The sequence below is a fragment of the Ambystoma mexicanum genome, chromosome 9 (genome assembly GCF_040938575.1).
Source record: "Ambystoma mexicanum isolate Mex_15411 chromosome 9, UKY_AmexF1_1, whole genome shotgun sequence".
Lineage (NCBI taxonomy): Eukaryota > Metazoa > Chordata > Amphibia > Caudata > Ambystomatidae > Ambystoma > Ambystoma mexicanum.
The window spans coordinates 368,173,984-368,246,072 of record NC_090931.1 but is presented as its reverse complement, the minus strand read 5'-3'; positions in this window follow the sequence as shown (position 1 = coordinate 368,246,072).

The window sequence follows — 72,089 nt, the reverse complement described above, 5'->3', positions numbered from 1 at the left end:
CCTAGATGAGTGGCAATGGTGGTGATGTATCTAGAGCTTTTACTGAGTGCCAGCTGATGATATCCCTTGTTGAGGTCGAGTTTGGAGAATATTGTGGCACCGTTTAACATTGCATCATATTTGTGCGCATGTCCACACATATCCGTATGTCAGGGTGAGTCCCTCGGCGGGTTCAATTATGTCCACATCGAGGAGTTTTAGGAGTTCCTCTTCTACTTGTTTCTGTATGTTTATCGGGATTGCTCGATAATGTTGAGCTACAGGAGGGACTCTTAGGTCGATGTGCAGGTCTATTTGACGTCTGTTTAGTTTACCAAGGCCCTTGAACAACGCTGAGAATAGTTGTTCGATATCCGCTGTTTGGTCCAGATATTTGTGGAACATCAGTCTGTATAGTACATGGATGAGGCCCATGTCAATGGCTGCCTTGTAGCTTAGGATGCACCCACTCTCGGTAGCTGCTTCAAGTACGTGCATAAGGGTCCTCTTGGACTGTCCTTTATATGTGTATGACACCCTAAAGTACCCTTTGCATGGCAATGGTGCCTTTGATCCGTATGGGTAAATGTGAAATGTTGCTGGTTGCAGCCGTGGGGCTTGCGGTATGCTGTCGTATACTTCCTCGCTGATGACGTTGACGGTTGCTCCCATGTCAACTAGAAAATCAGTGGCTGTCTGGTTTACATGAATGGTGAGGGTTGGGCTGTGTTCCTTTGCTGTCGGGTTGACTACTGCGTACAAATATCTCTTTCTCCTCGGTTCTTCTCAAAGTTTCTCACTCCTCCGTGTCTCTTCTCCGGATGATGCACTTGACCTGCTGTCTGATTTTGAATGTTCGACTAGGTAGCGTGTGTACCTCCGGGGTCATCTTCTCGATCTTGTCGATGATGATTTGCTGTCACCCCAGTCATTTGACATCCTGTCATGCGGCCTTCTATCTGTCCTCTCTTCCTTGGGTCTGCGCGAAGGAGGTTCAAACGGTTGGGTGGATGCCCTGGGAGGGCTTTGCACCAGTTTGTCTCTTCCAAGTGATTGTTTTCCTTTGTCCCACCACATCTGGCTTCATTACATGCGGCACCCTGCTTTAAAGTGATTATCTCCCCCACAGACTGAACACTGCTGGCCTATGGTGGGGCATGGGCCCTCATGTGGGAACTTGTAGCGGCACCTGTAACAGAATGGTTCTCTGTTTCATCTGGGAGGGGTGTCTAGCTTGTTGATGCTTTCGCTCTTGCCATGGGTTATCTTGATTTCGCCCAGGCCTTCTATCTGGGAGGCAGGGGCCACGTCAGAGCGTGTGAGGCATAAGATTTCATCTAATGTGCATTGTTCTGTAGTAGCCTTTTTCTAAATTCAGCGCATTCGCAACCCGTTATGATTTCTCAGCGCTTCATTGTTCGAGTAGTTATTGAAGTTGCAATGTTTCATTTTCACTCACAGCCTCATGACAAATGCATCCATGGATTCTCCTTTTGATTGCTTGGTCGTTATATGTGCCTTTCATAGTCCACATTCATGTGTGGCGTGAAGTAGTCAGTCAGGGTCGATTTTAGGTTTGCATACATGTCCGTTGTATCATCAGGGAGCTCATCCACAATGTCTCTGACTTTGGGACCAATGGACAATGTGAGAAGGCTGTGTTTCTTTTCCTCGTCAACAGGTCCAATCGCTTTGATGCACACCTCTAAGTCTCAGATCCATCTTTTCCAGCGAGACCCTAGCCTGCTGGATTCTGTCAGGTCGAAGTGTGTGGGTAGTTGCATGATGAGGCTGTCCTGCATTCTTGTAGGAATGATTGCCGCTGGCGTGAGGGGCACTGTAAGTGTGTCATCCCCCGACATTTCTTAGTTTGGGTGGGCACACTCTTTTTTCTTTTGTTCTGTGCTGATGATTTGCCCTCCCACTCTCTGGAATGGGGTTGCGTGCCTGAGAGTACCTGGTGTCACTGACCTGGAGAGGCTTTACTCATTGGTGGCTGTTTTTAGGGATCTGTAAAAGGACGCGTGAAGGGAAAAGGAAATGCCTGCATTAATGGTGGAGCCAAGGCTTTTGATGCACGCTCTTTCTTCTTGTGCCACGTGCATAGCACGATGTGTACATTTGTTTCCGAACCGGCCTGGTCTTGATTTTGCCCCTGCTGCAGCCTCGCAGGACCCTGCAGGCCGAATGTGGCGATGCTTGCTGTTTTTCCCCTCCTACTCCATTTTTTTTCTTTTTTTTTTTGATTATCCTGACTTGTTTCTGGACTGGCAGGTCTTACTTTTCAGTGAGAACCCTCTCCTCTACACGCTGCTGTTTTTTGGTAAGCGGTGGTTTCTTTGGCCATGAACAATCATGGGCGGAGTCCGTGCTCCATGCCCTGGCACCTAACAGGGAGCTCCACGTGGGCTTTCTGCTACCCTCAGACTCCTCGCCTGCTTTGCTTGCAGGCGGGTCGACCGTCCCGCCCTACAATGGCTTTTTTGCTGCCTTCTTCCTCCACTCGCGCCACCACGAGGAGGGAAACACTGAGGCCGTAGTTCGAGAATCCTTCGTCGCCATTGTAACGTTTCAGAACTGGCCATGCACTGGGTGCCCACACGGTCTCACTCAAGCGTATCTTACAAACAGAGGAGACGGAAGCAAGAGGCTGTGTTAACACGTCTTTTTTCATCCACTCTCGTTACTAACTTCCTTCCCCATCCTCATGCCCCTTCCCTTCTCACAACTCCCTGTTCCTTCTCATGTGATGAGGGAGCGCTGGTGTTGCCAACGTCACAACTTCCATCATAATAATAATTCCATGCAGTATAATGCTAACCATACCACGAGTGAAGCACAAAGACTAGCCTGCGCCAAATCTAGACAAAAATATGATTGTTAGCATGGATTCTCAAGTTTTATGAATCCTAGCATGTCCACATTTGGATAGAATTGTGATTGTTAGCATGCCCACTCTCAGATGGAATTGTGAATACAGGCATGTCCACACCTAGATAGAATTGTGAATGTTAGCATGTCCACATTTGGATAGAATTGTGAATGTTAGCATGTCCACTCTCAGATGGAATTGTGAATACTGGCATGTCCACACCTAGATAGAATTGTGAATGTTAGCATGTCCACATTTGGATAGAATTGTGAATGTTAGCATGTCCACATTTGGATAGAATTGTGAATGTTAGCATGTCCACACTTGGATAGAATTGTGAATGTTAGCATGTCCACACTTGGATAGAATTGTGAATGTTAGCATGTCCACACTTAGACAGAATTGTGAATGTTGGCATGTCCACTCTTAGATGGAGTTGTGAATGTTAGCATGTCCACATTTGGATAGAATTGTGAATGTTAGCATGTCCACACTTAGACAGAATTGTGAATGTTGGCATGTCCACTCTTAGATGGAGTTGTGAATGTTAGCATGTCCACATTTGGATAGAATTGTGAATGTTAGCATGTCCACATTTGGATAGAATTGTGAATGTTAGCATGTCCACACTTGGATAGAATTGTGAATGTCAGCATGTCCACACTTGGATAGAATTGTGAATGTTAGCATGTCCACACTTGGATAGAATTGTGAATGTTAGCATGTCCACACTTGGATAGAATTGTGAATGTTAGCATGTCCACACTTAGACAGAATTATGAATGTTAGCATGTCCACACTTAGACAGAATTGTGAATGTTAGCATATCCACACTTAGATGGAGTTGTGAATGTTAGCATGTCCACACTTAGACAGAATTGTGAATGTTGGCATGTCCACTCTTAGATGGAGTTGTGAATGTTAGCATGTCCACATTTGGATAGAATAGTGAATGTTAGCATGTCCACACTTGGATAGAATTGTGAATGTTAGCATATCCACACTTAGATGGAATTGTGAATATCGGCCTGCGTCGCATCTAGATGGAATTGTAAATGTTAACATGTGAAAGATGCATTAAGAAAGCGTGCCCTATAGCCTCTCCATGAATTTAGAATGTGCCCAATAGCCTGTCTGGTAAACTGAATTTAGAAGTGTACCCAAGATCCTCTGTGACAGTTGCATTTAGAAGTGTGCCCAATAGACACTCTGGAAAGTTGCATCTAGAAGTGTGCCCAATAACCTCGCTGTGAATTTAGTAGGGTTCCCAATAGACACTCTATGAAAGTTGCATTTAGAAGTATGTCCATTATCCCCTCAGTGAAATTTAGAAGTGTACCCATAGCCTCCCTGAGAGTTGCATTTAGAAGTGTGCCCAATAGTCTCTCTAGTAAATTGAATTTAGAAGTGTGCCCAACATCCTCTCTGGAAAAGCCTCTCTGAAAAATTGACTTAATAGTGCGCCCAGTAGCCTCTCCGTAGAAAATGGAATTTAGAAATGCGCCCAATAGCATCGCTGTGAAGGTTGCATTTTAGAAGTGTAACCAATACCCTCTGTGAAAGTTGTTTATAGAAGCGTATCCAATAGACGCTCTGTAAAGTTGAATTTAGAAGTGTTCCCAATTGCATCTGTGAAAGTTGACTATAGAAATGTATCCTATAGACACTCTGGAAAGTTGCATTTAGAAGTGTGCCCAATAGTCTCTCTAGTAAATTGAATTTAGAAGTGTTCCCAACACCCTCTCTGGAAAAGCCTCTCTGAAAATTGACTTAATAGTGCGCCCAGAATCCACTACGTAGAAAATGGAATTTAGAATTGCGCCCAATAGCATTGCTGTGAAGGTTGCATTTAGAAGTGTAACCAATACCCTCTGTGAAAGTTGATTATAGAAGTGTATCCAATAGACGCTCTGTAAAGTTGAATTTAGAAGTGTTCCCAATAGTCGCTCTGTGAAGTTGAATTTAGAAGTGCTCCCAATAGTCGCTCTGTGAAGTTGAATTTAGAAGTGTTCCCAATAGCATCTGTGAAAGTTGACTATAGAATTGTATCCTATAGACACTCTGGAAAGTTTCATTTATAAGTGTGCCCAATAGCCTCTAGTAAACTGAATTCTAGAAGTGTGCCCAATAGCCTCTCTGTGGAAAACTGTATTTAGAAGTGCGCCCAGTACCCTCTCTGGGAAAGTTGCAATTAGAAGTGTGCTCAGTGAAAGAGCATATAACCGATCATACCACACCACCATGCTTACTCTCTCCTTACATCACCACTCAACTAGAACACAGAGATACTATGACACCATTTGGTATAACTGTTCTCATACCAACATTCCGCCGCTTACTCCACATCATTCTATGTAATCACTGCTGGTTCCACACCCCCAGCCAGGCGTTTTCCTCAGGCCTAACGCAGTCACATCCGTTCCGGATAAATCCTGCCAGAACGAACACATTCTCCTGATCTCTCAACCACCACACCTACCGCTAAGAAGCAGCTATTACACGAGTACCGCACGAGCTGCACACATACCCGGTGCTCACACGCACCTTTTGACTCTCCCTACTCTCTCTACTGATCTGAACTTCGGTTCCCAAGGGCGTTCAACCTACAAGCGCCTTCAGACCATACCAATGGTATATAAGGCGCTATATAAGTGCAAAATAACATAACATAACATAACATAACATAATAAGAGACAGAAAAGTGGACTTCTGTCAGACCCTCGCTGCTGAAACTGCCCACTCTGTGCCTTGCAGAAGCCTCCTGGTAGGCAAAAACCACATACAACGTGCCCTAACAAAACCCTTCTTCATGAATGCAAGCTTAACAATAATAAGTTCACCTGTAGCACTTCATGCAAGATTCCTCCTGTCTATAAGCTTTGTAATAATACATGGTGTTACCTATTTAAATAGTACTAAATTTAAGGCTGAGTCGGCCTTCTCAGGATTCAAACCTATGACCATGGGTTACGCACATATGTCAGTAGTAAGTGATTAAATTTGTAGGCTATCTCACCGGCAGTAACCAGATATGTGTATGGATGGTAGTGAATAGGTTGACTATCGTTTCTGTATAAAGTTTGAATCTAAGTTGGAAATATTCTTAAAATCCCCAAATCTCACAGCCTTGCCTCTGCCATTGTTGCTTGTAGATGGGCCTTTGTTCATTTTAATGCAGAAAGGTTGTATCTCTCTATCTATGTATGTATCTATGTACTATGCTTATAAAGCATAATCTAGTGCCAAGCGCCATCTGGGAACCTTACGTTAAGGTGACACTCAGGATCATGGCTGGATTGGGTGGAAGAATAGGTACGTAATCGCTTTACTGATTTTGCCCTGATGAAGCTCAGTCTGTAAGGCAACAGGAATCTCATTTCACAATTTGGGGCTAGCAATACTAACCTGGCTGCCAACTTGGGGAACCAATCTAGATTGAGGTCGAAGAAGAGGGCTGGCGTCTGAGGACCCAAGGACTTTAGTTGGATTCGGGACACTAGGTTATCTGGAGCTGTTTTCCAAACACGTGTGTGTGTAAGGCAGAAGACTTTACATTTTGATTAGGCATCCACAGGAAGACAACAAAGGCTCCTGGGACCAGTGGCAATTTGGTCTCTTTAATAAGGACCCAAGACTAAAAAGGCTTCAGCTTTTTGAGTGTTTTGCAGCAAGCAGTCAATTATTTGTGCAGTTTTTAATGCAATCTGCTAATATTGTCTTGATGAGAATGAAGGGTCTGCCCTACCTCTTTTGCAGCTCCCCGGAATCAGCTGCACAATGCTCAATAATGGGCCTCCTTACGAGTTGGGCCATGCAGGTTAAATGTGGCAGTATTACCGTACACCGCCGCATTACCTATGCTATGAGCTGGAGTTAAATATGGCAACGTTCCATGGTAATTCCGCTAAAATGCGCCCTGGAGTCCTACGGACTCTAATTAAATGGGGACTAACACTGCCACTGTCACTTGAAATCTGGTGGTAATACGGCAGGACTAAGTGGCGGTAACGGTAATTCAGTTAGTAGCATGTCAACGGATTTACCACCCAGATACCACCAAAACCTACAACGAGGCCCAATGTATGGAGCTGGAAAAAAAGATTTTCTTGATGCCATTTTTTATTTGTGGCACCGTGGTAATAGGATTTGTGAGGATACTAAGATGTTTGACCTTAGGGTTTACGGATAAACATCCAAGAATGGCGGTTGGTGAAAGCGAAATTCCTATCATGCTGAAAGTTGGAGACAGCAATCTTTCGTCTGTCTCAGGACTCATTTCAGTCAATTTTATCATACATCCTGGCATCGCTTTACAGTCATAGAAAAATGTGTATCTCATCAGCCTATAACATAAAGTCATGATTAACTTGTCTGAAGGTTTAAAATAATGGCCCTATATACTTTTGGAAAAGTCTGCAGTGTTTGATTGAGACAATGAGGAATGATAGTTGCCCACAAGGACACATTGCATTCAAATACAATAAAAGAAAGAAAACCAAGGCAGTGAGGACACCAAAAGTCTTCGATCTGTCGGTTTTGGGATTCCATCGAAAACTGAATTAATGGCTGTTTCCGTTCCATATTTAGGATACAAGCTTGACTGCTTTACTACTGGGAATGCATTTGCACTTTTACAGAGGCCTTACAATGTAGACAACCATTGGCAATGCCAATAGTTTGGGATTTTGTGTAGATATGGGAAAGGCACTTGCCTGAAACTACTGTCGTAGTGGTTTTAACTGCCCATTTATGGTAGCAAGTGCAAAATGGTGCGAGTATGTGGGCATCTAATCTCAGTCCCTGGCAAATGCCTAATACTTATACACAATTCAAAACTGTTGCCTTTGCCAATGCTTGTTTTTAACAGGATTTTAGGGAGGGACACACATAGTACTTATAAATCGAGTGATTGAAGGCAGACCTGTTTAAGGCATTTTTATTACACCTGTAGCAGCTTTACAGACGAATGATTTGAAAAAACACTGGAAAGCACTTAGAGTGCAAAGTTGATGGTAGGGCTTGAAAAAGTGAGCTCAACGAGTTTCCATGTGGAGGCGTTTTGAGTTGGGGGCAAGATCTAAGTGGGAATGGCCATATGAATTGGGTGGGCAAATAACGAAATAACATCTACAAGCTGTGTGTTCCTCCTTATATGTTATTTCTCCCTATCTGTACTCCACTGCTAAAGTAAGATAGTTCATTTGAGCCAAGTCCCATATCCCACAACACCACCTAGTAGCCATTGCTAGAAGTTCACCTCCAGTTCTGAAACATATCAGCAAGGCATTGTGGTTATGCACATTACCCCCAAATGCAGGCCTTTTTTCCAAGACATTGCCCTTGTCTTAGAGGGCAGTGGTACTTTATACATAGTGTAGAGGAGGAGCCAAGTGCCTCTACCGAACGTCTCGCCCCCATTTTGCCTATGTGTTGGAAACCGGAAATTGCGACATGTGCAACGCCAGTGATGGTACCATACCGGGAAGAGTCCTTGAAACAAGGTATCCATTGAGAAAACGCTAAATTATGTACCCGCAGAGAAATGACAGTCTTCTGAAGGAAGTTCCAGAAGGAGTGTGAAGATGAATGAAAGAGAAGACTGGTGACGTCACATGAAGCACAAATGACACACAAAGAAGAGATGTCAATGAAGAGAGTATATAGACCTTATAGAATCTGATGACGAAGTAAAGAAATGAGCAACATTTCATACAGATACTGAAACGCAAGTAGACCAAGTAATCATGAGGCTGGCTATACGTAGTGAATAGGCCGCAGGCGGTGCCGTCAATATATATATATATATATATATAAGTGTCTATAGAATCTGGATGTCCCACAATGCATTTTAGCAAACTAGGACCCTGTGAACAAAAGGGCTGAAAGTGTGGTGCAGTTGAAGAAAACACCTGACGGCGAAGGAAGATTTGAGAAAGTTTGTCTGGCCCAGTGTCAAGGGTTGCGACAGCCAAGAAACTGGTTATCTATTGGAGAAGATACAAAGAATGTGAAAAGCGAGATGAGCTCCTGTCGAGGTGTAATGGAAAAACACTACAAGTGCCAGGTTTTATTAATTTAATAGTGTTAAATGTGACGAAGGAGCTCACAACATGGTCTCCTGTCACATGGTCAAGTTGAAAATAGACTTGGGGCAAGCTATACCGAGACCAGAAGATAAGGCCATGCTCACGCTCCCTTCTATTCTCAGGCACAATGATACTTGCAAGGCCGAGTTCAAAAGACTAATTGAATGGCAGACAGTAGGAGTGATCATGGATGATGGGCAAATTGGGTGAGAGGCATGATTAAGTCCAACCCTCCAGTACATGGGGTAACAGCTTGCATGCTGCTAGCGAGTGGAATATTCCAGAAGGGTACAAGTGTGCCAACCAATTATAGAGGGGCACATAGTAAAGAGCCCTATAGTTTGAAAGCCAATGAAACGTTGTGTACTTTTATGATTTGCACTAGGGGTGGGCATAGCTGTCCACCTGACCTTGGAGAGCTAATCACAGCCCAGTACCCCATAGAAAGTATATCTAGATTTTCCCCGTAAGCCTATCATAACCTCCCATAGGTTTTTGCTTATGTTGCCACATAGTATGACATCACGTATGATGAGTTTTTTCTATAAAAGAAATGATTGTTTTTAAAATGTTTCGAGAATGCTTGTGCAGCGTCCGTTGATGCCTGTTGCACTCCTTGTTTTAGATACTTGTTAATAAAACAGCTAAAGATGTGCCAACTTCTTGAGTCGGTCTGATTATTGGTGTCAGAGTAAAATCGGCATCCCCATCCATCCCAATTAGCGGTACCTCACTTAAAAGGGCCTACGGGTTCATGTGGTAGCAGAAGGAGGATGGTTCTGGCCCAACGATTGGTAAGTCTTTAGTGTTTTCGGATAATTGGACATCCTCCGCCATCTATCCAAAGAGCGTCCGGTATAGAACTCATGCAAGAAAATCAATACACGTAGGACGGGTCCCTCTTTGACAAAATCCCTCCTGGTTTCTACAGGTGCTGAGCAGACTGAAGGCGACGGTGATTGATTGGAGGAGGGGACGATCATGAAGGTCTTGAGCTGAAAAGTGAATGGTGTGTAGTTTGAGGGGACTGACAAAATAAGGGAATGGGGATTGTGGTAATGAAGAAAAGTAACAGGGGTCTGTTTAGTATATGATGAGAAGTGTGTGAACGAGGAACGTTCTGTAGAGCCCAGTTTGTTACCTCAAGGCAGGTCTAGAAGAAGCCATTTCAAACCCCAAGAGAGTAATTGGCATATAAACAGGTTTATGGTAGGGAATGACTCAAACTCCAATCAGGGTGTTTTAGGGGCTAAGAGAAAAGAAGTACCATTGTGTTTTTGTGAGAAGTCGACTATTCTGTCTGTGTATCTTCGGAGAGCGACAAGATTAAAACTGTGAGGTTAAAGAAGAGATAAAATGTTACCTATTTTTAGTAATTGTCGGCGCCAACTGAACAGATGGGTTGAGATAATTGAGAAGTAGAGGCTTTGAATGGCGAGGTTGTAGCACGCTCATATTTGCTGTTTTTCTGAAACGTATCTGTGTAACTAAATGGTAAGTATTAACAGTCAATTGAAACTTGTCACAATGGGGGATCTTACTCCACTGATGCATTTGTGCAAGACGCTGCCAAAGCACACGCCTAAGCTCAAGCAGTATAGTACGGAGTGGGTGAAGGGCACAGCAGACAAGATGTTCATGCAATGGCCACAAGGGGGATCGCTGTCAAAAGCGGTTTTGCAACACATGACCACTTACTTGGATGCTGCGTATACAGGGAGGGAATTGGAGAAAAGGCTAGCTAGTTTAGAGCTTTGGAAAATGTACCAGGATGAGAGGGAAGATCCAACTCCTGAGGTTAGGATGCTTATTCGGTGTAGGGAGGAAGGTGTTGAGCCTTCCGCTCCCCTTACCATGCCCAAAATAAAAAGTGATAGTGCAGACGATGTAGGTTTGTATCCGTTAAAGGAACTGGAAGTGGCAAAAGGATATAGTAATCTGATATATGAACCGGATTCCTACAGCAGTGACGATAGTCCAGAAGAGACTCAAAGAAAGGAGAAGATCTTAAGGTCTTGCAGGACAAGAAGGAAAAAGTGAATGACTGAATATATCAGCAGACATAGAATGAGAGATTATGAGATTGAAATGAGAAAAGCAGAAATCTGAAGAGGTAACGCTCGTACAGAATGAATGGATGGGTGGACAGATATTGCTCAAGCTTGATGGGAAAATTATCGAGGAAGTTAGGCAAAGGGAAGATCAAGATGAGCAGGATAGAAAAGACATGGAATGAGAGAAAAGATTGAAAGAAGATGAGCATAAAAGAAAGAATAGGCAGAAACGCTAACATGTATCAGGAAGAACAGCAGAGAAAGGAAGAAAGGGCAGAGGAACAAAGGAATTATGACAAAACAGGCAGAGAGCAATGGAAGAACGAGATGGCAAGAAAAGAAGAGAGGAAGAAGCCCAGAAATTACAGGATGAAAGAATACAAAGACAAAGGGAAGAAGAAGGGCGCAGAGCGAATGAAAGAAGGGATGAAGAAGAGCATAGAGAGAATGAAAGGAGGGAAGAGAAAAGACAAGAAGAGGACAGGGTTAGATGGGAAGCGAGAAAGCAAAGAGAATAAGACAAAGAAATGGAGTGAAAAAGAAGACAAAGGGAATGCAACTTTGATTGAATTCAGAAAGAGTTAATAGAACAGAGTCCAGTAATATCATGGGGCCATATAGAGAAGTTTGTCCCATCAAAGGGAGCAACGGCAGGAACATCTAGGTTAACCCTAGAGGAGAATTTTGACATAGGGAGAATCAGGGAGATAATCGATAAAGCCTATCAAGACTTAGGAGAAAGCAGCAGATTTGGAAGCCAAGGGAAGGAAGAGCAATCCCTGGCGGTCCAATCATGAGGCAAAGAAAGAGACCCGTTCAGTCTCCAGCATAGAGCCTTGTCTTAGACAGGCTGACTTAAAATAAGTGTGATGGGGACAAAAGCCATACTAGTTGGGGACTAGATATGTCAGACGAAGAGCGGGAAACCTTCCATTGGAAGGGGGGGCGAAAGTGCATGCAGTCTCGAGGGATGTCTGCAGACAGACAAGGAAGTGAGAAGGGTTGATTTAGAACAACCTAAGGACAGGATGCCAGATCCCATGGTATACCCATAGTGACCTAAAGGACGATCACATAGTGAGAAGGGAGCAACATCACCATATGTGAACAGGCTGAGGACATTGCCAGGTAGAAGACAATCAGGAACCATTGTCCCCACTATGGATAGGCAGACAATGGGAACAGATTGCAGATTTGGGTTCACACAGCTCCCTTTATTGGAGAAAGGAGGGGCCAGACTGCAGTAAATCCCCAGGCCACAAATGGATAAGGATAATTTAAGATACAAACTTCCCAGTTTAACGGCAGGTACGGGGAAATGGATTTATGAGCTAGAAAAGATGACAGGAGGAAATACTCTATCATTAGGGGACCTTACGGGTCTCCTAGCAGCCATTCTTGGGAAAAGGGCTGATGACAATTGGACGAGAGCAGGTAACTTAAGTGTCATGGCACAGAACACTGCGATCAATGGAGTGCCATTTAACAATTGTAGAGCAGATGTCTCAAGAGCGCTCACAGTACAGTATCCCGATACATCAGATATGGGCAAAATGATGGCATGTACGATGAAAGATGACGAAGATCTGCTTGCTTACATTCAAAGTTTTCAGGAACGCTGGACTTTGGAAACGAGGGAGCCGTGGGGGAAATCAGTGGCAGTAATTTACCACATTCTGTGTCAGGGATTTCAAGAACAGGTACAAAGACAGCTAAAACAATACGTGGGAATGGAAGCAAAGCCATGGGCAGAGATACAGTTGACTATAGTGCATCACTGCTGGCAGTTACAAGAGAAAAATAAGAAAAGGGAAGGTGCTAGAAAACTTGAGGAAGCCAAGTTAGTTCCGAAAAAATTGTCAAAGGACGCCATAGAAGGTGTGGTATTGACAAGTGGAGAGAGACTGGGAATGCAACAAGCAGTGGGCGCATCGCAGGCAAATAATCAACGCCAGATGGACCAAGGAGGGAATGGGTTTATGCAGCGCGGCAGAGGAAAGGGTTACAGAGGAAGGGGTGGTTTTCAAAATAACCAAGGCGGGTTTCAGAATATGCAGAATGATAATCAAAATGTGCAAGGAGTATTTAATCAAGGGGGCTAGTCAGAAGAGCTCCTGTTGTATGTTGGACATGTGGGATGACAGGGCACATCACGCAAACATGTGGAAGGCAAGGGTATGTACAGAATGGGAAATTCGCAAGAGGGGGGACAGCTTATCCTCCAGTATATAGCTCACTGGCTAGGGATGGGTTTGCCCAAAATCAAACAGTGTATCAAGCACAAGCACTGCAAATGCAACAGGCATTTGAACCACAGCAAGCACCATTGAATCCTCTGCAAGGGCAGTCACAGCACGCACCCATGCAGATACAGCAGAATGCCAACTCAGGACAGTTATTGACATCTAGAGTAGGGGGTGTCACCATGATGGGAGGAAGTCCTTTTACAGGTACGGGGATAAGCTTGTACCCACAGTAGGACAGCTCACAGGGCAACTTGATGTGTTCAGTACTATTGGTGACACCAGACCCCCAAGACTAACCAAGGGTTGATGTTACCATAGAAGGAATTTTGTTTTCTTTTTTAGTAGACACTGGGGTTACTCGTTCATGTATACGAGAGGGCAAATATCCAATGGCGGGAAATGCCATGAATGTGCCAGGTTTCTCTGGAGCTACAAGCAGAGTTCCTTTTACTGATGAATTACCAGTCTCCATGGGAGAGTGTGACATGTCTGTTCCATTATTGTATTCAAGGCAGACACAGGTTGATATTCTGGGCCGAGATTTAATGATGAAGCAAAATATGATGATTTCTTTCACTAGTGAAGGCATAGTATGTTCTGCTCATATGATACATCATATGAACGTGGGCAAATTTATATTGGCGTTATATTGGTGTTTACAGGGCAAATGGCTCTGAGAGGAATGACATTAGAGCCAGAAGTCTTCCTTTATGGGGTATGCATTTTATTGGCGTGGCTACCCGGCCTAGTGGGAAAGATCATGAGATTACCTGATGATTTTTTATTCAGGCCACAGATACCTATGGGCGAAGAGGTGGGACAGACTATTCCCCTAGAGTTAAATGCAGCCATAGTGCGAGGTGAATTGGCCATGCTCGAAGAAACCGATGACGAGGGCCGGCCATGGAGAACAGTGATTGCCATTGGGGAAGGATATAGATTGACTGACGTCACAGATGAAGACGTGTTCAGAGATGATCCATCAGATTATGAAGTAGTATTCGAGATGAGTATTACATATTGGATCAAAATAAAGAATGGAGAATTCCCACAACGAATGGTGAAAGTGTGTCAGTGCACAGTATTTTTTTGATGAAGATTTGGAAAAAGTGCCAAACTCTTTATGGACTACGAGCCCCTAAGACATAGGCCTATGTATGGGGGGAAAGAGAGGTTATGATTAAACTGAAGCCAGTAGCAATTTTACCTTGAGCAAGGCAGAACCCAATGTCTCGAGAGGCGGATGACACAAGAAAAGCACAAGGGAAGATGATTATGAGTTAAATAATTATCTAGACAGTACAACACATTTGGGGAATAACATGTGGTATCAGCACATGAACGAGGTGGGAAAAAAGAACCTCTTAATAGAGTTTGTGCTCTCCTGCATTACGCTATGGGGCATTCTAAGATATTCATAGCTATAGAAATAGCAGTCCAGACAGCTCTTTGCCTGACACACCTTGCACTATGCCATACAAGAGGTCAGTTCCAGGGTCGAACAGCATCCTTGGTATTGGTGACTGAATGGACAGCTCCAGAAGATGATCATTACGTGCAAGATTTAAAGACAAGAGAGAGACCACAGACCAGAGATCATGTGCTAAGATACGAACAGCCTAGAATGAAGGGAGCAGGAATCTGATGGGAAATAAATAAAAAGCTCTATCGTCAAGGAGAGAATGATGAAGAAATATGAAGATGCAAGGAGAGAGGCCAGATGAAAATCAGGGGAACAGTACTTTCTCCGGATGGTTGGGAGTAAGGCATAGTTGTATGCAGAGCTGTGGCAGTAACAGGACATTACCAGTCAGTTATAGATCGTGTGAGAAGGGATGCAAACCTCTCTGGCCAAAACTTTGCAAAGTTGATGACATGAGTTGATGACAAAGGAGGCCTGTTGGAGATAATGCCTCTGGCTAGTGCAGAGCTATGCTTCAGAAACAATGGCATGAGAAATGTTAGAGAAAATCAGCAGTGCAGTCAAACCGGTGTACCAAGAATGAAGTATGGAACAGTAGTGATAATGGACCACTATTGGGCCTGTGAATCCATAGCATAAATGAAGTTGCCCAAGGACTGGGGAGGGCTGTGTTCTATAGTGATTGTCTATGTTCCAGCATTGGTGATTCCGAAGAATGACCTGAACATTGGAGAGTTTCTAAAACAGATGCTTACCTGAGAAAGAGGAGATCCGTTGAATTTCTCAGTTGAACCAAGAGGGAGAATTACTTTTCAGCTAAATCGATAGAAGCCTTTGATTCTATTCCGTATGAGCACAGGTTGGCCAGTCAGACTTCAGCAGTATTTGTGACAATCTTCATGCCAGGGATCTAGACAATGGCAAAAGCCAAATGGTTACAGATTACCATACGGGAGCTCCTGCAGACGATCAACACTACCAAAAAGGGATTCAGTGCTATTAGGGAAGAACTGAGAGTCATAAGACTGATGACATTTCAGAATAGATATGTCTTGGATTTTATTACAGCTATCAATGGAGATGTTTGCGGCAAAATCGGAGAACCATGTTGCACATTCATACCTTCTCATGATAAAGAGAATGGGACCTTGACAGAGGCCATCACCATGCTGACGAAATTGCACATCAAGATGGAAGATGAAGTAGAAGATATTGCAGAGGACAGATGGTTTGCGTCGATCTTCTCATGGGTTCCACAATGGGTTGCGAACATCTTCAACTTCCTCCGAGCATTGTTGGTGATGATCATGTTTGAATTCTGTGTGATCAGAATAATAATCACACAGTGCAAGAAGAGAGCAAAGAAAGCAATAGGAATGAAGATCATGATCGATGGCGAGTTAGGGTTTGGACCCAAAGAGCTGACAGATGAAGAAATCTAAAAGTATATAGAAGCCAGTATTCTAGCACCTGAGGGAACAAAGTTCCTGTATCTGAGAAACGACAAGACGTATGTAGGAAGATGGGTCCATTGCAGCCCCAATGGACAATGTAGTCTCATGACCTGGGCTGTTAATGAACATGTGAAATCGGCTGGATCTCTGAAAGGAGTAATGAAGATATGGACTCCAAAGATGCACTTTTTCAGATGAGTATGTCTAGATGTGAAGACTGATGGGAGAGTGGTTGATGAATCAAACAGAGGGAGGAGTGTAGAGGAGCAGCCAAGTGCCTCTACCGAAGATGTCCTGTCCCCATTTTGCTTATATGTTGGAAACCGGAAATTGCGACATGCGCAATGCCAGTGATGGCACCTATACCGCGAAGAGTCCTTGAAACAAGTTTTCCATTGAGAATACACTACATGATGTACCCGCAGAGAAATGACAGTCTTCCAAAGGAAGTTCCGGAAGAAGTGTGAAGATTAATGAAAGAGACTGCTGACATCATATGAAGCAGAAACAAAACAAAGGTAGGTTGACTACCCCTTCCTTTAGTCCCTGAGGCTCAACGGATCAGGTCAATGACAATCTAATTAATTCAGAGATGGTTCAAACCACCACTCTAACATTTCAATTAGACATATTCATTTATTTTAATACATCTTTAACAAAACTAAAAAAGGCCTCCAAGTAAGTACTGTACATACTAAACTAATAACATTTATTTCAAACTTGTGCAAAGCACTTACAATCTTAAAGGGGTCAGTGCACCATACTATCAAATTAAATACAAAACAGAAAAAATCAAAAAAAGTATAAAATTCAGAAAAAGGGAAAACAGTCTAAACTACTGTTGGTATATATTGCTGGTTCACAATTTCAGGAAAAAATCTTGCATCAATAGCCATGATTGTTCCTGCATAATTAATATTACCCATAGTAAAGCATTCCAAAAAATGTATTTTATAAACACTCTTCCACTGTAGAGTTCTTCAGAATCTTATAAAGACAACTGAAAAGTCACAATCTATCCTTAAAAACTACTGCACAAGACTAATCATCGAAGCTCTAACTGACAGCACATTTCTACTAAAGAAAACATTTTTTATATTGATTTGAAACAGAATGTAACCACTAAATTAATCAATATATTTAAAAAGTACTTCTAAACATATGCAATGTTAATATAGATACCTTTTCAAACTTCTGTGAAGGTGAATGGATTCACACAAGCAGCACAGAACCATATTTCAATGAAGAGGCTTATAAACAAGAACAATAAAACCCAATTGCCATAGACAGTAATAACCAAGGGTATGAAATGGTAGGAGACACCATTATGGCAAAAGAAAACCTTATAGAAGAAATGTCCCCAACAAACTTTCAACCAAATGTTCCATTTGCCCAAACAAACTTTCCAGTGTACAAATGGACATGCAGCTCAGTGTGTAACATACACCAACAATCCTTCAAATCTTTACGACAATTCGCCAATCAATATGTGAAACTAAAAGACAAAAGCAGAATGAAAACTTTACAAACCATAGACTCCTGTCCAGTGCGCAGCCACACTGGACTGCAAGGACTTTCTTAGTATGCATTTCAGCAGGAACTACTTGCAAAAGCACATTCCAGCAAATCAAAATGTTAGCAATACACCATTACGCTATAGGAAATCTTCTGCATAGACTGTACTATACAAAAAGTCCTGCTCTACAACTCCAACATTTAAATAACATTCTCCTACATGCAACAATCAAAGAACTTCTTTGAGAAATAGAGCACATCCAAAGTAAATATGTTGGAACTAAAGTTGACGTACCCAATTCAGTAACTTCAGAAAACAATAGTGAAAGCCTCACAAACTCCAACCTCCTAAAAACGATTACATAAAAGAAATAGCTAAGTTTCAAAGCACATCTGCTTGAACACCAGAACAAGTATGTGTCTGTTGTTGTAGAACTTTGTATAAAAAGAGCACACAAATAGTATATGATCTACAAAATAGAGGACATTGAAAAATCCCAATGGTTTCAAATTGCTTTATATCTACTACAGAAAATACATACAAAATAACAGAACCCACAATAGTCTGCATGTACAGCAATACAAAGGTTGACAATAACCAAATGCCATCATGTGCTATCACAAATAATTTAGAAATATTCCCACTTCCAAAGGGTCTCTAACAATTTAAGAGCATTATAATACTGTTTACCAGCTGTGCCGGTCAAGTGGCACAGCGAGTAGAGCGCTTGCTTTGACACCCGTGTAGAGCCTGTTAGCGCAGGTTCGAATCCCAGCGGGGCCAAACTCAGCCTTTCATCCTTCCGAGGTCGATAAATGAGCACCACACACCGTGGGTAATAATAAGCAGCGCTCAGATACCGGAGGGTTCGTAGCGCTATATAAATGCCAAATTATTATTATTATTATTATTACAAGCTATAATACGCCTTTAACCGAAAGCAATCAGTTTGGCTCATATGCATTACTAAAAGGCATCCATGGCAAAGTAGTATATTTAAATAGATAGATAGTAAAGAAAATGTAGAAACTATAGGAGTACAACTGCCAATAGATCAACCTTTGATTATACTAGTTAATGGTGTACCAACAAAAGACAAACACATTTGGCAACAACTAGTAGACTTAAACAAAGTTAGACAAGCCCTACAATATCTGAAAGAAAACAATGAATACTACAAAGATATAAACATAGAAGAAAACTTAAGATAAATCAACCAAATAATTAACGATTCACCAGCAACTGGCCAATTTGAATGTGTAGATCCTGTTACTGCAGCCAACATTTTAGACCAGTATACAATTCACCCACTACACTCCCAAGAAACAATTGAAGATGCATTAGAGACATATCAAATGTGTTAAGCCAAAGGATCCCAAATGAGCACACTGTAGAAGCACGTTCCTTTCCTCTACTCGTTCCTACAGGAAATGGAGGAAGCTATGATGAAAGATTCAAACAAATCAATGCATCAGACTATCGCTTTTTACAAATGTATTCTGAAGACCCGAGATTCAGACAAACCGTAGAATCCATTTTCCACCTCATTTCTCAAACATGTCCGCTACCCAACAGCTTCAAAAGATAAAAGACAAAGATGAATTTCTGCAGTCAAGTATCACAAATCTCTTGGCAAACATGCATGGTACAAAAGAATAATGGTTTTGATGTCACGCTGATGTATGTTGTATGCTAAGAAACCTATGCCCACCCACATGGTTTGATACTAAGTTATGCAGAATACGCATGGGATGACTTGCATGACTTCTTACACACCAAAATAAAGAGTGAATAGATATAAAAAAACAGAAGAACTCTGTTGTCTTGACTATGTCAATGTTTCAAGGTACTGTCACCATAGCTTCATTGCCATTTTGCACTTCATCTGCAATAAAACAACCTCTCCACTCGAAGAAGTGGAACACTTTATCAATGTAGAGGAGCACCACAAATGCACATGCTTTTGTGGATAAAAGATGGTCTTAAATTTGGCCATGACAGTGATGGCACTGTTTTACAGTTTATTGAAAAATGCATTACCTGCGACATCCCTTCTGAAACCACACACAGTGACCTACGTACACAAATCTTATGCTTTCAAAAACATAAGTATGGCAAACACTGCTGACGTAGATATAAAATCAAAGGTAAATACTACACCAACTGTCGCTTTGGATTTCCTAGACAAGTTTGTACAAAAGGACATGTAAATTGCGTGATGTCTTTTGTTAGACACAATGTAAAAGACAAATCCCCTAATAACACATACAGCATTAAAAGGGACAAAGCATCCAAGTACATCAATAATTGCAATGCAATCATTGCCCTCTTGTGAAATGCTCAGTCTCCTCCCCCTTCCTGCCCATGCAATGAACACCTAACCTCCGACGCCTTTGACTCATGGCTCAATACCTCATTAATCCTGCTCACCCCCACCTCAATCATCCACTCGCCATGGCCATTTTCCTAGATGGTTTACACCAGAACTGAAAACCGCAAAACAACTATATAAATCTCTGGAACGCAAATGGCGAAAAGACAAAACCACCCTGAGCAGATCCACCTTGGCCCGGCACCATCGCCACTACAAAGCCGAAATCCGGAAAGCAAAAAAAGCCTATTACAACTCCCGAATCCTGAACTGTGAAAACCCCAGCAAAGAACTCCACCAAATCAAATCAGAATTCACCAAACCATCATGTACCTCCACCCAATCGAGCCCCTCTCAATCACTCTGTGACTCACTCTCTCTCCACTTCCACACCACTGGTCTCGAAAGAACAAATTTTCTTATCAACAGACTGGCCCTCTTGCACCCACCACACAATCCGCCAACCCACCACCTGCAACTGCAACCCACCCAACTTTCGACTCTTTCACACCAATATCGACTGACCAATTTCACATAACTTCTCTCTGCCCGCAAACCACCCGGCTCCCCGCTAGTCCCCGGCCCAGCCTCAACCCTCAAAGAACTATTCGCATCTACCTGCGCAGGAGAACACGCAAGAACCATCATAAATGACTCCCTTTCCTCTGGAATTTTTCCTGATGCATTCAAAACAGCTCATGTCAAGCCTCTTCTAAAAAGAACTTCCCTCGACCCTCACAACCCAAAAAACTACCGCCCCATCTCAAACACCAGGTTCCTTGCTAAACTCATCGACTGAACCGCTTACTCCCAACTAAATGCCTTTGTCGAAGCCAACAATCTCCTAGACCCCGCTCAATATGGTGTCAGACCCCAACACGGAACCGAAACCATCCTAGCCTCAATCTGGGATGACCTTAAAAACACTGCAGACTCTGCAGGATGCGCTGCACTAATCCTTCTTGACCTATCCACCTCCTTTGACACATTCAACCACTCAATCCTCCTCGACTGCCTCCACTCTCTTGGAATCCGTGGAAACGCTCTCCAATGGATAATATCCTTCCTCAACAATAGGAACCAAAAACCCTACTCTCCTCCTTTACTTCCGCCGCCCGACCAGTCAATACTGGAGTTCCACAAGGAGGGTGCCTATCAGCCCTCCTTTTCAACCTCTATATGTCCACCCTCCCATGAATAATCTGCTCGCACAATATCCTGTGAATCAACTACTCTGACGACACCCAACTAATCCTAAAACTCCTTAACTTAAAACCCAGCTGCCAACCAGACCTCGCTGCCTGCCTCCTTGACATTGACTACTGGATGACCACAAACCATCTCCTTTTAAACCCCTCCAAAACCGAAATGATGGTGTGTGGCAACTCCGAACTTCTTCCGCACCCGCTACTCTGGCCACCTGCCATGGGCAATTCCCCGACACCCTCAACCTCAGTAAAAAACCTTGGATTGACTCTCGACTCTGACCTAACACTCTCTCACCAAGTCAACAACGTCTCTAAGTCCTGCCACTACCACCTTAAAATTCTTAGGTGCATTTTTCCATACCTCTCCTTTCCGAACAGATGCACTGCAGTCCAATCAACTGTAATGTCAAGACTAGACTATGCTAACTCCCTCAACCTTGGAGTCCATGCGTACCAACTGACTAAACTACAAAGAGCACAAAATTCTGCAGCCAAACTGCTACTAGCACTTGGCCCAAGGGATCACACCTCCCCAGCTCTCAAAACTCTGCACTGGCTCCCGGTTGGTCGAAGGGTGACTTTCAAAACCTTATGCATCTCGCACCGAGCAATGCATAAAACCGGACCTCAATATCTACAGGACAAACTAAGACCCTACCATCCACCACGCACTCTAAGATCAAGCTCTGCCGCCCTCCTAGTGATACTAAAAACCAACTCAGTTAGGTTAGGTGGATCATCATTCTCAGCCCTGGCCCTCACTCTGTGGAACTCACTTCCACCCAACATCCGACTCACCGAAGACCTCATGTCTTTCTGCAAATTACTGAAAATGCGGCTCTTCCCCTAAAAATCGACTCTTAACACAAACAGTATAAACAGCAACAATAAACATTAACCCAATGGTTGCTGAATCAAAAAAGTATCGAGACCCGACTGTAAAAAATGGAAAACTAAAACTGCTAGTGCAAATTAAAATAGGAAAACTAAACAGAACCAAATGAAATGGATGAAAGAAATGAAATGGATGAAACAAATAAAACAGATGCAATGGGTGAAACGAATGCAGTGGATGAAACGGATGAAATAAATGTGGTGGATAAACTGGTGAAGCGGATGCAGTAGGTATAACAGATTAAGCAGATGGAAGGACGAAGTGGATGAAATGGATGGAGTGGATGGAACGGATGAAGTGGATGAAACGGATGGAGTGGATGGAACGGATGGAGTGGATGGAATGGATAGAGTGGATGGAACGGATAGAGTGGATGGAACGGATAGAGTGGATGGAACGGATAGAGTGGATGGAACAGATAGAGTGGATGGAACGAATAGAGTGGATGGAACGGATAGAGTGGATGGAACGGATGGAAGGGGATGAAGTGGATGGAGGGGATGAAGTGGATGGAGGGATGGAACGGGTGGAACGGGTGGATGAAGTCGGTGGAACGGATGAAGCGGATAGAATGAACAAACCAAATGGATAGAATGGATGCAATGGATATAACAGATACAGTAGACAGCACAGTTGGAGTTGATAAAACAAATTGGGCGTGGGGAACAGATGGAGTGGATGTATCTGACGGAGTAGATGGAACAGATGAAGTGGGTGGAACAGGTAGAGTGGACAAAACAGGTAGAGTGGATGAAACAGGTAGAGTGGATGAAACAGCTATAGTGGACAAAACGGGTAGAATGGACGAAACAGGTAGAGTGGACGAAATGGGTAGAGTGGACGAAACAGGTAGAGTGGACGAAACTGATGGAGTGGACGAAACTGATGGAGTGGATGGAACTGATGGAGTGGATGGATCTGATCGAGTAGATGGAACAGATGAAGTAGGTAGAACAGATGAAGTGGACGGAACAGATGGAATGGATGGAACAGATGGAGTGGATGGAACAGATGGAGTGGATGGAACTGAAGGAGTGGATGGAACTGAAGGAGTGGATGGAACCGAAGGAGTGGATGAGAGCAAAGGAGTGGATGGAACCAAAGGAGTGATGGAACCAACAGAGTGGATGTAACTGAAGGAGTGGATAGAACCGAAGGAGTGGATGGAACCAAAGGAGTGGAGGGAACAGAAGGAGTGGATGGAACAGAAGGAGTTGAATGAAAAGCTGAAATGACAGAATGGAAAAGGCAGATGGAACAAATGGAACGGATTGGAATAGATGGAACAGATACAGTAGATGGAGTAAATGGATCAGGTGAAGTGGATAGAACGGATGGAGTGGATGGAATGGATAGAACTGATGGATCGGATGGAACAGATGGATCGGATGGAATGGATGGATCAGATGGAATGGATGGATAGGATGGAGTGGATGAATCAGATGGAGTGGATGAATAGGATGGAGTTGATGGATCGGATGGAGTGGACGGATCGGATGGAGTCGACAGATCAGATGGAGTGGATGAATCGGATGGAGTGGATGAATAGGATGGAGTGGATGGATCGGATGGAGTGGATGGAGTGGACGGATCGGATGGAGTGGATGGATTGGATGAGTGGAAGGATCGGATGGAGTGGATGGATCGGATGGAGTGGATGAAACAGATGGAACGATGAAGTGGATGGAATGGATGGAACGGATAGAGTGGATGGAACGGACAGAATGGATATAGTGGATGAAACGGATGGAGTGGATGGAATGGCCTTACTGAAAACCACCATACCACACTACCACGCTTACTCTCTCCTATACACCACCACTCAACTAGAACACAGCAATACTATGACACGTTCGGTATAGCTGTTCTCATGCTAACACCTGCCTCCTACTCCTCAACATCCTGATTAATCAAAGGTAGCTGAGCACACACCGCTAGCCTAAGCGTCTCCTCAGGCCTAGCGCAGCCAGAAATCAGTCTGGGTGTAAACCCTCCAGAATGAACACATATTCCGGACCTCCCGACCACCATACCTACCGCTAAGAAGCAGCTATCATGCAAGTACCACACCAGCTGCACACATATCCGGTGCACCCAAACACCTTACGACTCTATCTCTCTCTCTCTCTCAATTGACTTGAACTACGGTTCCCGAGGGTGTTCAACCTACCAGCGCTTTGAGATCATACCAATGATACATAAGGCGCTATACAAATGCAAAAGTAACTAAACATATATATATATATATATATTGTGGACGATTCCACTGCAGTTGCAAGATATGTCTCAGCATATCTCACCAAAGCTGTGAAAAAAGAGCTCAAAGACCTCGGGATGACATATCATCTGACAAAACACTGTCACAAAAACAATTAGTGCTTCTGTATAAAAATGTTCTCCCATAGAAAATGCTGGCACTACAAAGCTGGAAACTGTTTAACAGGTACAGCATTATATGGCAAATCTGAAAACATTGTCTGGCTAAACCTTGGTCCAGCTTCACCCCGAAAAAGTGTACTCAATTCATACCAAGAGATAGAAACAGCCACAAATGATCCGAAAGACTACGACATTTTAAAAAACAATTTAATTGACACATACTACCCAAACAGAAGTATGCTTTGGAAAACATGTGCCTGTACGACATAGCCCAAAACTATTCCTACAAAAGCAATGTGACACCAGATGAGACAACTGGCAGTATCGACTTGGGAGGGAAGCCTTGTAAAACATCCCAAGACCAGCCTAATTAATCATGTAAAGCTATCATTTAAATCTCTGCAACGTAGAGAACTTTATCACATGACCCTACTGCAACTGTTTACACCTTGGAGAAAAGAAGAAGAATAATTAGCTGATCATGATTCATTTGAAGCTGCATTCAAGGCAAATGAAAGCAGTACAACAAAAGCAGTATAACAAAAGTAAATTTTAAACAATACAAAGAAATGTTGGACAATGAACACCAACAAGAGGAAACATGGAACCTCTATTAGATAAAGACACTCCAGAGCACAGTCAAGCTTTCCTTACAGGAAGCCAAAAACCACTTGGAGAACAATTAATTCTAAATTAATCAGAAATAGCCATGGCTGAAGCTCCTTCTGGCAAAACATGTTTCATTTACAATTATGAGCACATTTCTACCAGACTTAAAAAAAACAACCTTTCAGCTGTTGTAACAGCCCTCACAGGTTTAGCTGTATACAACATAGGAGGTGTAATATTACAGTGACTACTACTCCTCCCAGTAGAAAACCAAAACAAATTAGAATACTGCAAATTATCAGCAGAAGCTGCAACTGAAGTATGCAGAAATCTTAAGCAAATTAAAGTGTTCCTCATAGATGAAGTAAGCATGGTTTCCAACAACATGTTGGCTTTAAATCATCTCAGAATGCAAGAAGTCTTAAAAACAGACTACAGAAAACTGTTTGGAGGAAAGCATGTTATTGTTTTCGGAAGACCTCCAAAAGTTAACTCCAGTGCAAGGTCAACCTATTTTCAAAACATTAGGACAAAAACAATGTTGTAACACAGTCGGCAGCATTGGACATGTACATCTCTGACAACACTTTTGCAACAGAGAACTAACTCAAAACATGCATCATTCTGCAGATCTCACCTATCCTAGCATATTAAAAAATATTAGAACCGGTTGCTTACTACAGATGCAAAATCCCTCTTAAATGGTAGACTAATCCATGAGCCATATGGGCAAAACACATCTACTCCTGATGGCATGGAACAATTAATGAAACAAAATATAAAATGCATGTACTTAATGCCAAACCTTGCAACCTGTAGTTAATTTAATGATACAATGTTAAAAAAAGAAATAAAACCCATAGTGCATATCACCTCCACAGACAAACTGGAAGTGCACATTATGACATTCCCTATGTGTCAACAAGAAACAGCACAACTAAAAAGCTTAGAAGAATGTATCTCCAACACAGCTGGATTAGAAAAAGTATTAACTCTCTGTCTAAACTGTAGAGTAATTTGAAAACATAACCTTGATGTAGAGCAAGGTTTAGTCAAGAGGGCAATTAGTATAGTAGCTGGTTTCCAAACATATCCACATGACAACAACATTCAGTTTGTCAGCATCCACTTTGACAAACCTGCAGAAGTTGAAAAAATAGGCCGCACAATAGCCCATTTCCTTCTTTTTAAAGACATGTATGTAAGTATACAGAGAACAAGTCCCTCTATCTCTTGCATATGCTCTCATTATTAACAATTCATAAGGTCTAACCCTAGATCAGGCATTGATTGACTATGGCAGCATAGTCTTTTAAGAAGGTATGAGTTACGTAGCACTTTAACGTCTGCATACACTCAATTGTCTATTCCTAGTTAACTTGGATGCAAACAAAGTCAATGCTGACATGCCTTGCATCCTAAAATACAACAGGCTATATGCACAGTACACCCCCATCTATATATATACCCTGTGCCTCAAAAAAGAAAACCTTTAAAAACAAAACTAATACAATGAGAACCTATAACAGATCTCCCAAACAAATTGACAATAGTGTCTTCTCAAAATGCAACTGCAGACCCATAAAAGGATACAGAGGCACAACTCTCTAATCCATTTGCTGTGCATATGTAGCAATCAATCTTCTCTTCCAATTCCCACCAATTGTTCACAATATTTACTTAAACTGTTCAGACCAGTTGTGTTCTCAAATGCTTGTTCTTCATAGAAATGCCAAATAATCCAGACAGAACTTACATTTTCTCAGTTATAAGGCAAGAATTGGACTACTTTACAGGAATGGTAAAATTGACCATAAACACCCAGGAAGATCCACAAGAATTCCTAATTTACTTACTACACGTACTGGAAACCAAAAACATCCATATAAATGAAATCTTCCCGATTTTTCATACACATGGATACATACATGCACCCTCTGCAACCATGTTTCACAAGAGGACATCCCTAATGAACGATTAGTGTATGTATCCACACCAAATTGTGAATCCATGCCATTTCACCAGCTTCTGCAGAATGCAAATAATGGCATATTATGGCCTTTTTGTAATTCAGACAATCGTTTCAACATACAAATGAACTCACACGGCAAATATGTGATACCAATGCTTCTAAGGTTCAATGCAGATGGTACCAAAAACAACTGTAAGCTTACAGACTTCACACATGGCCAAGTATCTATTGGCAAGAAAACCTTCAGAATAAGGGGGCATAATCTACTACACTGGTGCTACAACCAAATCAGGCCACTATACTGCATATGTCAAAAAATAAGTTGTTGGTTTGAATGTAAGGAAACCTCAGTTACTCCAAAACATAGGTTACCAGCAAATCTAACAAATGACTATTTAATATTCCTTCAACCCAAATTTACTCACTAAACTGTAGCACAGTAGACAGTGAGAATACTGGGTATCTAACTACACAGATAATACTACAATAGTACTTTTAAAAAACAAGATAATAAGAATATGCCAACAGGTATCTAACTACTTCATAAATACCCTTCATTGCAAAACACTCTAAATACGCCATCACATTTCTTGTTACTGCAAAATGTCTTGTAAAGTGTAACATAGTTAGAATATATCAACAGGTATCTAACTTCTTTAAACATTCCCTCAATTACAACTCACCTAAAACAAACATACTATCACGCTTACACTCACATAATTATAATAGTTTGTTTTTAACCCTATATGGATACATTTTTTTTCCCAATGGCCCAATGATTATTTCATGTCAATATAACAACAGTGTTGCAAACACTAATTTTGTACCAAACATAGTACACATAATGTACTGTTTATGAGGGTCAAAAAAAGTAAGTGTATATGTAAAACTGTATGCAAAAAAAGCTTTTAAAATATCCTGCTTAACACATGTTAACGTTTTGTTTTCACAAAAAAAGAACAAAGGTTTCCAGCTTTATTACTGTATACAACTAAGTAACCATACCAAGTATAAACAAAAACATATTCCATGAACACTATCTTCAATTATACTACAATCATACATACCATATACACTTCAATTATACCATTCTACCATACCACAAATACTGTATACTCCCCCTACAGTACCTAAAATTACCATAAACATATTAATATAGTGTATCTGGCCACTAGCCACAACAACCACAATATAATGAAACCATATAAAAAGTACGTACAATACACCTTCAAATAACAAAACTCACACAGGACCCCCTGCCATTCAAATGATGACCGCAGACACCATAATTGACCACAGCCTCTGGGGCATCTGCAAACAATTTTTTCACCTAGAGAAACAGCTCCATATAAACTTTATTCAGCTACTCTACCCTTTCCAGGCCACCTTTCGGCCACCAAATAACCCCAAATGTGTTTTCAAGACTTTTTTCGCACTGTGCTGTCCGCGGTCATAGGCAATGTCTGCAGACACAGCTGCACCTGCAAACCCTTCTTTTTCTATACAAAACAGCTCCATATCAACTATATTGCATTCCCCACCATTTCCAGCCCCTCTGTCAGCCACCAAATAACCCCAAATGTGTTTTAAAGACTTTGTCCACACCACGCTATCTGCAGACATGGCCGCTGTCCGTGGATCCAACATGGCGACCGCTTCAAAATATCTGACACAGTTCCCATTTTTTGCCATTCAATCCATGGGCATGTATGACGTTTGCGGACATCACGCTGCTCTCTGATGGGCCCAGACGTGTCCGCAGCCTCCAAATCGGGAAGTGAATCTGCATACTGGACCTGGTTATCACAATTTTTTTTAACCTACTTTTTGGCCATTTTCAAAAGAACTACTGGGTGGATTTACACTAAATTTACAAATGCACGCTTTCAGGACCAAACCGCCACTTCTGGTGCAAATTTGGTGAAAATCTGTCAAGCAGTTTGGGCGGTAGGTGCGAGCACATTTCTTTCCACTGCGTCTATGAGTATTTTCACACATTTTGTGACCCCCCCTATAACTTTGCACCCCCCTGGACAAAACTGCGCCAAACTATGCAGAATCATTCTGGGGGGAGGGGGCATATACTTTTTTTGCAAAGTTTGGTGAGGATTTGTCCAGGGGGGCAGAATTATAAGCTGCCAAAAATAGTGTTCTTTATGTGAGTTGAGCAACTTAACCATAACTACAGAGCTGCTACCAGAGGCCCTGTCATAGATATATATATATATACGTGATCAAGCGCTCAGTTGAGCGTGAAACGCGTTGTAAGCGGGCCGTGCCTTTAGGCGTCCTGCCTCTGTTTGTATATGCTGTTTTCCCAGCCTTTTGTTTTGTGCATTTGCACAGCTTATAATTAATTAAATATTTTTCCCTTTTTTCTAATTTGTGTGAGCTGCGCCCTTTTTTTCCTTATTTGGATATGAATTCACGGAGAGTGCGGTCCTTCCCCTCTCCTCTTTTTGTTTACATATATATATATATATATATATATAGATAGATCTATTTGGGAGAAAATTGCAAACCTAGAGTCAGCATTTACAATGATAATTTTAACAATGTAAAAAATGTTACAAATTAATTAAAACATATGTTCTATTAAAATCAAATATCATAACCATAACTTACCTTGTTCTTGGTTTGCAATGTTTTGCTTTTGGTATGAGCTGTTTATATGTAATGTATTGTGTGAATGTTTTTTTTGTGTTTAGGAAATATGTTAGACTGTGTTAATTTATTCATGTTTTAATGTGTATTACATTCATTCTGCTTTTGTTAGTGTTTACATTTTGTCTTATTTACTAAATTTAGTTGTATGTTTATGCTATGTTTATTGTTACCTAAATTATATATTTGCAATGATTGCATGTACCTTGTAAATTGATATTTTAATGTTATGTATAATATTGACATGTTTATGTATATTTTGTAATTTTAAATTATTCATTAATTTACTTTTATTATTTGAAAAATGTTCAGTGTGTTTTATTTTTGTATGGCACTTTTTACAGGAATACTGCTTATGTATATTATAATGTCAGTTGATTATGAAGTAATTTTGTATAACAAAAACATTTGAGACTTTAACAGTTATTACAGGTGTACATTTAATCTACATCATACTATTTCTACATTGCGTACAATAATGTGTTTAGATGTGTAATAATCATAACTTGATAATATTGTGTCCTTATGTGTTTATGGGTGAGTTAAGGTTACCATGATATTTGATTTTAGTAATGAATTGATCAAGTTAATTATGATCTTTTCTTAAGATAATTTTTAATGTTTGTAGACTTTCAGTTTTTAAATAATTCCAACTTTTTTTACAGTTACATGTTTGTTTTTTGATTTTCAATGTGCATACTCTCCATATCCATGTACATTTTGTATAAACATTGCACATTTATTCTGAGTGTGTGTAATGCACATACTGTATATAGAGGTGTACATTTTGTAAAGAAGCTGTGCAATCATTATACGTGTGTGTTTGATGTACATACTCTGCATGCTGATGTAGATATTGTATAGAAGCTGTACATTTATTTGGAGCATGTGTAATGTACATAGTGTACATGTCTGTGTACATTTTGTATAGAAGCGGTACATTTATTCTGAGTGCACGTAATGCACATACTGTACAGGTCCATGTACATTTTGTATATAAGCCGTATAGTCATCCTGTGTGTGCATACCATACAAATGCTACATGTTCGTGTTCAATTTAAACAGAATGTGTGCATTCATTCTGAGCGTGCTTATTGTACATACTGTACATGCTTATGTATGTTTTGCATACAGCCTGTACATTTGTTCCGAGGGTGCACAATGTACATGCTTTACATTCTGTATACATTTTGCATAGAATTTGTACATTCATTCTGAGTGTGTGAGTAATGTACACACGCAATGTCTTTGTACATTTTGTATGGAAGCTGTATATTTATGCTGAGTTTCTATAATGTACATACTCTACATGTCCGTGAACTTTTTGTATAGAAGCAGTATATTCATTCTGAGTGTGCGTAACCTACATACTCTACATGTTTGTGTTAATTTTAAATAGAATTGGTACATTCATTCTGGGCGTGAGTAATGTACATATAGTACATGTTTGTGTACATTTTGTATACAAGCTGTACATTCATGCTGAGGGTGCACAATATACATGCTTTACATTCTATACACATTTTGGATACAATTTGCACATTTGAGATGGAATTTGTACATGCATTGTAACTTTGATGTGAATTTTAAAGACATACACGAGGCATATTTAACTTTAACAGTTTGTAATTGAATTTATGTGCACAAACTATACAAAGAGGTGTGTGAGTTTTGCAGTTTATAGAATTTTCTTTTTTTTTTGGGATATGAATCCATGTCATGTCAATGCCTGGAATTGCTTCTAAGTAAATTACTTCAAAGTAATGACTTCAAATGTTCACTTTAATTTTATTTATTTTTAATTTGGGGGTCCCCTTCCATACCCCTGTTCCCTTCATCACTGCGCCCACCTGAAGCCCCCCCACCCCTTTTGTACCCCTTAGCCCACGACCCCTAATAATTTAGAAGTAATTACATCAAAGCTATTTACTTTGAAGTAATTAATTGCTTTGAAACTACATGATACCTGTGTTATAGCACAACATTTTTACTTTTCTCATATAAAAATACAAACATATATATATATTTTTATACTGTAAGGGTGCAGAAGTACGAGTCTAACACAGAGGTGGCATATTTGTTGGCAAAGACTTTTAATAAAAGTAAAAGAAAAGGAAAACCTATCTGGCTATTTCAAAGAGGGGTTCCCCTACCGCAACAAAAAGACTAAGGACAGTGTCAGGATGTCCGATAACACAAAGTGTCCACTGTCCTGGTCCAAATTAATTTCCGTCCCTTACAATCTCATATTAATTATGAAAAACTGTGGTCTTCTTGGTTCAGAAGGAGGCTTCTCTCGTTCTGGTTCCAATTTATCAACAATTCAAAATGTTCAATTATTGACCAAGAAAACACAGTTCCTAAGTATTAGGGGGAGCTCTTTAACCCCCTCTCTCTTTCTCTCTCTCTCTCCCTGCTGGACTCTTTCCTGCCTTCTTCAAATCTGCAACTGCCATACCTCTATTGCTGAAACCCTTTGTTGTCCCAAACGTATCAATAAACTATCACCCAATTTCTCTCCTTCTCCATTATTCAAAAGTCCTTGAGTAGGTGGTTTTTGACCGGATCACTAAGCACCTTGAGGATAATGGTCTTGTAGACCCACTTCAATCTGGCTTACGTAGTAAACACTCTACCAAGACTACACTCATGCATGCCTCCTACTTTCACTATAATGCTTACCACTCCAAACTCTCTCCTATACTCATCCTTTTCGACCGTTCTGCCACTTTTGAAACTGTCAACCTCTCCTCTCTCCTCCTCACTCTCCCTAATCTTGGGCTTTGCAAATCTGCTCTTGCCCGGATTGCCTCCTACCTGCAAGGTTGATCCTTTAAAATCTCTTGGAACTTGAAACTTTCTGACTCCACCCCGTTACCTGTTGTCATCCCCATGGATCTGTCCATGGATCTCTGCTCTTCAACCTCTATACCTCTACAATAGGAAGACTTATGACATCTTTTGAATTTTACTATCACCTTTTTGCTGATGACACTAAAATATGTTCTCCCTACACCCCAGTCATCTCAGGATAGATCTTGAACTGCCTCACTGAAATTCATCACTGGATGGCCCTCTGCTGCCTCATGCGGAACCTTTCAGAAAAGGAAGTCACCTTTCTCCTAGCTTCCAATACCATCCTTTCTTATTCCCACCTGATCTTCTTGCTCCCTCATCCAAGGCTCGTAATCTTGGGGTCCTCTTTGATAGAGACCTACACCTGCCACAAATCATCCCTAATACTGCCTCTGCTGCTCATATTGGACATACAAGACTATAGTTACGCCAATTATTATTTCACACTATTATTGTGTACCCTAACACTAGCCCTAACTAGAAGAATACCCTCTCCCTAGGTGGTGTAAACAAGCCCTAGGTAGCGCTGTGGCATCGCCTATCTAACAGGGATAGGTAAGAGGGAAACTCGCCCTAATTCAACAATGAGTGCATTGCTTAAAAAAGGTTTATTGTTAAATTTGTCTGAAAAAAGATTAAGAAGCAGTACTTATTACCAAACTGCCTGTCTCGGTTGATCGAGCAGTTCACGTGTGACTATGTGTCAGAATGAACATTTATTTGCCCTCCATGAAGTATGCCTGATCGGCTCGAAAATATGTTTATTAAAAGGTGTTTAATAAAAGTGGTTCAATAAAGAAATCCGTACAGTAGTCAGGAAAACAAGAGATATAGTTGATCTCTCTATTTGGAAGTATTTTTTTTAACATCCTTTATCAAAACGGATTAGTCTTCCTCGCATTTTTATACATCCTCCCACTGATTTATGTGGAGAAGTATAGAGGGTAAAGTAAGACTAAACTCCAAAAGATTCTAATGATGTAGAGTAAGTCAGTGTATTTAGTGATTTTCTTATGGGTCTTCCTTATTCAGAAAACATCCAAGCGTGTGGTTGACCGGTTTCAATGACATCTATTTTCATTCGTCATCTTCTTCAGGACCGATTTCTTCCATCAGAGAACATAAATCTGATTACCCATCAGAAATTGCACAGCATACTCTGTAGAGGAAAATTGAAACATCCAGGGTGACTTCTCTAAAAGGGTAGGACATTTTTTATTTTGCTTGTCTTAATCATATAAAAATGGATTATTGGAATGGACATTTGATGGGTTCCCCCTCCGGCTAGGGTCGGTGGACATGTACTATTCCCATTATTGCTTATTTCTTCTAATTACAAAATTCGTTACAGGGTAATTATACCATCAGTTTCATTTACCTGGTCCTCACACTGTACAGATGATGTAAAAGCAGGCACTAGTCAGGCTGCTTCTGTTGTGTGAATCAGGTTCTCCTATCCAGAGTAGACGTGGTCAGTGGATTCTTTTTTCACTGTATGGGACACAGGGAGAGATTTTTCATCTCTATTGATCTTAATTAGCTTGGTCCAGACATGTTAACAGCCCCCTTATTAGCCATGCTGCTAAAACTCGAATCTTCACTATTTTACCCAGCAAACTGGACTACTGCTCAAGCCTACATCTTGGCCTTCCTCTCTACTCGTTCGCCACACTAGATAAAATCCTCAATGTTGCTATCCGCACTCTCTCCAGCTAACCCAAATACCCCCCAACTCTACTTACCAACAACATGCTGTTTGGCTCTCCATGTAACATTGCTGTCTTTTCAAGTTCCTTCTCCTAGTCTACAGAGCTATCAATGGTCTTGCTCCTCTGTACCTCCTCAGTACCTGTCAGATTGCACCTCAGTTTTCTGACTATCTTGCTCCCTCTGATCCTCCTTAGCACTCAAGCGTCCAATACCTTCCCTGTTCCTCCTCTCACTTCTCCTCTTTTTCTCTACTTGCCCTGCTTCACTTTGAACTGCTGCCCATAACCATCAAAGCCAGCTCAACTTTGGATCTCTTCAAAGCTTGGATAAAACGTTGCTTACTTGCGAAAATGGGAGCTCCCACTGCCCTCTTCTCCATCCTCACTAACTGACCCCACCACTGCCTCAGTGACGCATAATAATGTGATTTTGTATATTTACTTAGCACTCCTCTTTAGTTTGAAGCAATAACCACACCGCCAAACTTATATTGAGGCCTTTAATGCCATATGGAGATTATTTCACCTATGACTTGTCTTTGTTCCCCCTAATTGTCATACATTAGAAAACTGTAAATATTTACATGTAATATAATGTAATTTTATTTATAAAGCATGTAAGAAGACCAAAAGGCATCTGGGTGCTAGTAGCAATAGTAGGAATACCACAAAAATGTCCAACCTCAAAACAGAAACATCTTGAGAGTTCTTCAAGAATGCCAATGGTCCGGAATCTCCAGCAAATGTGCAGCGAGCGAGTTCCAGAACGTGGGGGCTAAGACCGAGAAAGAATGCTCTCCATCTCATGATTTATAACATCTCAAAATTTTCAGCAAATTCGAAGTAGCCTAAGGAAAGGTTCGCAAAGGAATGCAGCAGATCAACTTAGACTGAAAAAAAGTCAAGTCGGAACCTGGCAGCCCCACTTTCCCCAGACGACATAGAACAATCTTATTATCAATTGTATCTAAAGCCATGGAGAGGTCCAGAGAATCAAAACTCTGACCTCCCTGCGGTCCTGAAGCAACACCAAATCATCTAGAATCAATGCCATTACAGATTCTGTCACCATTGATAGCCTAAGCCCAGATTTATAGGGGTGCAAAAGACCATTCTCTCCCAGAAACCCTGAAAGTTGAGGAGTTACAATAACTTCCATACGTTTCATGATTACCGGCAAAAGGGAAATGGGGAGGTAGTTGGCAGGAGAAAAAGGATCCAATTGTGGATTCTTCTAAAGTAGGGGGACCATTGCATGTTTTAAAGAAACACATGCCTGAACCCATGAAATCAAATGATTCACGGTGCACTGGAGATGGCAATGAACACACCCCTACTCACTGTTTTCATCTACCTCATGTAAACATGGTTTGTTGGCTGCACACTTTGGCATTGCCACACAAAATGTTGCACTACAAAGAAGTGTGGGAGACTTAGTGAGAGCTCCCCATGTGGCACCTAATGCACTGTACACACTGCACGAGGATCATGAGTGGCAAGCTAAAAAACAGACCTGGTGCACACTGGGACCCAATATTCTACTTTAGTGGTATTTCATTGGTGGTATAGTATACAAACTCTGCACAGACATACCAGACCACCTGAAGACTGTAATATGGGGAATCAGCTCTTTATGATTTGCCCCAGTTCACAGTGTTTTGGTGAATCTTGTTGTTTACCATCGGCGGTAGTAAAAATACCTCCTTCATTTTGTGCCTGTCTATGTGCCATCACGAGTAACTAGAACACACAATAAATAGACCAAAGCTGATCCAATTAGTTTCAGGTACTTTATAAGCAATCGTTTGCTATGACATTTTCCGCAATGCAGAAATGAAAGTGCACATCTCAAACCGTTGTTTCTCTTTTGCAAGGATAACAGATTCTATTATTTAGGCCAAAAAAGAGCCACGGGCATACTTCACCGTAACTGCTTCCCTGCGATAAAAGCTTTTCCCACAATGAACTTCAATTACACTTTTTGTTTTTGGAGTTCAAAACACTGCAATCTAATGGCCTTGAAAAATAGCATTTATTCTGGCAGTGGAAAGTCTTCAGTTATATTTGAGATCTAATCCTTGAATGATGAAGAAAAACTTGCCCAGATATACAATCACACCATGTGCAACCATACAAAACACACACCTCACTTGTACTTTTTTCCTCACCTTAATAATGCTTGAAATATTCACACCAGCTGAGTCAGTGAAGCATCGTTTCCGTGTTCCCTCTATGAGTCACGGATAGGATTCCCCCTCAGCACACCCTCCTTCCTCTGCAGCATTAATAAACCGAGCAAGCGCTGATAGTCAGAAAAAACAGCCAGTTTCTCCGAGAGACAGTTTAAGAAACAGTCCTCCTTCTTTCTCTCTCTGCACATCCCTTTTTAAAGGCTCTCTCCTCAACCTACCCCTAATTGTAAATTCCCCAATGGAAAGTGTAAGAATTGCCTGCCCCTGACTGTGATGTCACTTACCACTCAGACACCCGCTCTGGATAGTCAAACCTCCTGGAAGCTTCTAGAGTACAACCATGTGTCTCTTTTCACCTTTCAAAGGAGATTCAGGGCAGCAAATGGATGCCAAAAGTAACATTTTTCTATGCTGGCTTGCTGCAGCAGAGCATGAACAATGAAGCTACTTTGAGCAGCGTGACCTTTCGCATTCCTCAGCTCACATCTTAATGCAGGAGCAGTTTTTGCACGTTTATTTTCCAAGCAACATCACAGGAACTGTGCTTGCCATCTCATAAAGTGAGTCAATTTGAACTAATGATCTGTACCAATATTAGTAAGGAATTACATATTAGTTAGTTAGGGGGTTGGGGTTAATAATGGTTAATCTTATGCTTTATTGCAACTATGTCCATGATATATCTTGGTATGGTGCACAGCAGAGTGTCACCGGAGTCTCATACCTCTTGCTGTCAGAGTCTTACTTTACAAAAATTCTGCCCCAGATGAAATTCAGAGCCCCATATTCCCTAAACATCTGACTCCATCCTGTATAAGTGCTGGGACATTTGATGAGGGTAAAGTGGTGGGACAATGAGGAGGACGATGTAGACAGCATGATGGTCAGGACAAATGATACAAGCATTAAATGCTTTATTCTTTTATTGATCAATATATTTGGTTTGGATCAAAGTAACCATTTACAGAACCACAGAAAAAGGAATATACAGACAAAAATAATGTTATACATACATTTACTTATTCATTTAATCAAATACAAATATATGAATAAATACAATTTAACAAAGCATTTCAAATAAATACATATTATTACAATTACTTCTCAATGATTTCATGATCAATCTCTCCTGAGTTAAAATGTCGGACTCAGTTGTTCATGGGCCTACCCCTTCTCCATATAGGAGGCCAAATTGTATCTTCTCAAAGATCAGATGCTAAGGACTGCAATAGACTGAGACTGGAAAAAAAGCTAATTCAGAGACAGTCAAAGTGTCAATTAATTGCCAGTTTTGCAGATCTGCAATTGGACAGGATGAACGAATGCCCTGAGCAAAGATATGCTCAGAGGTGGTCAGTTTGTATGTTTCTTAAATTGCGAACACATTTAGATTATCCAGCTCTATATAAACTGGTAAAATTAATACATAGATTCAGTGGATTACATGCTGTTTCTATATCGTTAGTGCAGAAAGGGCAACTTCTGGATTCCTGAGGTTTATTTTTCCAAGATACACTAATCATACCAGTTGGCAACGTATTAACTCTTAATTGCATAAGAAATGTACGAAGATATAGAGCATAAGTCTTAATAAAATAACTAAATGAAGCATACATTGGGAAGCCTTGGCTGGCATATGCTTTGTAAAAAATGTTTTGTGGAAAGATATTCTAAGTTACAAGAATGGTCCCAGTCAAAGGCTTTGATTTGCATTTCTTTACTAATGAAAGCATAGTTGCTTGACTTTTCATTTGACCAATGTATTTCATCATAGAATGCTTTACATAGTTTGACAAATCCTTGTTCTAAGATGTAAATTTCATGACATTTGTTTAATAAAGGCTTTCACTGAACAAGTTCAGTATTTCCAGCATAAGCATCACTGAATTTTCAATGGACAGAGATAAACAAATAAATAAATAACATTTTAATTGAGAAAGGTCAATTCACTTATTGTGCTCCAATTATGGGAAATGTACTTGATGCAATTAGTGGATTGCTTTCAGAAAGGTTTCAATGAAAGGGAAGAACTAATAACTATTTAATGTAAGTGTTTGACAACAGAAGTGGTTAAGCAGTTAGCCTAGCACTCTATTCACCCTTTAGGTGTGGATCTAGTGTTGGTTCTCACACTTTACATAAGTAAATACATGTTTACAGAGCTACCACTGTTAAGCCTTCTTCAACAAATGAACAGCAGAGGTAAGAATGGATGCCCAGCAATGCAATAATACTGGGGGGGGGGCATGGAGTTCCTGATTTCACGGGATGGGCAAGAACATGAACTTGTAAAGTACAAATCCCTGCAGCCCACAGCTCTATGTGAGGATCGTGTTTTCCTAGATTTTGTAGAAATAAAAATAAGACCTTATGAAACATTCAGAAAATCGATTGGAACAGAGCACTGATGACTGTGGGGCTTGATTGTCTGATCTCATGGATCCAGAAGGAGCAGGAAGAGGCAGCTTTTAAATCCATTTTGTTCCAGTATCCTTTAATCAGTAGGGATTATGACTTCATGCAGATCAGTGTGGATGTCATCCTAACCACCCAACATGATGATGGGGACCAGTTATATATTTGTATTAACTTCAGCTGATCTACCTTCTCCCCAAAAAGGGTGCAAGACTCTATACAATTACTGGGATTCTGGATCCTTCTGCTTTGTGCCTCATCCTTTAGTTTCCTGTCCCTGAATGGGAGAAGCATATGTTACTGTAATTTATTGATTGCAAAACACAAGGTGGTTCGTCACGATCATGGTGGTGTGGTAAAAAAGTGGCAGTAACAGTGTTACCTCCAATGTTACCTCATCAGCATACTGCAGGTTTGGAGGGAGAATGGAGGATTTTTCCTCCTGCACTTGGCACGGGGTATTTCTTTCACTTTACCTCCAAAACCTGGAGGATTTACCCTGTTCGGAAGTACAGACTGAGGTACATGCTCCAAAAACTAAATAGAGTTCAATTAACTCCGTCAATGATGACTAACTCTGCTGTTCCTCCACTCATAATCTGACAGATGTATGGCTAGACCATGTGGAGGAATGCTAAATGAGTGTGGCAGACTTGCCACAGGAAATACTGACAAACTCGTAAGGAAGCAGATAGTGTTTTTCTTGCTCGAAGGATTCAGTGACATATTCTTTCTTTTGCATTAAGGTACAATGCTATATTTTTGTTTACACATCAAGTCATGATTTTCTGTTTGCACACATAGCATCGGTTTTATGCTGGTGTTTGCACAAAATGCTCTTTATGTATTTATTTATTTATTATTAGCATTTATATAGCAAGCAGCAGCCCTTAAGTATTGCGGCGCTGCGCTAGTTACAGGAGAAAAATTCTTAGTTACATGACAGTGAGGTATAATAAGAAACAATGGTAAAAGGACAAAAAACATGCTGAGTAAGGTCGGCGAAGGGGTAGAGGGAGGCGAGGGAGAGGTTAATTAAAGAGTGCTGATTTGAGGGTTTTGCGAAAATATGTGAGGCAGGTTTCGGCTCTGAGTTTGTTGGGCAAGGCATTACAAAGTTTGGGAGCTAAATGTGGAAAACCGATTCCCCCTGCTTTTGCTCTTTTGATGGGAAGTATGCGCAGTTGGTTGGCGTAGTGACTTCTCCTAGGACGATAAGGTATCCCAGGTGATAGTTTCAGATAGGTATGGTGGGGCAGTGAGGCTGAGGCATTTGTGTGTTAAGGTGAGAGTCTTAAAGGTGATCCTCTCCTTTACCGGGAGCCAGTGGGAGGCCCCTCTAGCCTTTGTGAAGTGGTTTCTTTTGGGGATACTGAGGGCTGCTCTGAGCGCCTTATTCTGAACTATTTGGAGCCTGTTTAGATTTTTGGCCGAAGTGCCATTCTAGTAGAGCATTACAGTAATCCAATGTAGCTCCAATAGTGGCTCGGGCGATGGAGAGGCAGTTTTGGCTGGATAGGAAAGGTTTTATTGCATTTATTAGTTTGGTGATATGGGCGGAGGCAGAGGCAATGGCATTGACCTGTCGAGTCATCTATAAGGTGGCGTCTAGGAAGACTCCAAGGGTCTTTTCCGAGGAGGAGACAGGGATGATAGTGTTGTCGATGGTGAAGTTGCAGTATTTTTGGTCACGCTTGGGCAGTATTTTTTTAGGGCCTAGGAGGATGATCTCTGTTTTGTCTCCATTTAGGCACAGTCCATTGGCTGCCATCCAGGCTTGGATGGTGACGTATATTTGAAGAAGGGCAGCTGCATCTTGGTTGTAAGATCCAGTAAGAGGGAGGAGTACTTGCGTGTTGTCGGCATAGTTAGTGTAAGCTATTCCGAGGGAGTTGAGTTTGTTGACGAGGGGTTTAGTAAACAGATTGTAGAGTGTGGGTGCTGTGCAGGATTCCTGGGGAACTCTGCAGTGGATAGTGGTGGGGGCTGCGTTGGCCAGTCAGAGTAAACCTTCATGGCTCGGCCTTCTAGAAAGGATGTTATCCATGAAGAGGCCTGTTTGGAGAAGTGAGGTGCATTGGAGAAATGGGAGGTCAGAATCTTGTGATCAACGAGATCAAATGCGGCCAAGAGATCCGGGAGAAGTAGAAGGGCTGGTTTGCCATTGTCCAATATCTACATCATTTGTTTTTTAGAACCAGGAGGGCGGTTTCCGTGCCATGGCCTTTGCGGAAACCTGATTGCCTTTCACTTAGGATGGCGTTAGATTCCAGGTAGTGTTGGATGATCTGGCTTTGGGCTGTTTTTTCTAAGGCTTTAAGGAGGAATGGGACAGTGGTGATGGGACGGTAGTTGTTGGGGCAGGTGGGCTCAAGGGAGGTTTTTTTTTAGAAGAGGGCAGACCCATGCTTCTTTTAGGCAAAGTGATACGGTTCCAGTGGAAAAAGCGGCATTGATGAATGCCGTGATGATCGGAGTCAGTGCGTCAGTGCAGTCTTTAAGGATGTCAGGTGGGCAAATGTCTCCTTTACAAGTGGAAGGTTTAAGATGCTGTTGGAGATCTGAGACTTCTTATTCTGAGACGTCTCTGAAGGAGAAGAGAGTGGCGGAAGGATTGTGAGGAGGGTTGTTAGGCATGGCATGCCGGTCAAGCTTAGGCAGTGCTTTGCGTTGACTTTGTATTTTGCCTTGGAGAAGTTTGATTTTGTTAAGGAGGGTTGCCTGTATGCTGGAGCACCAAGCTTCATCTTTAATGATCTCGTCTGGACTGGAGGAGGGAGTGATGAGATTTTTAAAAATGGAGAACATTTCTTTAGATTTAGAGTTGGCATTGGTGATCCATAGGTTGAAGGATTCAGACTTACCTTTGAATATAGCTTTTTTATATTGCGATGATAGTTTTTTGAATACTTCCAGGGTGGAGTCTCTGTGCTTAGACTGCCATTTGGCTAGGGCAAGGCATTTGCTAGAGCGAAGGAATGATAGTTCTTCTGTGAACCAAGAGTTGGTATGCATGGATTTGTTCTCCTTTTTTTGTCTTCAGTCAGGGCTATTGTGTCAATGGCTTTGGTGAGAGTGTGAGAGTAGATGTCGGTGAGACAGGTGGGGTCACTTACGAAGGGTGGTTTGAGTTCTGGGACATCCAGGAAATGGAGGAGGTTGTGCTTAGTTAATTTTCTGGGGTTTCTGACCTTGGCTGCTGGAGCATGGGAGAGTACTTTGTAGGTGGGTTCAGTGGGAACAGTGAATTGGATGCAAGAGTGATCCATCCACGGGTAGGCCGAGATGGTGGTGATGGCGGATGAGCAGTGGTGGTCTGCCAACCGGTCATACACCGTCATTCCGGATTCACGCGTCTGCCCCGTCAGTTGGAATACAACCACTGAGATATCGATATTCTGATGACCACGACTCACTCCGTTGCCGCGGTCTATATCAATGGTTTAGAAACATTCTGCCATGATATGGTTAAGACTTATACATATATTGAACAGAATCTGATTATTCTATAAAGGTATCAAGTCGCCTTTTATCCTGTACTGAACACAGGTTGAGAGTTTTCCCCTCTGATAATCAGAGTCTGGAATCCGGATGACTATTGTGGCGACACGATGCCTTTACCTCTGTGATCTTGTAGGTTACCCCTGTCCCGGGTCGTACACCGCATAATTATAGGAGACGCAATGTGTGTGTTGTTGGGGCATACTACATATCTCTTTCTTGTCCATGTACAATCCATCTGACTCTGCTGGACCATAACACCCCTGAAGAATTTCTGGTTACTGGACGTGATACAGAAAGAAACATGTTGGGTTGGGGTTGTTTTGTTATTTATGAACAAAATTAGAAGTCAAGCCCACCCGAGCCAGTAGAGTTCATAATTACAAGGAACTGGCTTTTAGGTGTTATATTGATGGTCTACATTAATAACGGACCAGATATTGTATGATGATGTTTTAGATTGTTGGATATTTTTGAGGATAAATTGTTTTATCATTGTTTGTATTATGAATGATTCTATTATTGGGCTTGTGTATGTATGTGGTATGGTTGTAGTGTGGTTGGATGTGATTTATGGATGAGAATTTTGTATTAGATCAATCCGACAATGAAATGGAGGGATTGATCCATATGAACTATTGTTAATAATATTGTAGATACCAATGTTATTGTATGTTTTTTACTAAAATTATACTTTTTCTAGAGATTTATTTAACAAATGTTAATAAATAAAAATATTAAATTGTTTGATTGCCTAGAGGTTTGAATTTAATTGTTTCTCCTCATTGATTGTTGAGATAGTGATAGATGCAGATTCTATATTTAGCTTGAGTATGTAGATTTTGTTGCCATACCAACAACAACCACCTGAACACTCTTACTACTCTGACCTTTGATGTTTTTCTAATACATTTTCTATCCAGGCCAGGTCACAGTAGTTGGATATTCCTGGTATCCCCTGTTACTCTAGTTCTTTGGCTGCCAACCGGTCAAGCATGCAACCTTTACAGTGGGTTGGGTCTGCAACTCTTTGGGAAAATCCTAGGTTAGTGAATTCCTTGGCTAGGGCTGAGGCTGGTTTATCCTTGGGGGTCATTGCACCTAAGTTGAAGTCTTAGTCTCTGAGTAATATGGTTTTAATGGAGATTTTTAGGTTGTTTCCTAGAACATGTAGGAGGTGCCCCTGGAGGTCAGGGGCTGTGCCGGGCGGTCAGTAGGTGACAATTATATTTGTGGTGCACCTGGGGTCAGGGACAATTTGGCAGAGAGGATGTCAGCATTACTTTCCCAGGTGTGATTGCACAGCCTAATGGGGAAAAATGAGAGCTACACCTCCACCTTCTGATAGCTTATGGTCCTGTCGCAGGATTGAATATCCCTGTGGGAGGGCAAGAGAGATGGCTGGGCTGGAAGCCTCGTGGAGCCATGTTTCTGTGATGGCAAGTAGGTCTAGTTCTAGGGTGCTGATGAGGTTGTTGATCTCGAGAGCGTCAGCAGGGAGAGGGCGGGCGTTGTTGAGAGCACGATTGAGGGTACGGTCGGGGCTGTTCTTTTTATGGGTGTAGGTGGGGTGAGGAGAGCTCACAGGGCAGCGATGGAGGGTGACTGCTGGGGGGGGGGCTGGGGAGGGTGCGTTTTGCACTGAGAAGTGTGAATATGCAGGTAAAATGAGTGAGGGGAGCAAAGGGGGGTGGCTGTGGAGGTAGTGCTTGCTGCTCGTGCAGGCACTTGGGTGAGAAGATGTGTGGTGATGTGAATGTGGTGGGAGTACGAGAACTTAATCTGTGATTCCTCCTGTCTGTGGGGAAGGGAAGGCTGTGGTGCAAGGGAGGGCTTGGTGCATGCCCTGAGCCTAGGGAGCCTTGTGCCTAGGTGGGTTTGAGCGACTGGAAAGGCAGTGCAGCAGCTAGAAAGGGTAGCGTTGGCAAGATTAATTGGTTGATGGGAAGACAGGGGGAGAGGTGTGTGTTAGTGAGCAGCATTTGATGGTGTACCAGAGAGTGGCTGTGGTAAGTTCTAGTGCAAAGAGGAGGTGCCATAGGAAGGTGTTACCGGGTGTGTGCTGATGTGTGAGCATGTTAAGTTGGCATCTTGATGTGTATGTCACTCGTCCCTACATTGTTCTCCTGTATAGACAGTGAGTTCTTGTATTTTGGATATGACTTTTTTTAGCACAACGTTACACTCTGGATCAGAGATGCAATTAATTTATCATTTTTGTTTTGAAACAGGCTGTGTGAGATAAGATCACATGTATGTTTTTTCGCTCTCTTAATTATCTAATTGTTGGTATTTTTATGTTGATAGCATCACATCATCACAGTATTTAACAGACACCACTTTACCTGATGTCAGACAAGTCTGGAAACTGTGGGAATCACCCCAGAAACAGGTGGAATCACCATTCCCTGAAGAAGACGCTGTAGGGGTGGTTTTTACCACCTACTTCCATATTGTTGTCAAAACAGCGTTAAGCAATGCATGTCATTTTAGTCACTGTATGTCACTTTTGCGGTTTTGGATTCTGAATGGTTTCTTTACTATAAGGACTGTTTATCACTGTCACACAATACTACTTTCCTAAAGAATCCTTCAACCACACTGTCGTGATTCATTTCAATTCTGTTTCGTGATTTGTGGACATTCTGTAAATGAGATTCTTTCTGCATACTTCAATAATTGTGTTATCAATGTTTCACACGTAACCAGTGTGAAACGTCCATTGTAGAAGCAAGCAATGGAAATGTTGCGTAGCAAGGGTGGTAAGTGGATACTGAGTACAATGGATCAGGAAGGGGGGACATGAACTAAGGAGTGGAGCAATGTGGAGAGACAGTTGGAGGGGGGAAGTGTGTGACGGGGATAGACAGAGGTTTACGGGGTTGTCCCACGGAGAAGGGTGAGGGAGATCCATTTTGAACTCCTGTTGCACAAAGGTCTATGTGCAATGGGATTTCGGAATGGAGGAGTCAATACATACTACCCAAAGAGTTGGAATAATAATTAGTTTTCCTAAATCCTGAATTTAGTCAATGTTCTGAAACTGCTAAGTGAGAATAGTTATTTTTAATCCAAACATGGAAGAGGGCATGGCAGGTGAGCCTCAAAAGGGTGCCCTTCCTGCAAGCATACGACTGTTGTATGCGATATTATCCCTGAAAAAAACATTGCTGGGTAAACTATATTTTGTTCACCCTCTAAACACCCTGCCTAAGACGGGTACAAATATATAAACAAATTCCAGTCCTAGAATATGTGGGGAAAGTGCTAGATAGTGTTAAGAAACAAAATATTCTTCCCCAATTACATTTTTTCCTAAAAATAATACCCTTGATACCGCATAAAACTATCACACTAAATGCCTAACAGGACATTGGCTCTAGGCAACATAGGCAAGTCAGAGTGTCCAGAATTATCTTCCAAGGCAGCAGATTGAGGCGCTGCAAACGTTGCCACGGCGATGAGGGAGTTTACATCATGCTGCCAAGTACCAGTGAAGGATGGGACACGTACCCAGATGCTCTGAAATGACTGATGGCAACCACAGTAGGATGTGGGAGTGAGGAAGAGAAGTCATGGATTTGATAGTGTTTCTCAGACTTTGGAGCACCCAGAAAATATTACTTCACTGGGTGCATTGTGACTGGTAAGGGGCCCCTGCACATCATGGACTGTCTGGGGCTCCCCCAACTCTTCCACTGATTTATCTTTAGGCAGAAGGCCTTGGAGCCGGATGGAATACCCACTCCCACTGTATGTGCCAAACAGCGATGGTGGGAAAGAAACTTGGAGGGGTTTGTGATGATTAATGGAATTATGTTAGTGGGCAAAGGGAGGTGTTGGGTTGGGTGGTGGCAACAGGTACGTCATTTGGGGATCGCAAGAGGTCGCAAGTGCGACCTCTGAGGTCTCCCTTGTGACCTCTGTGGTCTCCCTTGCGACCTCTAAAAAAAAATGTAATTATTTTTTTATTTTTTTTGCAATGCAAGCTCCTGGGCTGTGGCCAGCACCATGTGGCTCTTTAATTCTGGAGTGGCTAGCTTTCTTGTTCGGGCCCCTTAAAATAGAAGAAAAATAAGAACATGAGGGCCACAAGTCTAACACTTTCAGCAATGAACCTAAATAAGAAAGAATAGGAATGCCAAAAAATGTGTCTTTCTGGAATTCTTTACAGTAATTGCTAGACTCATTAAAGGTTTATTTCAGGCACACTTCAGGGGGTGAGTCACTGATTTAGTCTGTTCTCAAACGCCTCAACTCAGCCTTTCATCCTTCTGAGGTCGATAAATGGGTACCAACACAGGTGATATTGGGTGTATATTTCTTCTATGTAAAGCGCTTAAGCTTAATAACACATCATTATCATTTGGTCATGGACGTCTGCTTGCAATCACAGTAATTTGGTAATATGGGCCTATACACACTGATCATAACGATACATATGGCGATCCATTCCGGTATGAAATGTACATCACATTATAGTGATATCGTAACCATATTTTTTTGTAGTGTACAATGCTATGTGATGCCACTTCTTGTTTTGTCAACGGGTGAAAGGTCGTGTTCCATCGCTTCCTGCGATACCACTTTGGGGTGGGGTCAAATGACATCCCTTCCTGTGATGTCATCAGGGGGTCAAGGGTCGTGTGATGTCACTTCCGCTACCCCTGGCATTTTGGCGAAATGATGTCCCTGGGTGACAAGTGAAAATGCTAGGGTCTTTTGAGGTGAGGGTGAAGGGGTTAGATTTGTGGCAGGTAAATAATTTGTTACCAGAATAATGCTGTTGTTCGTGGTTTTCATAGCAGTAAAATGTAAATGAGTGTTTTAGATAACTGTGATAATCACTCCCTCCATCCTTTTGCAGGCTGTTGCCAGGGATTGACTGCACCTGTGTCTTATTGCCCTCCCCTGTCTGTGCTTACTGTCACGTCTCGGCTGGAGTGACATGTTTGAGCTACTTTCCTGAATTTTCAGATGGTTTTCTAACAGTCAAACTCTAAATTTGACATGAATATTTTTTGGGAGACCACAGATATTTTAGCGCTCGGCGTGCACATTTTTCTGTGTATATGATATGCTACTTATGCAATTAGGCAGCAGATGAATACAAGCAGCACTTAAATTAGTGTCTGTTTTTTCTGTTACTGGCAAAACAATATTAGGAGCTTCCGTGTTTCCAGACTGGGAGAATTCAGCGGGTGGGGACGAGGGTGGGGGGCGTTGGAATTCTGACACATATCCAGTATAATGGCAGTAGAACACTCTCTGCATCAAGTAGCCATTGTTTTTCTATAGAGGGTTATGCTTTCCTAAATCGGTGCTTTTTAAATCTATTAGTGAGTAAAAATACAATTAGACATTACCATGAGACTGTTTGAACAGAGTGTGTGCAACATATGTGTGTTTCTAGCATGCTGTAACCTGCGACTGTCAAATGTATGTATTTCATCATTTGAATTTGGTCAGTTGCAGGTACAGTAAAAAAAAAAAAAAGAATAGTGTAACCTTTAACAGTGTGACACAGGAATAGTTTGCAATCTCCATGATACTTTAAAATCTGTCTCCTGGGCATTGCAGACCATATACGAGGACCAGTCCATGTTGTGTGTGGCCTCTGAGATAGTGGGTAATACATCATTATAATTATAATAATCAGAATCAGAAGGGTTTGAGAGCGACTCTGTAGCCAGGTTAAGTTAGACACCCCATCGGAAGAGCACTTTTTCAGATGCTTATAAGTTTTGCAGTATTTAATGAAACTCCCCCAAAAAACAGCATACTCTAAATCTGTTGGGAACGCTTTGTATGGTTCGGTCCAGTGGTAGGCAAAGTTATTGCTGATGGGGTGTCTCATAAATTCCGCTAAATTAACAAGGGAGGTCCTGGGAGTCCCTCTGCCAGACATTAGTCCTGGTTACGAGAGACTTACCCAGAGTCTTTAGCTCACTATCTTTCACAGAGAAGAAATATCCCAAACATATCAGTCTTTGTCCTGCCCTGGGGCAGACCAGCACCAAAATGCTAGGGAATTATCCTCTGAACAAGAGTACCAACAGCAACCCCAGACACGTGTTTCGGTCTGGTTGGACCTCATCAGTAGGGAGGAGCTGTGCCTCTCTAAGAATAGTGAGCAAAGGGTCCACGTCTGGATAAATTCCGCTTCCAAGCATATTTTCATAGGCCAACGTTTGCTCTGAGCGACTGCAAAATGTACTGGACCAACTTGTACGAGACTCGAGGGTCATCCAGCATTTTGTTTTTTTTAAATTGGCAAATCCCATAACATATATTTTGAGCTTTTGGCCTACTTGCAGGATGACAGAATCATTTGGGGGCCCTGTTTGGCCACTTGCAGTCTGCAGAACTCTCCATGAAAATCCCCAAAAACAGGGAATAAGACACCCCCCCCTGGATGTCCAGTCCACCCTGGACCAACAGAGGAGCAGCCCCCGAGGAATGGCCTATGCCCCATATAGAAAAGAAAATTGAGTTTTGGCTGCAAAGCCCATAGATCGGGTCCGTAGCCCCAGGACAGGGCCCATGTGTTTGTCCCAGTCTCATATGGTTTAAGCCAGGCCCGCGAGCAAGAGCCGGTTGATTGACCACATACCCAGCAAGGGTGCCAGTGGGCTAGACCTAGCTATGAACTTCATTTCTGCAGGCCCCAATCTGGGCCTCTGTGTTCCAGTGAATTTGTATTGATGCCATGGGCCCCGAGTCGGGCCAAGACATGACTTTGGTGGCCTGCTGATCCACTGCAAGGCCTGCAAGCCTAGAGCGTGGTCTGATCTAGGTATGTGGTGGCCTGCGCTGCCAAGGTTAGGGCCCCCTGACCTCAAGCCACATGTCCGTGCAGGGCATGCCAACCAGGGTCTGTGTGCCCGGTGCATGGCCAAAGTCTATGCTCCACGTACAGTACCCATTCGGAACGTCCGCAGTCCAGGTCCAATCAACACATTGGGGATCTTAGAGGAGCCTGTGGAATGGCGAACACTGAGCATGGTCACAAGCTATGCCCAATTGACATAGTTGAAGCCTTAAAGGTGCCTGGGCCTTGGGCGAACGCCATGCTCAGGCAACATGTGCATGGAGCATGGCCACAAGATATACCCAGCGGGCTAAGTGGTGTCTTGGATGTTCCTTGGGCATGGCAGAAGACCATAGCCCGGGAAAGGTGTCCATTGGGCATTATTGCAGTAGAAACAGCTTTTTTCTATGAGGACGCTAGGGAAATGCACCTGGGCAAAGTGGTGTTAGGTAAGATTTTAATGGCAGTGATACATCTTCCTGACCTGTTTCAACCCCAGGACTTTTTGTTGGACTTTGTGATTATTTTTCCCTTATCCCTAGGTGAGTGGGAATATTTTTCCTCTCTCACCTATGTTTTTACTTTTTTCATGGGTGACCATGTATGCCTCTTCACAGTGTGATTGGAGTTATACTTTCCTATAACATTAGACTTATAACATTAGACTGAAAGCAAAGTAGTATGGCAGCACACAGCATTTGAAATGCAGGGACTTTCTTTTTATTCTCTTATTATTTCTTGGGTGCAATACTGTTCCGAAGAAGTAAAGTGGGATTCACATCCCCTTTACATTTATGTTAGTGAACCAGCACACCCCACTTCATATCGAGTGCTGGGTGGATACAATCTATCCCCATTCTTACTTACCTGGTACATTTTCTTTTAACAATTACAAGTTAACTTGAATGGCTGGTGGCAGTGTAAGTACTTTTATAACTTGATGTATTTATTACTTGCAGGTTGTCGAATCAGCCTTGGTAATGCACAAGAGGGCCACCATTCTGCTAGAAAGGTGGGCTCCTTCTTTTTTTGCCATTTCTTATTTGCATGTTGTTTCCTAGATCTTATTCTGCCATTCTAGGTGGGAATGACCTCGGTTGAAGTTTTGTCTTCTGCAGGAATCCTTTGTATTCCCTGCAGAGGCTCCAGAGTGTCTGAGAAGGCAGGCCTGAGGAAGGAGTCCAGATCGCTGCAGCCCTTAGTCTTTCACCTTGCTTCAAAGGAGCCAGTTTTCATTCGGGGGCTGGCTGTCCTGATTGGACAACCAGACTGCCCCTTTCTGTAAACTGCAGGGAGACTTTGCAGAAGTTGTGCTGTAGATCCCGATAAGTACTCCAATTCTGGAAGCTGCTGACGAGTAGACCACTGAAGCTGAATCTGAAGAGGAAGATGAAGCAAATACATCTGTAGTGATTTCCAGTGACCAGAGAGCCTGCTGTGTAACTGGAGCCTGATACAACCCTTGATTCCAATCAATCTGGGGGTCCCGAATATGATCAATCCTACCCAGAGTTTAGTGAGATCCATTAGTGTTGAGAAGACCTGCAATACGAGCCATCCCACGACATGCTGTGACCTTCCTGGTCTGAAAAACACCAATACCAGGGGACCATGACCCTGAGTACAGTGCATGGTCTTTCGAAGTCTAAATCCTGCTGAAACCTTTGTGGACTCCTGCTGGACCGCCGGAAACACAAATTAAATGCCTTAAGTATCCTGACCAGAGTGCAGGACCAAGAGAGTGAAGAGAATCTGACCAGCGATATTCGTCCTCCATTGGGTTGCTGTAAAAGGGGGCCAAATCCACAGAGCCTTGTGAATCCAAGTAGAATACTTTGCTGGAAGCATCCTTTGGTGACTGATGCTGCAAGTTCCCATCCAGTGTCCATTTCTTTCATCTCCAGACCAAGAATCCAGGGAGCGGGTCCTGTGCTGCTGCATCCTGAAGCCATGCAGCAAGAAGCTCTTCTTTTCTCCTAAGGTACTGTGTTGGCTTGGTTAATACTTATCTTAAGCCCTGTGTGAATCCGTGGAGGCTGAGTGGGTGATTCATGTGGTTGGGAGATTGCCCATACCATTTGCCCAGGCCTAATTTTAGAACACATATAGGGACCCTTATGTGAACCCTTTAAACTAACTCTGAAGCTAATACTTACATGTTGAAGAATATTTCCTCTGTAACTCTGACTTTTCTGTACCTGAACCCTATCCTGACCTTCCTACAGCTGGCTCCTAGGCCACTAGGGTCCCTTTTCTGCCTCTGAGAAAACTCATGCTATAGACTAGGGGAGGACTACAAAAGATAAGGCATCTGTCTTGAAAACTATAACAAGTGTAAAAGTACTTACTTCTAAATGAGTTAGTGTTGTAACTGTATCTCATAAACAGAATAGGTTACAACTTGTCTAAAAGTTATTACTTACCTTTAAGTTGCTTGTTGCTCCTTTAGAAAATGTATATGTTGCTTTAATTACTTTGCATAGTGTTCCACTCGTCTTAAAAGTAATAGTGCTGATACTGTTTTATTATTCTTAACTGAATGAGTGTAAAAGCTTACAAGTAAGGTTTACCTACCTTGAATAACTGAGTTATTCTTAAAGTGTACCATTGGGTTTTGCTTTCCCTGATCTGCTAGCGCGTTTCAAAAACAGTCTAGAAGTTAATGATTACCCATGAAATGCTGAATGTCCTTCTTAAAAGTATACTAAGAGTTCCTACTTACCTTGTAATTGTATATCACACTTCTGAAAGTATAACTGGTTAAACTTTCTATTCCTATGCTTAGACATATTATAATAGTTTAAACACCAATAGCTTATAGAAGAACGATCATTTGACTGTCTTCAGTCCGGGCACGAGCAACTACTATTGAAGTAGTTGAACTACCATTGAACTGTGCTCATTACTGGCACAAGCCACTACTAGTTAAGTTACTCCCTCTGAACTGTGTTCTAAAAAGTAACGTTGGTGCGTAACTATCCATTCTTGGAAGAAGAAAGTTGCATATGTTGCAAGATGGACTTGTAACAAGTGTTGGTCTCATTAAGTGATTCTGTAACGGAATAACACAGTATATTCTGACCAATAGGGTTTGCTGCCCTTGAATTACTTATGATATTCTAAAAGTCCAACTACTGTAGTTTTACTCCCCAAGAATAGCTGAATGCCATTCTAAATGTGTTACAAGTTTAACTCACCTTAAACTGCTGATTGCTATTCTAAATGAGGTTATACTTTGGTTTGTATACCATAAGTAGTAAGTTGTTTTTTATAATTGTGTTTATATGATATGTGATAGTACTTATCTTTCCTAAGATTTATCTTGGCCTACATGTATTTAAATAAACCCTTTATTTTTTTTTAAAAAACATGGTGTTTGTGTTTCGTTGGAACATATGTATGCTACAATTTCTGTGTAGCAAGCAACAGCTCTCTCTCCCTCCTAAAATAAGCCTGGCTCCTCTGTCTACGTTACCAAATGTTCTCAGGTGGTACAGCCTTATACTAAGAGTGGAGTTTTGTACTGCCTCAGATATGATTTTATGAAGCCCTTAATTGGACTTTAGAAAAACTGCCCATAACAAACAGCCAATGTGTGTAAGGCAACAGATGATAGCCGAAGGTCATGACCTAGTCATAGAGTCACTGGGTGTGGCTGCAGGCCATACCCAGTAGACACAATGGGTGGCCTGCAGGTGCCATGCCCAGGCAAAGTGCCCCCAGTCTACACAATAGGTGTGATTGGAACAGTGGGATATGTTCAGCAAACACCATCCATGTTATGCTGGCCATCCTGTAGTCATCCCTGGAAGTTCAACTCAACTTCAGTCCCACCGAGACATGCTTTGTGGGTATGCAAACTGTCTGGAAAGCATGTATTTTATCTCCAGAAATCCTGTGTTGTCTTAGAACACTACTTTATACATAGAATCATAGACACAAGACAGACAGCCCTCAAGGATGCAGACAACCACATACTTATTTCCTCCTCTTTATGGATTAACAGTGCGGTACAGGTTGGCCCTGTGGCATGTGTGGCCTGTTAGCAGATGCAGCCTATTTAATGGCATGGTATGGTATGAGATGATAAAGACCTGGGTGTGCGGTGCATCTTCACGCATTGATGAGAGTCTAGCCTCAGCCATCACATGGCAAAGAGAGTGAGAGAAACTAAACTAAAGTGAAACAATGCTTCGACTTAAGTTTTCATCTGCACCTACATGGCTGAGACTGGCTGGAGCTGGCAGTGCCAATTACTGCCTGGAACTCTAAAAGAGGCATAAGACACATAGACTACTCTCACTGTTGCTCAAGGAAGGTGAGCTAAGGTACTATTCAAATGCTCGGATTTTTGGGAGCAGGAAAGTGTAAGCTTAAGAGACAGCTGAGCTTTAGGGAAACAATCAATCTCCCACCAATATGGTCCATCGAAAAGATTAGAAGTAGAGCAGAGTCTATCATATGTTACGGAAATATTGCTCATCAATGACTCTTCTCCAGCCTGTTAAGATTCCTCACACGCACTGTGTGCCTAGTGCTGGGCCCCAAAACTACAGAGAAGATGCCTGTCCCATTGTTATGTGGCACTAGGGTTGGCACATGGATTCCTGGTGATTTAGGCAGATTATTATGATATCCCCCCATTCCTTGAATGTTTACCTGTCGTATTATGGCATAGTGTGGACCAGGCGTGGGGAGCAGAGCTCTTGTGTAGGGTGCAATGAGGGGATGGGGCAGAGCGAGAGGATTGTGGCCGCAAGAGAGGGTCGATGCACAGAGAGAACAGGGACCACAGAATGCAGGAGAAGCTGAGAATATCCTTGTCTGCTCCTGCGCCCTCTTACCCTCGGGTCCGGCGCGCAATATAAGTGAATAAACAGTGAGTATGTGGGTGTCAAGGGCAATTTAAGGCATGGGAACAGCTAAGTCAAATGATAGTAATAGTATAAGGGTGTAGTAGTAAAATTATCTGATAGGAACGGAGAGTGATTTGCAGTAGGGAATTATAGCAGACTGAGAAGGGAATGACAAAGGCGGTATGGGCAAAGTGAAGGTACAGGCTGGGTGAGAGTGAGATGATAGGACAGTGTGAGGGCTTCACGATAGTGAATCTTTTGAGGCTGACTCAGAGAGTTATGGCATCAGAGTGAGGGTGTAAGGAAGGTACTGGAATCGGTAAAGTAGGAATAGTGCAAGTGGGAAAAGGTAGAATAAAGGCAAGGGTTCAAATGAGGGCTAGGGTGAAGTGAAAGGCCAATCAGAGGTCAGAGGCTGAGTGAGAAGGTAAGAGAAGAGTAGGGTGGGGCCGATTGAGATGGTAGTGGCTTAGAGAATAGGAGACAGAGGAAGGAGGTAGGATGGGGTGAATACAGAAAGAAGCAGTGTTGGAAAATCACAGAGAGAGAGGGAACTGGATAAGAGTGAGAACATACAAATTGAGTACAGGTAGGAGCAGGCAGTGTTGATACAATGGTTAGGGAAGTTACAGAATTAAGGGAAAATGCAACTTGAGTGAAAGAAGGAAGAGTGAATGGGCCTTGCCTATCAGCAAGCCTTAACATCAACCATGGGGTCCATCTAGAATGGTTTTCAATTTGGAATTTCAGATCTATGCCAATGGCATCCAGCTGGTGGTAAGAGCCATGCACACTGGCAACACAGGGCAAAATACACAAGCATCGCCATTTGCCTCTCTCCTCACCTGTCAGTAACTTCGCTATTCCATGGGAAGAAATCTGAAATCCATGTCCTCGGACCACCATCCCCCTCTCCTTCTCCCGACCCTCTGAACACAGTCCTTTAAGGTCTCCTTCCAAAACAATATGTACCTTGAGTTTTCTCTCTGGCAACAAACTCATGTTACATAGCCAGATAAATCAACATTTCAAATCAGGCAATCTCCATACATCTCTCCTGTGCACAGAGCATCTTCACATACAGGGGTGGACTGGGAACCAAAAGGGACCCTGGAAATAATTTTCAAAGTGACCCCAAATTACAGATTTTTAGAAAATCCAACCCTTTTCCTATGCGAAAATGTGGAAAATCACACAAAAGAGGCCCAGGGTGCAGAGTTCTCTATAGGCCAGTCCACCCTTGTTCATATAGATCCAGTATAATATCCAGGATTGACTATGCCAATTCCCTCTATTGCCAGAATTCCTTAATTGTCCCTCACAGACCGACAAACCATCCGAAATAAAGCCAGCAAGCTACTCTACAACTTAATCCCACCTGACTTCATTGGCGATCTGTCTCATTACAAATAACATTTAAGATCTTTCCCAGGGGCGGGGCCAAGTGCCGTAGTGGATGGGTGCCTAATCTCCGAACTCCCAGCCCGGCACAAATATATACCAGCTTCTGTGGGGCAATTCAAATATTTATTTAATTTAGAAATAACTTACTGAAGGAGCAGCGTGTCATGGGTGAAGGTATGTGAAGCTTGGCGTGTGTCAGCGCACACCATGTGAGGAGCCCCAAGAAGCTGCGTAGGTGAGGAGGCGTGCAGAGATTGCTCATGAAACTTCCACTGAGCTTGGAGATACCTGATATGTAGTAAACACTACTTTCGAGATAAGTCTTTAATGGTTGAAAAATGTGATCCCTCTCAAGGGTCAACCTGGTCAGATTGACGAAATTATAGACTTCATATTGATTCCAGTTCAAATTTGTGTAAAATTGTTTATTTAAAATCCATTAGCAGAGACCCAAGCTGAAGCATTTCAGACATTTTGTTCTTCTTCAGAAATGAGGTTATCGTCACCCCTATTCACAATTATCTCAATATTGTGTTACATCATTCAAATAAAAAAAGAATTCTGTTTAAACCACCAATCAAATCATGCCTGTCAATTAATCAAATGCAGTGTTGTAATACACAGATTCAACTCTCCTGTAGACAGAATGTTGGCTAACTGGTTAGATCCTCCTGTATGAACCTTCTTGCATGTTACCCAAACGCTGCAAGCAGAACAAATTGCCTCATTTGTAACGGTTAAAACATTATATTCATTACAATCTTATTTTGTCCAAACGTCACCTTTCATCTACTTAGCGGTAGTTACCTTGCTCACGTTTACGGCATCATGCCAAGCAAACTGTTGCATTTGAATTTTGAAGTATTAGTGCTTTGATTGCAGAGCTGTGTTGCCTAGATCTTCAAATATTTTCTGAAAAAATAAAAAATACCATGCTCTAAACTGTTGTTGAATTTTTAGTTACTTAACTGTTTAGTACTAAATACCCATATGGTAATGGAACAACTGCTTTATGACTAACATTTTGGCAAATGCTTACCTTTCTTGAGCATTCCAATAACATTGATAATGCACATTGGAACCGGTGCAGTAAGTGGTATCGACGTGATCTGTTGATATGTGTACAAGGTCCTGTCGAAGAGAGACTGAAATTAGAAATTTGATGCTAGAACTCTATAAGTATTTAAGTATTTAAGTATTTAAGAATTTCACACACCAAATAAGAGCACGTACTTTGTAATATGAATGTACTTTGTAATATGAATGCACGTTGCCTTTAGAGAGGGTCCGGCGGCATGTCCGCATCTACAGCAACAAGTGTTGCCCTTGACGACAGGATGCCGGGATCATCAGGACTGTTATGTACTTCTGCGTCATTGCGTATCAGCGTGGTGACGTCAAAGCATTGCAGCAACTACTATTGGGAATTGTAGTGAAAAACTATTGCAGATCGGTTTTTGCGATTATGATCACCGAAGATCGCTAGTTGTGAGTGTGTGCAGTTTACTGAGCTGTGTGTTGTGTGATAATCTGGAACATAAGGTCCTCGTCTGAATGGATAAATGTCTATGCTGAAAAGAACACATATAATGGTTTTGCTAAAAAACGAAAAATTATTATGCCAAAATATTTTTTCATGTATTTGACTATTCTCTATGAACAATTCTGATTGTTTATGGACATCTAGCTAGACCAATCTGTCTTTTTGATATTAATAGGTTGCTCTGCTCTTTGAGATTGACTTTAGATTTTGCTTCTGATAATTCTGGCTCGTGATATCCCCTGGTCTGAAATGTATCTAGCATTTTGGTTGATTCAGTTTCCCAACTGCCTGCAGTTTTGACAATCTTTTTTACTCTGAAAGTTGACTGTATGGCAGACTTTTTAATGTAGAGGGGGGGGGGTGAAAGCTCAGTCAGAGTAAAAGGTTATTTCTATCAGTTGGTTTATGGTAGATGTTTGTTTCAAAATTTTGAACTTTTGGTGTAATATGTACATCCAAAAAATGTAGACAAGGGTTGCCTATTTCTGAGGTGAATTGTATTCTTGCATCAATCGAGTTGAGATAAGTCAAAAAAGAGCCAAATTCTCTGATGTATCTTTCCAAATAAGGAACATGTCGTCAATATAACGTCCTCGATGCTTTATTTACTTCTGCTATTCCCGAGGATGTAAAATGTGGTCTTCCTCGAACTTGAGCATAAACGCATTGGCATAGGACAGGGTTCATGGTGGCCCCATTGCAGTTCCTCTGATTTGTTGATAGAAGGTCTTTTCGAAAATAAAGTATGAATTCTGAGCAATCATCTCAAGCATGATCATAATGAATTATTTGGAGGCCCCAAGGTGAGGAGGCGTAGCCTGTTGATCACCGGAGGTCGCACTGATATAAAGCCGTCACGTCTTGTCAGCTATTTGGTGAGCGCAGCCGAAAGACTCCAGTGTCATTGGGAAGCAAGTTTGCTTCACGACACAGTTTAGTTTCCTCACGTAAGTACCATCCAAGAAAATAATATCTTTTACAGCACGAACGCATGAGGTATCATTCAGCTAAATGACTTTACAAATGAATACTTATATTTTTTAAGGGTCGGAAAAGAAATAATGTGCTTTAAACTATATTTTCGGTCAATTTATGCCAAACAAGCATATCTATGACTATAATTAACTTTTTTACAGATAAATCATACCCAGTAAACTAACAACAATATTCACTACTGAGGGATTTTGGCACATAAGAATGTTAATCCTTCATTAGTAATTAAGTTGATTGATGGCTTTGCAAATAATCAAGTCCTATAGGGCATATTATTTGAAATGAGACTAACAAACCCTGAGTCCCTCTGGCTTATCACTATTAATGTCCTGAAAATAATGCTTCATTCTGCATTGCTTCTGCCTATTTTGTGGGAAATTAAAGTGGCTGCTAAACTCTAAGAGACACCTTTTGCTACTGACACGCAAATCTAAAAAAACCTTAATTCGTGTATATCATATTAAAACTCTGCAGAAAGCAGTTTCACATTGAAAAATAAGTGTGCACAACTGGGCAATTGGAAAATAAGGGTGCACAACTGGGCTTTTGGCTATAGCATCTCCATCTATTGTGAAGTAGTCTCTCATCCAGTTGTATTTATCTTGCCTTAACATGTCTTTAAAAAAAGGGGGCAACTCAAAGAAATACCAGCTACACCCATTAGTAATGCCCCCAAGAGACAGAAAAGCGACTCTCCTAAGCCTATGGAAGATACGCAAGATCCAGTCATGAATGCTATCCTAATGGAGATTAAGTCTCAAACCATTCATGGAAGCCACAACTGCCAAACTGCAGATGCTTGACGATAAGTGGTCCACATTTGAATCTAGCATAATGGAAGTGGAAAGAAGGGTACGCAACACTGAAGATGTTGCAGGTAGAGCACAATCTTGGGAAAACATAGTTGTATCTCTACAGAAGCAGACAGAACATTTAGAAAACATGAACAGGAGATACAACATTTGTGTTGGTGGTCTTCCCGAGAACATTGAAAACGACAACTCTACTAAATTCCTTTATCACATGGTCACCACACTATTGTATCTTACTACACCTCCACTGTTCAATATCCAAAGAGCCTATCAGATAGGTGTTAGAAATCCCTCCGTAATGCTCCAAGAACTATGATCTTCGCTCTACTGGATTATACTCACGTTATGCTCATTTTGGATAAGGCAAAACAGAAGAAATCTCTTGTATGGTAAGGTACCAAAATCTTCATATCACAGGACGTCTCCAACATCACAGCAGCAAGAAAGAAATAACTATTGGCATTTAGACATGCACTGAGACAGCTTAATGCCAGATATGGGATCATACATCCAGTATCCCTAAAAGTCACTCATAATGGTCATATACATACTGTTCAGGACCCAAGAGACTTGCGCAGCTTTATTCAAGGTCATAGAAGCGAAGAGATGGACAAAACCAAACCGCATATATGAATTAGAAATTACACACAGAATGTTGGTGTTTTATTAAAGATAGATATGCCGGAACAGAGCACGGAAAGTCCCATCTACATCCTGCTCTCCGCCCCCTACCTATTATGACTGTATAAGGACATGGTTTGGAGTGGCTGTATCCAGTTATCCACTACTCCTTCACATACATGTTTGGTGTTATGTATACTGCAAAACTCCATGTTCTTTCTGTCTGTCCTCTCCCCATGTCTCCCTACCTTATTTGTACAATACTCTATTAATTCAAACTTTATGGGTAGTTATATTCTTCTAACTTTGTGGAATGTCAAAGGCCTTCACAATCCAATCAAGCAGCAAAACATTCTCTCCCTTCTTAATGGGACTAAACCAGCCATAGCATGTATACAAGAGTCACAGCTATCTCAATTGGAAGCTGCCACACTGAAACGTTTATGGGTAGGGCAAGTTGTTGCGAGTGCAGCATGTGGAAAGAAAAACGGAGTGATTACCCTTTTTAATAAACATCTCCAATGCAAAGTTATGTCAACAGAGTCTGATGATGTGGGCAGATGGGTTTTGATCAAGCTCCTTATTCAATTTGTCCAATATTCCATTCTAAATGTTTATGGTGCCACTAATGCTGACCCCACTTTTTAGGCTCAATTAAGAAACCATATATTTAGACCTAGCCCAACTAATTGTATAGTATGTGGAGATTGTAATGAGATTGTAGACCCTCTTCTTGATAAAAAATCAAATGTACGCTTTAAAAACACGAACTCCCATGTACAATTCACCAATTTCATTCATATCCGAATTAGGGCTCATTGATACCTGGTGTCTAGTCCTTCCTACAGACCTAGAATCTACTTTCTACTCCCCACCACACAACTCTTTTTCAAGAATTGACTATGTTTTTATAACCACATTTTTGACTAATTGGTTGTTAGATGCTACAATAAAACCCATAATCCTGTCTGACCACACCCTTGTTCATTTTCAATTATCTAATTCGCATCATATGCACCAACAAAATAGGTGGAGATTTAACTCTGCCCTTTTAAAAGATAGTTTATTCACTGAATTCATCCAACAACAACACACCAACTTTTTTACCGAAAGTCTAAATGATGATACCGCCATCCATAACAATTGGGACTGCTATAAAGCTGCATTAAGAGGCCAAATTATCTCATATTTAGCTCCAAAAAAGAAAAGACTTAAACAAGAATATGATGATATCCTAAAAACTATGAAACACTTAGAAGCAAAATATATTCGCACTAATACTAATCCAATTCTCATGCAAATAACCAAGGTAAAAATCCAATATAATAATCTGATTATGCAATACTCCTGTGCTAACCTCCTAAAGTATACATTAAAAATGTACCAATTCTCCAACAAATCAAGTAAATCATTAGCTTCATACCTCCAATTTTAAAAAGATACAGCCAAAATTACGGTCATAAAGGATCAAAATGGAAATAGAGTTCTCAAAGATGAAGAAATCCTACAAGACTTCTCCAAATTTTATCAAGAATTATATTTTTCAGAATCACTACACAACAGCACCCAAGTGGCGGACCTTCTCAGAAATATAAATTGTGATTCAGACACCACCATTCATTTCCAGACCTTAAACGAACCTATACACGTGAATCAAGTGAATCAAGCTATATATGATCTTAAAAAAGGAAAAGCCTCAGGACCAGATGGTTTCCCGATAGACTTTTTTGCTCACTTCAAAGATCTCCTGACTTCGAAACTCCATGAAGTCTATTCCTCCTTCATCTCTAATGAAAAAGCCATGGGTTCTTTTTCGGAAGCAATGGTAATTGTTTTTCCCAAACCAATTAAAGACCCTGAATTAGTCCTAAATTATAGACCTATTTCCCTAATCAATACTGACTGTAAAATCCTATCCAATATCCTAGCTAATAGATCAAATCCCTTTCTTCCGAACTTAATTAAAAATGACCAAGTAGTATATGTCAAGGGAAGATTATCTTCAGCAAATATTAGAATTACAAATGTCCTTAACAAAATTAAGACATCCACTAATGCTTACGCAGCTATTGCACTCGATTCTGAGAAAGCTTGTGACAGGGTGGAGTGGATTTTTATGTTCAAAGCTATTCAATGGCATGGTATCCCCGATACCTTTATATCATTGGTGAAAGTGTTATATTCCAACCCCAAAATGGCAGTTTTTGTAAATGGACATATATCCTCCTCTTTTCCTCTTAGCAGAGGAACCCTCCAAGGCTGCCCACTATCCCCTCTTTAATTCATCCTGGCTATAGAACCATTCCTAGAGGCAATTAGAAAAAATGAAAACATCATTGGAATTCAATCTGACCACATCCATGTAAAAATGTCCGCTTATGCAGATGATGGTAAACTCCTATTACAGATCGCAAACTCTTGCCTTGATCATTTACTCACAAGCATCTCGCAATTTTCCTTAGCATCCGGCTGCAAACTTAATATTGAAAAATCGGAAATTCTACCACTGAACATACATTGTACCAGGCACCACTGCTCCAACCGAGGAATGAAATGTTGTTCCACAGGGATTAAATATTTAAGTATCATAATAACCTCCTTAATTAAGGATACTATAAAACAAAATACCATGAACATCCTTAATAAAGTCAAAGATCTCACTAGCTCATGGTCTCCTTTGTTTTCGTCATGGTGGGGAAGGTTGCAATCCATCAAAATGTCCATTGTTCCAATTGTTTTTTATTTACCTAACATGCTCCCTATCTCCCTTCCCGCTATGTTCTTTAAATCTTTGTACACATACATTCTTAAGTTTCTTTGGGGAAAGAAGAAACACAGAATTTCAGCTTATAAACTTAAAACCCCTAGGATGGATGGTGAAGTTGGTCTCCCTGATTTAAAAAAATACCCCATAGCGTTCATTCTACGCCAAGCTCAGCTGTGGTTTGTACCCACTTTGTTGAACCCACCAAATTGGCTTCTTTTAGAGAGAGCGGTGGTTCCCCCCACATCCTAGCTGATTGCCCATACATCAAAAGGTCCAATAAATGTATAACCAGTGGTAGTTAACACTACCATTATTTATCTTAGTGCAGATCGACTACCATATATCTCTAAAACATCACAATTTGCATACCCTTATAGTTGGATAAATTCACTAATTAAAATCAACAAAAAAACAATATGATGGAAACCATGGCTCTCTCATGGCATTACATTTGTGGGACAAATTTTTATTAAGGGAATACCTCTCACTTTCAATGAAATGGTAATCAAATATCGTATTCCCAGGACTTTCATGAGACAATACTTAAATTTGGTTGATACAAATGTGGGTCATTATGATTTGCTAATACATTGTGATAATATGTATCAAGATAACAAGATGCAACAATTGCTCAATCAAAATTTCAATGCCTCAATGTTTTACAAAATACTTATATCTGTGTCAGAAAATATAGCTTCATGGAAAAGCCAATTAGACTGGAAAAGGGATTGCTCTTTGATAGACTCTCAACTGAAATGGCCTCTGATTTGGAAAGAAATTTTTAAAGTTATTGTATCAGCACGTTTGCTCCAAACTCTATAATTCTTCCACCACAGGGCCTTTATAACTCCATATATCCTATTCAAAGGAGGGCTCTCACAAGATGAAAATTACTACAGCTGCTTAAGTACGATAGGATCTATTAGACATCTAATATTTGACTGTATTCATGTAAAAACATTTTGGAAAGCTGTGTGGAATGTGTTAAAATCCATTTTTAACTTACAACAAGAACTTTGCATTTCATTTCTGTACTTAGGAAGCACATCTGTTATGCCAGCTATTTGTAAAAACAAGGGATTTTTGTTTGATCTCTTTATCGCAATAGCTATTCATACTATTACCTCGAACTGGAAAGACCTTAAACATCTGCACTGTAAAATATGGTGGAACTCTATTTGTAATAATAATAATAATAATAATAATAATGCTTCATCCCCACTTCTGCTATGCAAACACAAATTGAAATGGAGGTTGTTCATTGAATATTTAGAACATACAGTACCTAGTCCTTAAACTGTAATAGCAAGTCAACTTTGGCCCTTCCCTCCCCTTCGTTTCTGTCTGTCCCGTTTGTCTTGTTTGTCCTTCCTGTTTTTAACTCTCACAATATATATAGTATACAGCTATTTGCTTATCTTGAAATATTGCACTTTTTTTTGGTTTATGCATTAAGATTTATCTTGTTTGGTTCTGCATTCCAGGCCTTTATTACATTATCAATGTATATCTGAAAAGTTTGCTTTCACTATGAGATATTTCCTTTGAATTGATCTCTGTATGTTTCAAATAAGCCCTGTATGTCAATGTATTTAACAATAAAATATTTAAACAAAAAAAAAAGACCTTTCCCAAAAGGCTATTCATGAGGAGGCTTCACGATCCAAAGATTTACAACAAGAACTACCTCTGCTTAGATCATCAAGCTCCACCCTTCTCATCATTGCCCAGTCCTGAAAACATTTTCTGGTGGTGGCCCATTTGCTGTCGAGGGTCCTAAACTATTGAACACTTTGGCGTGTCACCTCCAACAAGAAGCCCTCTAGAAACTCTTCTGCTCAACCCCTCAAGACTCACCTTCTCTCTTGCCCTGAAATTCCTCTAACAAAGTTGTTCATCCCCCGCTCCTCCGGACCTACCCTTCCATTCCCTGCTCCCTCGTTAAAGACCCTCCCTTACCCCGTCCAATCTGGCTCCCAAATTGCACAGGCACACGACAGAGGACAATAAATAAATAAAAAAATCAATCCTGACCTGATAGACTGCTGGCATAATAATGGACAGATTGTAGTCACCTTGCATCACTGAGTGAGCAACCTGTCAATGTGGCAGCCAATTGGACTTCTGTGCTGTGCTGGTCTTCAGCAGCATGCTGACACATTACCAAACAAATAAATAAGAAATAATGAGTATGGTCGGGAAAAACAGACATCACGAAAAATACCACTTCCATTTTAGAACGCCACAGTACTCACAACAAGCTCATTTGTGTCCTTGTTAGGGTGACCAGTCGACCCGGTTTTGCCGGGACTGTCTGGTATTTGGTGCTCTTTCCCCCTTTCTCAAGATTATGTTCCCATTGGAAACTGCAGCGGTCCTGGTTTTTTGGATGTAGGTCTTCATAGCTGGAAGGCAGGAATACACAATCTCACACGTTAGAAATACTGCATTTTACAATGTAAGATAGTGTTCGTTTGTGATAAATTAATTATATAATATGTGTTTATTTGAACAGTAACACTTAAACTCCCTTCTCCATATGCTACTGAAGTATAGTGCATTGACAGCCACTTTCAAGAGTCAGTCCTACTTTTATGTTAATGGCTCCGTCCAGGTTTTTTACTTTTTAAATCTGGTCACCCTAGTCCTGGTTATACATTTGCAATGGTTTGCACCTGATTACGAATATGCAAACACTATGCACATCTGGCCTGCGTTTTGCCTTCAACTGGCTCAACTGACTGGCAAATGAACATCGTTCGGCTGAATTCACTGCATTTCACGTCGGAAGGAGGTTAGGAGCACTCGGGCTTCCTGGCTTGCCATCCCCGTCTCTGCGGACTCACAGCCACTCACCCTTTCCCTGGCCTTTAGCCTGATCCTGTAGTGCGAATCACGTTGGCCAGAGAGCAGCTCGTATATAACTCTCACTGCCAGGGCTGGAAAAGAGAGTGGCCTCTTTTAAAACACCGTTTCCTGTTATTTCAACATCTATAAAAACCAACTGAAAGCCCGAGACGCAATTCCCAGACTGGTTATTCCATCCAAAACGTAATTACAGGCGACTGGGTCAAATGTTTTCAGAGATGGATCCCTGCAGCCCTAATGCATATATCGCCGGCCAGAAAGGGCTCGAGTCACCTCATTCCTGAGCCCTCGCAGCCCAGCTGCGGCGGTGCACCGCCCCTGGCCTGGCCAACGACCAGCTTGTTCTTTCCAGCCTTCTCCAGGCTTGTAAAAGAGAAAAAAAATATGATTCAATTGTTTATGAACCAAAGAAAGACTCCAGAACATGTATGCCTTTTACAAGCACGCGGAAGATGGAACATGGGTCGCGTGCTTTCTGATGGTTCCCACCCGACGGGAGGGGAAGGCTGGAGCCGCTTCAGACCCCGCCCGCGGAGACCACGCTGCGTTTATCAGTTAGACGCCGAGGAATGCGGACGGCCTGTTTGCCTTTTGGCGCATTGGCAAGTGCTGTATTGTTGGACAGGCCACAGGCATCTCCTAAGTACTTCACTTGAAGAGCAAACTGCGGCCCGTGTAATTAGATGATTAATTGCCGCACAACACAAGGCGAATCTCATGCCGTCATTCCCGCCTGTTGCACTGGTTACCAGAACCTGTCAGACCTGTTAAGTTTGATTAATGCGACGGCTAAGCCGAAGCAGCACTAAGTGGACTCCCAGCCATGCGCCAAATGTAGTGACACTGTGGCCTTATTGACAAGTAAAGGTCACGGATTGAAGCACTCTGGGTAGATATCAGCCAGGGAAGGACGTGGAACGCTACTGCCTGCTGAAAACATATACTGGAAAGGATGTGCTTGTTTAAAACACATTTAAGAGTAATGTCGGTGTTGACTTGGACCGTATCATCTTCATGAAGGCACACGAGTCGCTTCTCTGACCATGAGGCTGCGGATCGGCGTGTCACATATTCTTAGCGTTCAGCATGCTCTCCTCATGCCTAACATTGGTGTCATTAATTTAAGCATCTGCCTAAAACGTGTATTAAGACTGGTGTACAATTTGCGGACCTGATTACAGGTTGAGTGCATTTTTTAGGCGAATTCTCTCTGGCGCAATACCACTGTACTAGCGGTAACAGAAATAGATAACTTGACATTTCAGAAAATCCACTTATAATTTTGGATTGATGATATGTGTATGCCAGAAGAGCAACAGCGGTGCCAGATTCAAGGGGGTGGGGCATGGAGGAGTGTATGGTTATGGTGAAATGGAGGAGAGGGGGTGTTACAGTACAGAGGGAGCCAGCCAGCAAAGCACTCGTGAAGCACTAGCACTAGTGCAGAGGCCTGTGACCTTTGGCTTTCCAGATGTTTTGGACTACAACTCCCATCAGACCCAGTGGCGGCCGCTTCCATGGGGCGGAGGGGCGCCGCCCCCCCCCCCCATCCAGGGCCCCCACAGTGTGCGATTGCAAACGGTGTGTTGCACTAGTAAAGTTGTGCAGAACAGATTCAGAAGTTCTTCTGAATCTATTCTGATCTGTTCTGCATTTGTAAGCAGCGCGAAGCTGCATTGACGAATCCGTGTAATAAATAAATATCTGCAGTGCTGTCTTCATGATGGGCCAGCTGCCACAGGGGCGCGTCCCGTTTTACGCAGATTTTTCCTGCAGTAAAGTGCGTGGAGCTCATAGCTCCACGCACTTTACGTAAACCCATCAAACTACAAGGCTGGCGGGGCGCTAGAGGGGTGGCCCCTCTGGTATTAAGGTGTGCGCAAACAGCGCACCATTAGGAAGATTCTATTGCTTCTCATCTGACCTGACCTTAGAAACAGAATGTCATTGGCTGCTTTCCAGCCAATGACATTTGAGTGTGGAGGTGGGGTGATGCGCGCACAGTGCTACCACCTTCACTTTGTCTCAGGGAATCGTGCTGGTGGTGACAGTGTATAAGAGCTGCCCAGAAAACAGCAGAGGCTAGGGCCCACGTGCACAGGCCTACCTTGCCAAAGTTGCCAACCCTCCGGACCGCCACCGCCGGTAAGTAAAGTTAAATAACTTAGCTTGCAGTGGCTTCCTGGACAGCCTTCAAACCATTCTCCAGAGGCAGAGCCCTGCAGAATGCAGGGCCTAGTTATTGGACCACGGACAACACCGTCTAGGCCAGACCGTGTAGTCCCATCGACGCTCGGCTGGTGTGAACTCAGCACTTGGGTGAGAGAGAGCCCAGCCGAGCGTCGATGCAGCAGGGCATACCCCGGCCTGGGGGAGTTAGTCGCGATTATCGACAAAAGTTGCACTGCAGTGCCGAGGAAGCCCAAAGCTATTTGTCTTCCTCTATCCACCATGTGGAAAAATGTGCGCTCCTTGAAGTTGTGATATCCTGCGCGCTCACAAAGCCTTTGCCAGATATTCAGATTTTAACTTCAAAGATGGGGCAAAACGAAAGGGAAACGGGCAGTCCTTCACAGGCTGTTTATTGTTCATTGAGCCGAACTAAAGGCCAAGAAGCATTGGGTGATTATTGATGGAGTCAGGCAAAATTATGCGAAGTCACGGCGCTTTCAGGACAGACTGTCCCCCAGTTCGTACAACACACAGAACCCTTTGTTTGTCATTAGCGGAGAAATGCGATTATCCCATGATGTTTAGGCCTTTGGCAAACGTCCCGAAAATGTGTTAAAAGAAAGAAACAAGCATTGGCATAGCCAACAGTTTTGACCTTTGTGTGAGCATTGCATTGGTATTTGCTGGACCTCAGCCGAGGGTCGATGCAGCAGGGCCTGCCCCGGCCTGGCTCTGCTGCTCCTGTGGTCTGTGTTGGTCACTCACTGCTCGCTTATATTTGTATAGCACGGCACCTCCTGCCATATGTAACGGCAGCATTGAAGCACTCTGCTCACTGACATATAGAGAAGTGCTGGTATGTCCTAGAGTTTGATGTGGAATAAAACGTGTGCGCATTTTACAGACGCATTCACCGAATTGAAGCAATTTGTGGTTTCTAAGTTTTTGTTTACCATTCCTGGAAGCATTCCTAGAATATTTTGGGTAAAATCGTAAAGTGCAGTGTTTCTCCGTGTGTTGGTTTTTACTAGCACTACTTTCCAGACACACTTTGAGTAAGTCATGACACACCATTGGTGAGTGATTTACCCGAGCCGTGTCTGTGCATCTATTCTCCTTTTTCGGCCCTTATCTCGGGTACATGTGTTCAGGTGATTTATGGTTTATGTTTAAAGAGCGTGATGATGTATTATGCAGGCTGTTATTGAGTGCACTTAGCCTTTGCTGGGTCACGGGGCGCGGGAGAGGGCGAGGGAGGCAGAACTAACAACCGACCAGGGGTGGACTGGTCTACAGGGAACTCTGGCGATTTCCCGTCGGCCTCTACACCATGGGCCTCTTTTTTGTGGGTAACCTGCTTTTCTGCTCCTCTTAGCATTTCTCCAACGTACGGACCCCTTCTTTCCAACCCCCATATCCCATACATCCATCGGAAGTAAAGAATGTGCTATAAAGTGCCACTCTTAACAAATGTTATGTCCGTGTTTTAATGCTTTACTAGTTTTGAATCCCTATATAGCGGCAAAACTGCTCAAAAATCATTATTTGGACAAATTTATTCAGAAATGTCTTGCGGGAGTTCCGCTCAAACACTGCTTAGTGGGGCCACTTTATAAGGGATTTCTAGTGCCACTTTTGGTGCTCAGCCCACCCCTGCAACCGACACCCCTCTCCCCTGTCCCAGTACATCTTTCTTTGTTTCTTTGTTTAGGTCCATAGATATCCCATGGGGTGCGGAAAAGGAAAGGGGAACATTGTCACCCATAATTGGTGGTTTACTCTCCCCTGCAAAGGACACTTCAACAGGCTTAAAGGTACTCCTCTGGCAGGTCAGCAATCACGTCTTTTCCTGGCTTAACCTGTCTTTTCGGGGTAAATATGGGATACAAATATCTTTGGGTCAGGGGCCATCTCTCTTAAAAATGGGTTTCTCACATGCTGGGCGCACTGTTTGCTAAATGCTCCGCTTTCAGTTTAATATGAAACAATGAAAATGCATTTCCATAGTGAAACACGTTTCTTAATCTTAAATACACCATTTGATTTCTTTAATCCGTGCTTGCTTATTTTTGTGGTATGCCATTCTAGTGCCCCGTCCGTTGAGCATTTTATCCCAGAGCATACTTTACATTTTTTGGCTTATCAAGCTGCTCAATAAAATGGAATGCTTCTATTGTGCTGGCAAAACATATTGGGAAACTACTGGATATTATATATCATTCCTGGATATCTATATAATTAATTTTTTTATGCATACACCATAGAACCCATTTTTCAAAATGTTTCTTGGGGGGGGGGGGCGAACGACCCCCATGCACACCCCTGATGTGCGTTGGGCACGCTCCAAAATTCACCGGGAGAAATTTACGCCCCACCACCTTTCAAAGTCACCTGCCTCCACTGATCAGACCTAGCCAGCATAGTCAGTGTCGTAGGTTCATGGAAATCGTAGTCCAAATCTGAGGGCCAAAGGTTACGGACCCCTGCATTAGAGAGTATCAAATGCGTGCACGTTCATTACAGGCAAACAAATAAAGCAAAAACATCCACCAGAACTAACATTGGTGTGAAGATGCGCTAACAAAGGTGCACATTTGCTGGCAGCAAGCACTAGAAGTGGTGACGAGGAACGGATAAAAGAAGAATCAGAGGACACCGAACGAGGAGAAGATAAACCTGCAGGTGGAGAAATATAAAAATAACATATGACGAAACAAGTAATTGCACCACTGCTTCCTGCCATGCGGTCCCCTTGGCCACCAGCAGTAACATGGTCACCACAAACACAACTTCAAGATCTACATAGAAGCTCAATGGGCAGACCGACCACCCAAGGCCAAGAAATTGGTCCTTCTGATAAGTGAGCTGGTGAAACAGAAGGACAATTCTTATTTAACATGCTTCCTCCTGAGAAAAATACCCAGCTTGATTTCAATTTACAGGCAGGTATGAGGAAGACTTAAAAAGAGTACTAAAGAGATTCAAAGTGAAAGAAAACGCAATGAAGCGTAACGCAAATCAAACCATCCACGAGTAACTGACAAAAGTATATATGTTTTGACACTTTATTTATTTCAATTTAAAGAACGTCCTCTGCAGTCACGAAAAAAGATGAACAAACTTCCAAACGAAGGGAAAAAGTAGCAATTGAGGGAACAACAGTTAGGAGCAAAGTAGAAGACCGCCACCAGTGTACAAACATTAACCGCGTGATTAGGGAGAAGCAACAACCAAGTAGGAGGGGAAAGCCTGGGTCACAGTCATCACCAGGAGCAGTACTAAGCACAAAGTTAAGCCAGTGATTGCAGGGTGCTCCTGCAAGACCCTGCCCTGGAAGAGGATAATGACACCCACCTATTCTAGTTAGACTAGAAGTGACAGTGTCCACAAGCGTCTGCTTTGAATGCGATACATGCATATCCTTAGCTTAACAGTACGCGTCTTCCGTGAAATTGCACAAGGCGATATCCTACAACCATCTGTCGCATGTAGGGCCCAGGTCTCTGTACCAAGGCCTAGTTATTCTCCTACTGGCCAGCAAAGGTTCCGGACTTGCGAGTTTGAGCACATTCAAGAGAAGATCTCCAGAATATCCCAGAATGCCCAGGAAATGAGGCACAGATAATTCTGGGTCCAATGTCTCATTAAGCAGCTTAAACACCCCCAACCCAAAGAAGTAGAGTGGGGCATAAGCTCAAGCCAAATGAAGGAAGTCTGCTCCAGGTGACCCACATCTTGCCGAAGGATCCGACAATTCTGGAAAGATTTTATTTAATGAAAAAGGAGTATGATAGACCCTGTGCAAAAAAACGTAAAATGTGGCAGTTTGTGCACATAATTGAACAACGCCTCTTTAGTATGCCTACAAATGAACAGCCATTGAGCATCAGTCAGTAGAGTAGACAGACCCGCATCCCAGAGCGGTCAAGCCCTTGCCAGTGAATTGCAGGTGAGTAATAGGAATGCCCTAAATAACTTAGATAGAAGCCTACCCCTACCCTGCATCGCAAAACAGAGCTCAAGGTGTCTGAAAGGGGTGGGATGTGATGGAAAACAAGCTCAAATGGCACTCTAAGTATGTAAAATCCTATAATGCATAAATGTATCTGTTAAGATGGATTTCTGAACTCTGTCCCGGAGGGGCAGAGGTTCAGAAGGCCAGCCTAGTTTCTTGGAACAGGGTAACCTCTGGACAAGCCAGACCAATCAAGGTAGCGATCGCGGCGGTCAAGACTAGGTCTCAAGAGGGGTGAGGGTGACTGAAAGCCCGCAATGAGCACACAAAGCAAGGACACTTACAAATTACTCCAAGCAGGTGTTATATTAAAAATATAGACACATTTATTACAAGGCCTTTGTAACATTGACCGTAGCGAGAAATCACAATAAAATTCAAGTAAACCAACACATCACAATCAAATACAATATATATATACAATTACCAACGAGTCTAACGAGTTAGACGCACAAAATGTGCAGACCACCTAGATGGGGAGGAAAACAGGCAGTGCGAATAATAGTTAGACCCAGTCCGCCTTCAGAGGCACCTAACTAAAGGAAGTCCGAGCCCTACGAAGAGTGGAGCCTTGTGTACAAAAGTACCTGCACACGCGGGTTCCAACAGGCAAAGGGGAGTCTCCTCGAGGGAATCAGGCAGTTCAGTTCAGTGAACAAAGGAAGATGAACAGAGCTCCGCGACTCAAGCGCAGCCTCCACTGTGGGAAGAAGCAGAGCGCGAGTACGGAAAGGCGTGCTGTATGACACAGCGGGGAAAAGCTATGGGCTACTGCAGGAGGGCGACCAGTTCCTAGAGATGCTACTCACCAATCCCTGATGCAGGC